Source organism: Bos javanicus, chromosome 11 (assembly GCF_032452875.1).
Source record: "Bos javanicus breed banteng chromosome 11, ARS-OSU_banteng_1.0, whole genome shotgun sequence".
Lineage (NCBI taxonomy): Eukaryota > Metazoa > Chordata > Mammalia > Artiodactyla > Bovidae > Bos > Bos javanicus.
Genome location: NC_083878.1, coordinates 23,140,643 through 23,204,619, shown reverse-complemented (window position 1 = coordinate 23,204,619; position 63,977 = coordinate 23,140,643). Strand labels below are relative to the sequence as shown.

The following is a 63,977-nucleotide window of genomic DNA, read 5'->3' as shown; positions in this document are numbered from 1 at the left end:
GAAATGGCAACCCACTCCAGTGTTCTTGCCTGGAGAATCCCAGGGACGGGGGAGCCTGGTGGGCTGCCGTCTATGGGGTCGCACAGAGTCGGACACAACTGAAGCAAGCAGCAGCAGCAGCAGGATATGCAGATAACACCACCCTTATGGCAGAAAGCTAAGAGAAACTAAAGAGCCTCTTAATGATGGTGAAAGAGGAGAGTGAAAAAGCTGACTTAAAACTCAACATTCATAAAAATAAGATCGTGGCATCCGGTCCCACCACTTCATGGCATATAGATGGGGAAACAATGGAAACTGAAATGCTTTACTTCCTTGTGCTCCAAAATCACTGCAGTCAGTAACTGCAGCCATGAAATTAAAAGACTCTTGCTCCTTGGAAGAAAAGCTATGACAAACATGGACAACGTATTAAAAAACAGAGACATCACTCTGCCGACAAAGGTCCATATAGTCAAAGCTATGGTTTTGCCAGTGGTCATGTATGGGTGTGAGAGTTGGACCATAAAAAGGGGTGAACACCAAAGAATTGATGCGTTTGAACTGTGGGGCTGGAGAAGACTCTTAAAAGTCCCTTGGACAGCAAGGGGATCAAACCAGTCAATCCTAAAGGAAATCAGTCCTGAATATTCATTGGAAGGACTGATGCTGAAGCTGAAGATCCAATACTTTGGCCACCTGATGTGAAGAACTGATTCACTGGAAAAGACCCTGATGCTGGGAAAGATTGAAGGTGGGAGAAGTGGACAACAGAGGATGAGATGGTTGGATGGCATCATTGACTCGATGGATATGAGTTTGAGCAAGCCCCGGGAGTTGGTGATGGACAGGGTACCCTGGGCGTGTGCAGTACATGGGGTTGCAAAGAGTTGGACCCAAATGAGTGACTGAACTGGAAATCAGGAATTATATATCAAGAAAACAAAAATGACAACCAAAAAGCATCATAAAGGCCAAAGACAAAATTAGAACCTGAGGAACACCGTGTTCCCTGGAAGTATGATAAAACCTGAAACATGAACTAAAAACAAAATCCATAAATACTAAAGTGAGGAATCCTCCAAATTGCAATTGCACCTATTTTGTCAACTTGATTAATATTAACAACATAGCTTGACTATGAATAAAATTCCCAATGTGAGGACACACACACACACACACACACGCATGCACACACACAGATGAAAATCAGTCATTCTTGTCCAAATCCCCACTTAGCTTGTTGTTTGCAAACTTTATAAGGCATTCACAGGCCAGAGATTCACCCTCAATAAATAGAGATGTCTATTGCACAGCTGTCTTTTGGCCATAAAGTAAGAGCTTCTATAGAACAAAACACTTAAAAACTGCATGGTAGAATGTTGTCCCCATCTATTTTCAAGGAACAATGTAAGAGAATTAAGATAACATATTTCAAAGGTTTGCTTGCTAGATTTATCCTATGCTATGCAATGCTAAGTAACTTCAGTTGTGTCCGATTCTGTGTGACCCCATAGACAGCAGCCACCGGCTCGCCTGTCCCTGGGATTCTCCAGGCAAGAACACTGGAGTGGGTTGCCATTTCCTTCTCCAATGCATGAAAGTGAAAAGTGAAAGCGAAGTCACTCAGTCGTGTCCGACTCTTAGCGACCCCATAGACTGCAGCCCACCAGGCTCCTCCATCCATGGGATTTTCCAGGCCAAAGTACTGGAGTGGGGTGCCATTGCCTTCTCTGAGATTTATTCTAACCATAATCAATCATCTGTGGAAAATCATCTCCAGATCAGATCAGATCAGATCAGTCGCTCAGTCGTGTCCGACTCTTTGCGAACCCATGAATCGCAGCACACCAGGCCTCCCTGTCCATCACCAACTCCCAGAGTTCACTCAGACTCACGTCCATCAAGTCAGTGGTGCCATCCAGCCATCTCATCCTCTGTCGTCCCCTTCTCCTCTTGCCCCCCAATCCCTCCCAGCATCAGAGTCTTTTCCAATGAGTCAACTCTTCACATGAGGTGGCCACAGTACTGGAGTTTCAGCTTTAGCATCATTTCTTCCAAAGAAATCCCATGGCTGATCTCCTTCAGAATGGACTGGTTGGATCTCCTTGCAGTGCAAGGGACTCTCAAGAGTCTTCTCCAACACCACAGTTCAAAAGCATCAATTCTTCGGCGCTCAGCCTTCTTCACAGTCCAACTCTCACATCCATACATGACCACAGGAAAAACCATAGCCTTGACCAGATGGACCTCTGTTGGCAAAGTAATGTCTCTGCTTTTGAATATGCAATTCTCATTAAATCACCCGATAACAAAGTATTCTGTATGCCCATCCTAGTATATATCAAAGTTCAACTTTATTTTACTAAACTTAAGGAAACAATGTATCTTATGTGACCTCTCCTAGAAACTTCAGTATTTGTGTCTTTAAACACATTTCATAGGAGAATAAAGGGGTTTTGTAAGTAATTGCTTTAATTCTGGAGGGCCTAGATTGCAACATAACATGGTATTGTTGCCAGCTTCTTCTCAGCTCAAGAGGTCACAATACAGAAAACACTTAAATGTTCCTCTAATCCCACCAAAGAAGAGACCAAAAGAGAACATTTTTGTTTGTGATCCATGACCATGAGATAGAGCTTCTAGCCACACAGTCCACTGTAATTATATTGGAAGTGCTTTTGAATAAATTATCTCCATCTCATCGTGAGAGTCCTGTTTCCACTTTCTTTGTTTTCCTCTATTTATTCCACCTCTGCCAACACCTTCAAGTCACCTTGCTTGCCCTTAAGTTCCTTTTAATGGGATATTTGAATTTTTCATAGGAATCACAGGAGAAAATAGAACTATATATTATCATTCTTGTATCCAGTTGTATGTTAAAACATGACTTAAAATGAACCAGACATGCTAGATTACATTCTACTTTGGTGATAACATTTAAATATGAAGTTTATTGTGAGGGAGTAAGTTATCCCTACCCATTCAATCAATGTGATAAAAAAAATATTCAAATTTTGCTTTCTTATTTTGTTTTAACATATTCTCATTATAAATACATTTTCAGTTAATTTATAGGAACCTTAGTTCTAACTATGGTCATTATGGATATATAATATTTTGTAGAAGCAAAATGATACTGATTGAAAGATTTTATGTCCATATTTTCATATGTAAGGTATATGTTTAAAATATAAAGGCCTTACAAATTTTTAATTAATACACTGATAATTTGTCTTCTAAGAAATAAAGACTTTGTAGAAAGAGTGATCCAAGATGGTGGTGAAGGAAGACCTTGAGCTCACCTTCTCCCCTGGACACACTGAAACTACACCTACAAATACAGCCGTTCTTCCTGAAGAAGACCTGAGGGCTGACTGAACAGCTGCTGAACAGCTGCTGCTGCTGCTGCTAAGTCGCTTCAGTCATGTCCGACTCTGTGCGACCCCATAGACAGCAGCCCACCAGGCTCCTCTGTCCCTGGGATTCACCAGGAAAGAACACTGGAGTGGGTTGCCATTTCCTTCTCCAATGCATGAAAGTGAAAAGTGAAAGGGAAGTCACACAGAGAAAGGCCAAATAAAAACAGGAAAGACAGAGAAAGGGTATACATGTATCCAGGATGCAGCAACCTGCAGTATAGCACGGATTCACCCACGTTGGGATACAGTGAGAAAACAGCAGTTTAAAAAAGACTCTTCACTATATTGTAAGGAAATTTATCTACTAACCTTAGAGCTTCTGAGCACCATCAGGAAACTGCTGGAACTCTCCCGGGTTGCATGTAGCAGTAAACTGCATTGAATCTCCCAATTCCAGCGGCCCCATCAAAGTGGTTTCCAGTGCAGCACCTCCCCAGAAATTGCTTCCAGTTCACAGACGCTCCCAGAGAAGGCAATAGCACCCCACTTCAGTACTCCTGCCTGGAAAATCCCATGGACGGAGGAGCCTGGTGGGCTGCAGTCCCTGGGGTCACTAAGAGTCGGATATGACTGGGCGACTTCACTTTCACTTTTCATTTTCATGCATTGGAGAAGGAAATGGCAACCCACTCCAGTGTTCTTGCCTGGAGAATCCCAGGGATGGGGGAGCCTGGTGGGCTTCCGTCTACGGGGTTGCACAGAGTCGGACATGAATGAAGCGACACAGCAGCAGCAGCACAGACGCTCCAGCTCCAGCCAGCCTGCCGATTGTGCAGGTGGAAGCAATCTTCACAAGGTCCAGTCTTCAAGATCAAAAAAGGTAGTGGTTTCACCTGCTTAACAGAAACAGAAACCAAAAGTCAAAGAAAATAAGGACATAGGAATATGTTCCAAATGAAAGAACAAAATAAAACCCAGAAAAAATTTCCAGTTAAACAGAGATGAAATATGTACCTAATTAAAAGTTCAAAGAAGTGGCTATAAGGATGATCACTGATCTCTGGAGAAGGAAGGAACTCAGTGAGAACTTCAACAAAGACTTGGAAAATATAAGTAGGAACCAATCTGAGCTTAAGAATACAATGACTAAAAAAAATTTTTTAATGTCTAATAGAGGGAATCAACAGCAGGTTAGATGATAACAGAAGAATGGATAACAAATTTGGAAGATAGAATAGTAGAAATCACCCAATCAGAAAACCAAAAAGAAGAAAAAGTTGCTTTTATTTTTTTTTCTTTTTTTTAAATTTTATTTTATTTTTAAACTTTACATAATTTTTTGCCAAATATCAAAATGAATCCGCCACAGGTATACATTAAATGAGAAAAATCAAGGGATCTCCAGGGAAACATCAAGCATACCAATATTCTCATTATAAGGGATCAGGAGAGAGGAGACATAAAAGGACAGAAAACTTATTTAAAGAAAACTTCTGTAACCTGGGGAAACTCATCCAGGCACAGAAAGCAAAGAGAGTTTCAAATAAGATCAACAAAGAGAAGCACACCAAGACATAATCAAAAGGTAAAAAAATTAAAGACAGAATCTTAAAGGCAGCAAGAAAAAAAAATCATATACAAAGGGAACCCCACAGGACTATTATTAGATTTTGCAACACAAATTATATAGGCCAGAACAGAGTGACAGGGTATTTTAAAGTGCTGAAAAGAAAAAAAAAAAAAAAAAAAACTACAACCTAGAATGCTCTTTACAGCAAGATTGCCATTCAGAAAAGTTAGGAGAGAGAGTTTCCCAAACAAGCAAAGCTACAAGAGTTCATCACCACTAAATCAGCCATAAAAGAAAAGTTAAAAGGTCTTCTCTAAGTGGGAAAGAGGGCTTCCCTGGTGGCCCAGTGATAAACTGGCCTGCCAATGCAGGTGACATGGGTTGTTGGATCGTTGGGTCAGAAAGATCCCCTGGAGAAGGAAATGGCAACTCACTCTGGTATTCTTGCCTGGGAAATCTCATGGACAGAGAAGCCTAGTGGGCTACAGTCCGTGGGGCTGCAAAACAGTCAGATATGACTTAGCAACTAAAGAACAGCAGCTACAAACTGCAAAAGAACAGGCCGTGGTTAGAAATAAGAAAATACTGTTGTCTGATTGATTTCATTTAGCGTAATACCCTCCAGGTCTATCTACGCTGCTACAAATGGCAAGTTTCTCATTCTTTTCTTCTATGGCTGAGAAGGAAAATGGCAACCCACTCCAATATTCTTGCCTGGAGAATCCTGTGGACAGTGGAGCCTGGAGGGCTGCTGTCCATAGGGTCGCACAGAGTCAGACACGACTGAAGCGACTTAGCATGCAGTGCTGCTTTAGTGTGTATATATACCACATCTTCGGTACCCATTCTTCTATTGACAGGCACTTAGCTTGCTTCCATACCTCAGCTACTGTAAATAGTGCTGTTATGAAAGTAAGCATACATGTATGTTTTCATTTAGCATTTTCAGTTCCTTTGGATAAATAGCCCAGAAGTGAAACTCCTGGATCATATGGAAATTTTAGTTTTAGATTTTTAGGGAAACTCTATAATGGATTCCATAGCGGCTGCAGCAATTTACATTCCTTACCAACAGTGAGCAAGGTTTCTCCGAGAAACAAAAACATTGTATGATTTAATTTATACGCTGAAACCACAAACCACAACTAGCAACAAAAACCATAAACCAAAACATAGATACAGAGAACAAACTGGTGGCTGCCGGAAAGGAAGAGGGTGAGAAGATGGACAAAACAGCTTTAAGAGTATTAAGAGGTACAAATTTCCAGTTATAAAATAAGTAACGGGAATGTATTGTACACACAGGGAATATAGTCAGTAATATTGAAACAATATTACATGGTAACAGATGGTGCAGATGCCACCACCCTTATGGCAGAAAGTGAAGAGGAACTCAAAAGCCTCTTGATGAAAGTGAAAGTGGAGAGTGAAAAAGTTGGCTTAAAGCTCAACATTCAGAAAACGAAGATCATGGCATCTGGTCCCATCACTTCATGGGAAATAGATGGGGAAACATGGAAACAGTGTCAGACTTTATTTTTGGGGCTCCAAAATCACTGCAGATGGTGACTGCAGCCATGAAATTAAAAGACGCTTACTCCTTGGAAGGAAGGTTATGACCAACCTAGATAGCATATTCAAAAGCAGAGACATTACTTTACTGACAAAGGTCCATCTAGTCAAAGCTATGGTTTTTCCTGTGGTCATGTATGGATGTGAGAGTTGGATGGTGAAGAAGGCTGAGCGCCGAAGAATTGATGCTTTTGAACTGTGGTGTTGGAGAAGACTCTTGAGAGTCCCTTGCACTGCAAGGAGATCCAACCAGTCCATTCTGAAGGAGATCAGCCCTGGGATTTCTTTGGAAGGAATGATGCTAAAGCTGAAACTCCAGTACTTTGGCCACCTCATGCGAAGAGTTGACTCATTGGAAAAGACTCTGATGCTGGGAGGGATTGGGGGCAGGAGGAGAAGGGGATGACAGAGGATGAGATGGCTGGACGGCATCACTGACTCGATGGACGTGAGTCTGAGTGAACTCTGGGAGTTGGTGTTGGACAGGGAGGCCTGGCGTGCTGCGATTCATGGGTTCGCAAAGAGTCGGACACGACTGAGCGACTGAACTGAACTGAACAGATGGTAACTAGATTTATTGTGGTGATCATCTCATAATAAATAAAAATATAAAATCACTGTTGTACACCTGAAACTACATAATACTATATGTTAATTATCACAATAAAATGAAATTTTAAAATGCATAAATAATAAGTGAAAATAAATTATTAAGATTTTAAAATCTTCAATAAATCTGGCTTACTCCAGAGTAACCTATTTATAAAAACAAAAATAATATTAATAATACTTTTTTAAATCTTGAATTTGTTTTTATAATTCTATGTGTAGTAAAGAACCACAGACTTGGCATAAACCATGTTTATTAATTTCAAAAATGTTCTCATAACTGATTTCTTCACCAATATACTTCCTTTAAATTAAAAGCAGAAAAGTTTTAGGAAAATTATTTAAGAAAATTGAAACATGTAAAATATCATATAAGAAACAAGTCGCCAGTCCAGGTTCGATGCACGATACTGGATGCTTCATGCCAGTGAAATGGGATGACCCAAAGGAATAATATGGAGAGGGTGTGGAGAAAAGGGTTACACTGTTGGGGAATGCAAACTGAATACCTATGGAGAATTCAGTGTGGAGATTTTAAAAAACTGGAAATAGAATTATGTAAAGTTTAAAAATAAAATTTTAAAAATTTTAAAAAAAGAGAAAATTGTGTATTTTATTTTTTAAACCATCTTCTGTATTTAAAAAAAATGAAGGAAAGAATTAATAGACCACAGATTTTTCTCACATGGGAAATAATGTACACAGTTAATGAAAAATAGAGTGAAATACATGACAAACTTAATGATGCAGGCACATAAAAATCACACAAACAAGCTCTTGTCATAACTGTCGTACATCAATCATTTAGGTTGAAAATGCTCACATTTATGTAAAAGCTTTCCTGAATAACTTCACTGTATAATACCATAACTCTAATACTTAATATAATATGTGATTATTTAATACAAGTCAAAATCAACCTCTTTTACTTTTAAATCAGATACATTTTCACCTTAATAACTTTAATTAATATCTTATTTTCAGATAATCTTACATTTTAAATATCTTTTACCAGCTTGCCTGGTGGCTTAGATAGTAAAGAACCTACCTGCAATGCAGAAGACCCACAATCAATGCCTGGGTCAGGAAGATGCCCTCAAGAAGCGAATGGCAACCCATTCCAGTATTCCTGCCTGGAAAATTCCAGGGGCAGAGGAGCCTGGTGGGTTAATAGTCCATGGTGTCGTAAAGAGTGGGACATGACTGAGTGACTTTCACTCACTTAAATGGTTATTTGCTTGTAAAAATTTCAAAACTGTTGATTTTTTTCAATGCACTGAAATGACTTACAAGTCCAAAAAAAATGATTTTTGACTCAAAGATACCTATACAGTAGATGAATTATTTCAGTATAATATTTTAAGAATCAATCTGACAAGTTCACAAATTATCTTTCTTAATAAATTTCAATTTTCTTATCTTTGGGTAGTCTTTACTTGCAAAGAAGTTTTCTAAAAGGAATAACAATAATGTCTTTGTGAACTTGAACCTAATTTCAAATAATCAACAATTTTAACAAGGCAGTAACTCAATGGTATGAGGCAAGGGTTACATCAATGCCTCTTTCCTTGAGCAATATGTTGCTCTAGAAACATTCAAGAAATTCCTTGGCTCAAACCACATACTAAATGAGACAAGAGTGTTCTCCTTGGCACTCCTCAACTTTTATAATGAATTAATAGCAATCTAAATGTGGTGATTTTATTGCCACATAAAAGAATAGGCAGATTGCATCAATATAAGCTTAACGGCAAAAAACAGCAAGGCTGGGATTTCTAAGATGTTGATGTGAGAAAACAAATTAAAACTGGAAATTCATAATGGAAATAATGGTGGGGGAAGCACATTCTGAGGGTTGTGAGATGGAGCTCACATCATGCTTCTTAGACGATGGATTTGGGAGTGGTTCAGCAAGCCACTTTTTTCTTTATAAAAGAAAGTTCTTTGAGTGATTTCCAACCATGTGACTTTATGTTTTTTTTTAATTTATTCTATTGAAATATAGTTGATTTACAAAAGGTGAGAGCTCTGCCCTCCAAAATTTCTCAGCCTAGTATTTAGAGCCTATACTCCCCCAACTATGTATTCATATCATTCCAATAATGAGAAAACTGCAGCCCACTGGGAATAACAGGCATCAGTTGAAGACAGAGTAACATAACAACTTGTTCCTTACTAGCATATCCATATGACAGACAATTAGAGACAGTCTATTCTCAACACTTTGCAATAAAACACTCATTAGATCAGAGTGGGAGGGAGAAGAGGGCTCACCAGTTGCTGCCTGAGTAGGGAAGAAGAGATTGTGCTTTGTAAGGGCACAGACATTGTGGAATATGGAGGGAAATGGAAGGCACTTTTTCCACTACATACCACTATACAGCATTTTATAGGGCCAGTCAAAACCTGTGCCCTGAAAGATTCATCTGCATTCTCTAAGGCTAGTCACCCAGTAACTTGCACTATCTTAGAGGGAACTGCAAAAAAGACTGTAACTTCTTCTGGTATGTATCACTGGGAAGAGTGAGACAGTGTGTGAAGAGATCTAATTTATAAGCGATGAGACTCTATTATGGAATGCATCCTTTCACTTACATTTTCTCCTTTAATCTTCATTATAACTGTACATAGTTATAGAGTCAGCAAAAACAAGACCTGGAGCTGACTGTGGTTCAGATAATTAGCTCCTTAATGCAAAATTCAGATGTAAATTGAAGAAACTAGGGAAAACCACTATACCATCCAAGCAGAACCAAAATGAAATTTCTTATGATTATACAGTGGAGGTGACAAATAGATTTAAGGGATTAGATTTGGTAGATTGCCTGAAGAATTATGGACTGAGGTTTGTAACATGGTATAGGTGGTGATGACCAAAATGATCCCCCCAAAAAACAAATGCAAGAAGGCAAAGTGGTTGTCTGAGGAGGCCTTACAAATAGCTGAGAAAAGAAGAGAAGTAAAAGGCAATGGAGAAAGGGAAAGAAGAAAAGAAAGTGAAGTCTCTCAGTCACGTCTGACTTTTTGCGACCTCATGACTGTGGCCCACCAGGCCCTTCTGTCCATGGAATTTTTCAGGCAAGAATACTGGAGTGGGTTGCTATTTCCTTCTCCAGGTGATCTTAACCCAGGGTTCGAACTTGGGTCTCCCGCATTGCGAGCAGATGCTTTACCATCTGAGCCACCACGGAAACCCCAACTAAAGATATACCCCACAGAAAGATATACCCAACTAAATGCAGAGTTCCAGAGTATAACGAGGAGAGATAAGAAAGCTTTCTACAGTGAACAGTACAAAGAAATAGAGGAAAACAATAGAGTGGGAAAGGCTAGAGATCTCTTCAAGAAAATTCAAGATATCAAGGGAATATTTCATGCAAAGATGGGCACAATAAAGGACAGAGATGACAAGGACCTAACAGAAGCAGAAAAGATTAAGAAGTGTCAAGAATATACAGAAGAACTATATAAAAAAGGTCTTAATGACCTGGATAATCATGATGGTGTGGTCATTCACCTAGAGCCAGACATCCTGGAGTGCAAAGTCAAGCAGGCCTTAGAAAGCATTACTATGAATAAGACTAGTGGAGGTGATGTAATTCCAGCTGAGCTATTTCAAATCCTAAAAGATGATGCTGTTAAATTGCTGCACTCAATATGTCAGCAAATTTGGAAAATTCAGCAGTGGTCACAGAACTGGAAAAGGTCAGTTTTCATTCTAATACCAAAGAAGAGCAATGCCAAAGAATTCAAACTACTGCACAATTGCACTCATTTCATATGCTAGCAAGATAATGGCTCAAAATCCTTTAAGATAGGCTTCAACAGTACATTAAACGAGTACAAGCTGGATTTAGAAAAGACAAAGGAATCAGAGGTCAAACTGCCAGCATCCATTGGATCACAGAAAAAGCAAGGGAATTCCAGAAAAACATCTACTTCTTCATTGACTACACAAAAGCCTTTGACTTTGTGGATCACAACAAACTGGAAAATTCTTAAAGAGGCAGGAATAACAGACCACCTTGCTGCTGCTGCTGCTAAGTTGCTTCAGTCATGTCTGACTCTGTGAGACCCCATAGACGGCAGCCCACCAGGCTCCCCCATCCCTGGGATTCTCCAGGCAAGAACACTGGAGTGGGTTGCCATTTCCTTCTCCAATGCACAAAAGTGAAAAGTGAAAGTGAAGTCGCTCAGTCATGTCTGAGTCTTCGAGACCCCATGGACTGCAGCCTACCAGGCTCCTCTGTCCATGGGATTTTCCAGGCAACAGTACTGGAGTGGGTTGCCATTGCCTTCTCCAACAGACCACCTTACCTGTGTCCTAAGAAACGTCTATGCAGGTCGAGAAGCAACAGTTAGAACCAGACATAATGGACCGGTTCCCAATTGGGTTCCAAAGGAGTACATCAAGGCTGTATTGTCTGCCCTGCTCATTTAATTTACATGCAGAACACATCATGCAAAATGCCAGACTGGATGAATAACAACCTGGAATCAACACTGTTGGGAGAAATACTAACAGCCTCAGATATGCAGATGATACCACTCGAAGGGCAGAAAGCAAAGAGGAACTAAAGAGCCTCTTGATGAGGGTGAAAGAGGAAAATGAAAACACTGGCTTAAAACAATATTCAAAAAACTAAGATCATGAAATCGGGTCCCATCTAACAGGAAAAAGTGGCAAATAGATCAGGAAAAAGTGAAAATAGTGACAGATTTTATTTTCTTTGACTCAAAAATCACTGTGGATGGAGACTGCAGCCATAAAATTAGAAGATGCTTGCACTTTGGAAGGAAAGTTATGACAAACCTAGACAGCATAGTAAAAAGCAGAGATATCACTTTGCTGACAAAGGTCCATATAGTCAAAGCTGTGTTTTTTCCAGTAGTCATATATGGATATGAGAATTGGACCATAAAGAAGGCTGAGCACAGAAGAATTGATGCTTTTGCAATGTGGTGCCAGAGAAGACTCTTGAGAGTCCCTCAGACAGCACAGTGATCAAGCCAGTCAATCCTAAAGGAAATCAATGTTGAATATTCATTGGAAGGACTGATGCTGAAGCTCCAATACTTTGACCATCTGATGTGAACAGCTGACTCACTAGAAAAGACCATGATGCTGGGAAAGACAGAGGGCAGGTCAAGAAGGAGGCGACACAGGATGAGATGGTTGGATGGCCTCACCATCTCAATGGACATGAGTTTGAACAAACTCCAGGAGATAGTGAATGACAGGGGAAGCTTGACATGCTGTAGTCTATGGGATCTCAGAGTCAGACACGACTTAGCAACAAAACAACAATGACATAACTACATAGGTTGCAGATATGTATCCTCATTTCATGGATGACCAAAATTAGGCTGAGGAATTAACAAAGTTGTCCAATATAATAAAGAATAAAAATTTAAACCTTGCTGTATCTTATTCTCTAGCACCCAAGAAATAAAATGTCTTCATTAGGCACTTGCAAACTACCTATAGGCTAATTGGTAATAAGTACATATTTCTTTCTATAATAAAGCAGATCTTGTACATATTTCTAGTCAGTAGATTTTAGACTTATGTTGTAATTGATCAAATTATTACCAAAAGCTAATTGCAAAAATGTATTCCCTCAATTTTTGTGCTACATATTTGCTTCTACATCTAGATTTATATAAGATGAAAAGGAAGTTAAGCTAAAAATTTGCAAAGCAGAAAACACCACTGATAAATGTTGTTTTCATTAATCCAGTTATGGGGCATGATTCAATAAATCACAAATAATAAAAGTACCTTAGATGCATCAGGAGACAAAGCATTTTAACCTAAATTAACATATTTTAAAATTACTTACTTATATGCCTGAAGAATATTCTAATAGGAATTAACCAAAGTAATTCACATTTTTCTACCAACTCTGGTTTATTAAAAATAAATATACAACCAAGAAAAGAAAACAACAGGAGTTTCTAATAACCTCTTGCTAAAAAGATTCTTTCTACAATAAAAGGTTCAATAAATGTCCTTACAGGACTTAAAATATCTTTAAAAGTTTATTTTTGTCCTAACATATATTAAAACTGTAACAATCAAAACTTTATGGCACAGATGTAATAAACAGGTGAATCATTGAGATAGAATATAAAATCCCCAATATTTTCAAGAATGAATATAGATTTAGAATTTAAATTATTTCACATAAAAGGCAAAAGAATCAATTTTAGATAAACTACATTAGATGATTGTCTATTCATTAAAGAAAACAGGTTATTTATACTATACACCAAAATTGGAGTCCCTGAGATGTTAAAATATGTAAAAACTAAAAAATAAAACTATGAAAGTTTCAGAGATAACATTAGTGATTATTTATATAATCTGCAGGTGTAACTTGGAGAAGGAAATGGCAACCCACTCCAGTATTCTTTCCTGGAGAATCCCAGGGACAGAGGAGCCTCCTGGGCTGCCATCTGTGGGGTCACACAGAGTCGGACATGACTGAAGCGACTTAGCAGCAGCAGCAGCAGCAGGTATAACTTTTGAGAGTATTTTGAAAAACATCTTTTCTTTTTCAGAAAAGATGAACTTGGGGAGACCTTAGGGGCTGGTCTGGATTCAGTTCAAGGAAAGAGTGTATGGATACAGCCCTAGCATCTTTGCTCTTGATTCCTCATGGAGATGTGTCTGCAGTGCAGTGGGCCATTCTTCTGACCCTGAATGTGAAATCCACCAGGTCAGAAGGACAGAATTCCCCCTCATGACCTATGATGTGAATGATTAGGAACAAGAGCATAGCAGAACTCAGGGTTCACCATATTACCTATTGCCTTGAGCCACAGATTCACACACCCACATTTATTTATTACTGTCTCATGGCCTCCCACAAAGAATATATTGATATATGGAAATATTGAAATATACAGAAAAATTTTAATGTCCACTTACCAAAAAGTTCATAATGATAAAATTTGGAAGTATTTTAAAAGTCTCTATGTGTAGTATGTTTTGGGGATACAGTCTTTCTAATCAATAGATCATGCAATTTAAAAGTTCAAAATCGAAGTGAATTTTACTGTTGTACTCCTTCAAACAAACATGAGTGTTTGTTTCATAGATCTTCCTTTTAAAAAATATTCAATATAATGCTCTAAATATTTTCTTGTTGAGTTCAGTTGGTTGCTCGGTTGTGTCCAACTCTTTACGACCCCATGGACTGCAGCATACCAGACTTTCCTGTCCATCACCAACTCCTAGAGCCTACTCAAACTCATGTCCGTTGTGTCACTGATGCCATCCAACCATCTCATCCTCTGTCATCCCCTTCTCCTCCCACCTTCATTCTTTCCCAACATCAGGGTCTTTTCTAATGACTCGGTTCTTCACATCAGGTGGCCAAAGTATTGGAGTTTCAGCATCAGTTCTTCCAATGAATACTCAGGGCTGATTTCCTTTAGGATGGACAGGTTGGACCTCCTTGCAGTCCAAGGGACTCTCAAGAGTCTTCAACACCACAGTTCACAAGCATCAATTCTGCAGCATTCAGTCTTCTTTATAGTCCAACTCTCACATCCATACATGACTATTGGAAAAATTATAGCTTTAACTAGATGGACCTTTGTTTGTAAAGTAATGTCTCTGGTTTTTAATATGCTGTCTAGGTTGGTCATAGCTTTTCTTCCAAGGAGCAAGCATCTTTTAATTTCATGGCTGCAGTCACCATCTGCAGTGATTTAAATGCTGCCAATTTTGCTTGTTTTTAAACGTTTAACCCTCTTGCAAAGACACCTTATCAGCATTCCTTTCAAAGACTCTGAAATTAGTTAATGTGTTAGTTCCACTTTTCCCATCTATGCTGAGCATCATCAGGATATCACATCTTTCCTGCATGTTCTCAAGAGGCTTCTCTTCCCCCAAAATCAAAAGGCAGGTCTTGGAACAAATCAGTTTTAAGAGAAAGGTGGTAATTTGGGTGAGCTAAGAACTAGGAAATTAAAAGACGCTTACTTCTTGGAAGAAAAGTTATGACCAACCTAGACAGCATATTGAAAAGCAGAGACATTACTTTACTGACAAAGGTCCGTCTAGTCAAGGCTATGGTTTTTCCAGTGGTCATGTATGGATGTGAGAGTTGGACTGTGAAGAAAGCTGAGCACCGAAGAATTGATGCTTTTGAACTGTGGTGTTGGAGAAGATTCTTGAGAGTCCCTTGCACTGCAAGGAGATCCAACCAGTCCATTCTGAAAGAGATCAGCCCTGGGATTTCCTTGGAAGGAATGATGCTAAAGCTGAAACTCCAGTACTTTGGCCACCTCATGCGAAGAGTTGACTCATTGGAAAAGACTCTGATGCTGGGAGGGATTGGGGGCAGGAGGAGAAGGGGACGACAGAGGATGAGATGGCTGGATGGCATCACTGACTCGACTGAAGTGAGTCTGAGTGAACTCTGGGAGTTGGTGATGGACAGGGAGGCCTGGCGTGCTGCGATTCATGGGGTTGCAAAGAGTCGGACACGACTGAGTGACTGACCTGAACTGAAGAACTAGGATGCAGTGGTTCCCAACCACCAGCTAGTGTACCTTCTACTGTCCTGTGATGCTGTTCTTGTAAATGACAGAACCTGATTTAAAATTCAAAGTGTTTTTTTCTTTGTTATTTGTTATTCATAATCACACCTCTCCTTGAATCTCTACAAGTTTTTAAAATATATTACTATTCACTCATGTCTCATGAATCCCCAGTCTTGGAGCCATTCTCAGTTCAACCTTCCTCTCCTCTCACCTTCCACTGTAATATTTCAGCAGATCGTTTCAACTCTTCTTTTGAAGTATAACTAGAAGTATAAAAGTAAACTTGTTTTGAAGTATAACTAGTATACTTTCAAGGTATACTTTTCATCACCTCCACCAGTAGTATAAGTTGCCATATTCTTTTGTCTGGACTAAAATAGCTTCTTGACTGGTCTTCCAGCTTATATAGCTCCACTGCTGACCATTCTGTACATAAAATGCAGAGTACTCTTTTTAACATGCTTTTCTCTTCTCAGAAATCTTCAGAGGTTTCCCCCAAAAATCTAACATGCTCATTCTTTTTTTTTTAACATGCTCATTCTTACATTGTTTACAAAGTACCTACAATAAACTCAGTAATCTGGCTCATCACCAAGTTCAGATCACTCTCATTTCTTTGTTATACTTTGCTATTTCTCAAAACACAAAATATTCTCCTTGCAGGTCACTCCCCCTGCAAAGGTCACTTCTCAGGATGGAGGTTCTCACAGTGTAGGTTCTAACACAAACACTGTGCTTTTGAACTGTGGTGCTTGAGATGACTCTTGAGAGCCCCTTGGACAGCAAGGAGATCAAACCAGTTGATTCTAAAGGAAATCAACCCTGAATATTCATTGGAAGAACTGATGTTGAAGCTCCAGTTCTTTGGCCACCTGAGGCAAAGAGCCAACTCAATGGAAAAGACCCTGATGCTAGGAAAAATTGAGGACAAGAGGAAAAGGAGGTGACAGAGGATGAGATGGTTGGATGGCATCATTGACTCAATGGACATGAGTTTGAGCAAACTCCAGGAGATAGTGATGGAAAGGGAAGCCTGGGATGCTGCAGTCCATGAGGTAGCAAAGAGTTGGACATGATTTAGCAACTGAACAATAACACAAACATAGATTTATAAGATTGATAAAGAAAACTTCAAGTCTTAGGTTCCAATAGACCTTCGTTTGAATCTCTGTTACTAGTCTTAGCTCCATTAAGAGCTTGTCTTTGAGACACAGTTCTCTTACTCATAAAATAGGAAAAATAAAAATAACTACTTGAGTAATTATGATGAATTCAAATTATACATTCTAAAAGTTCTTAGCACAACAATTAGGATATTAGCATTCAAATAAGTATAATTTTCATATCCTAATTTTGAATGTCATATTCCAGGAAGAAAGCATATCAGCTTTCCACTATAAAAAAATATATAACATCAGATTATGAATGTTGCCTTTAAGAATGGAAGTAAACCTTTTCTAAAAATTTTTTGCCTTGATCTTACTATTGTCACACTCCTTAAAAAAACCAAAGATAAGACTTCTTATTCTTGTGGTACATTTCTTTTTCTTTGAACATTCATAAAATAGTTACCTAAATCATAAGATAATGACTTCTGTGAAAAAATAATTATGGTTAGATAATAGTATGCTATGGAGAAGGCAATGGCACCCCACTCCAGTACTCTTGCCTGGAAAATCCCATGGATGGAGGAGCCTGGTAGGCTGTAGTCCATGGGGTCGCTAAGAGTCGGACATGACTGAGCGACTTCCCTTTCACTTTTCATTTTCCTGCATTAGAGAAGGAAATGGCAACCCACTCCAGTGTTCTTGCTGGGAGAATCCCAGGGATGGGGGAGCCTGGTGGGCTGCCGTCTATGGGGTCTCACAGAGTCGGACACGACTGAAGCGACTTAGCAGCAGCAGCAGCAGCAGCAGTAGTAAGCTAATATAAATGATTCTTGCTGAGCTTTTCTTAAAGGCACATTTTTAAAAATTATAAAAATATTTATTTTGACTATTAAGAAAGCCTTACCATTTTTCTCATCCTACCGCCAAAAAATCTGTAGGTAGACAAGGTGATATAAACTTTAAAAGGTGAATTCTGAGCTTTTTTTTTAACTTAAACATTCTCAGTGCTCTTGTTTAGTAAAACATTAATTGTGCAGTTGAAATCTCTGGATGGTGTTATTATACTTATTGGCATGTCCAAAAGAGAGTTTTGTTTCATCACCAGACTCCTATTTGCAAAAAAATAAAACCATCATTCAGAGTTCCTGCAGCCAAAGATATAGTAGTCAAATTTGATCTCTATGTTTCATTTCTATATTTAGTCACCAGTGAATTAAATACTTATTAAACACCTACTCTGTGTGTCAAGTACTACTTTATATTATTAGGATACATCAGTGAAAAAAATCTTGCCCTCAAGGAGCTGACATTCTATAATACTAGATGGAGACGGACAATAAACAATCCACATAATGAAGTATATAGTACTTTGGAATTTTTAAAGTGCAATGAAAATTAAAGTGAAGAGGATCAAAGTTGTGCAATAATGGAGGGAGGAATATGTGTGTGTGTGTGTGTGTGTATGTATACCAACAAAGGTCCGTCTAGTCAAAGCTATGGTTTTTCCAGTAGTCATGTATGGATGTGAGAGTTGGACTATGAAGAAAGTTGAGCACTGAAGAATTGATGTTTTTGAACTGTGGTGTTGGAGAAGACTCTTGAGAGTCCCTTGGACTGCAAGGAGATCCAACCAATCCATCCTAAAGAAAATCAGTCCTGGGTGTTCATTAAAGGACTGATGCTGAAGCTGAAACTCCAGTACTTTGGCCACCTACTGCAAAGAACTGACTTATTGGAAAAGACCCTGATGCTGGGAAAGACTGAAGGTGGGAGGAGAAGGGGACGACAGAGGATGAGATGGTTGGATGGCATCAACAACTCGATGGACATGGGTTTGAGTAAGCTACGGGAGTTGGTGATGGACAGGGAAGCCTGGTATGCTGCAGTCCATGGAGTCACAAAGAGTCGGACATGACTGAGCGACTGAACTGAACTGATATATGTATATATACCTTTTACATATATACATATATACTTATATGTGTGTGTGTGTGTGTGTATCTTTCATCAGTATATTTTTCACCAGAAAACAATTATTCCTTAAAAATCACCAGTATAGGTAGCACTTGCTTTCCCTTAAATATCTTTGCCTACTTCTTTGTTGAAGGGGACAGGCTGTCTCCGTGTCTTAGCTATTGTGAATAATGCTACAATAAAGATGAGAATGCATAACCTGTCTTCAATAACCTATTTTCATTTTCTTTGAGTATACACCCAAAAGTGGGATTGCTGGATTGCATGGTGGTTCTATTTTTAATGTTTTGAAGAAATTTCTGTACTGTCTTTCCTAATGACTGAGCCAGTTTACAATCCTTGGTACACAACAGTGTACCAAGATTCCCTTTTCTACAAATTCTTGTCAACATTTGTTCTCTCTTATCTTCTTGATGATAGCCATTTCTACAGGTTTGAAGTATTATCTCATTGGGGTTTTCATCTGCAATCCTGTGGTGATTAATGTGGGTGAGCATTTTTCTCATGCAACTGTTGGCCATGTGGATGTCTTCTTTGGAAAATTTCTATTCATTTACTCTACCTATTTTTCAATCAGGTTTTTAGTTGTGATGGTGGTTGCTACAGGTTGCATGAGTTCTTTAAAAATTTTGAATATCGATCCCTTATTTGATACACTGTTTACAAATATTTTCTCCCACTCCATAGGCTGCTTTTTTTGTCAATTTGTTGATCTCTCCCTGTTATTTCCTCAACCCACATCTAATTTATTAGCAAATCCTATGAACCCTACTTCAAAGATATATTTTAAGTCAGTTCACTTTTTCTTTTCATTATGCTTCCAGGTCACTATCACCTATGGTTGGGCTATTGTAACTTTTTCTGAACTGATCTGTCTGCTCTACTCTTTTTCCCATATAATTCATTCTCAACAAGGCAGCTGCTGCTGCTGCTAAGTCACTTTAGTCGTGTCAGACTCTATGCAACCCCATAGACGGCAGCCCACCAGTCACCCCCATCCCTGGGATTCTCCAGGCAAGAATACTGGAGTGGGTTAACAAGGCAGAATGATATATTAAAATTTAGATTATATTCAGTTCAGTTCAGTTCAGTCACTCAGTCATGTCCTACTCTTTGTGACCCCATGAATCGCAGCACGCCAGGCCTCCCTGTCCATCACCAACTCCGGGAGTTCACTCAGACTCATGTCCATCGAGTCAGTGATGCCATCCAGCCATCTCATCCTCTGTTGTCCCCTTCTCCTCCTGCCCCCAATCCCTCCCAGCATCAGAGTCTTTTCCAATGAGTCAACTCTTCGCATGAGGTGGCCTAAGTACTGGAGTTTCAGCTTTAGCATCATTCCTTCCAAAGAACACCCAGGACTGATCTCCTTTAGAATGGACTGGTTGGATCTCCTTGCAGTCCAAGGGACTCTCAAGAGTCTTCTCCAACACCACAGTTTATATTAGGATGTTAATATTAAATTGTTGTTGACAACTCAATATGTGAGAACACTGGAGTAAGTATTTTGCTTTTTCCCTCAAAACATCATCATTAGATCCCATTTTAATTTTACATATGCAGAAACTAAACTATGTAAAGGTCAAATAGTGGTACAAAGTAAACTATCAGGTTTCAAACCTAGAGTCTAATTCTATGGCTTATACAATTAGCACTATATATTGTATTCTTCTCCTTAAAATTCTCCTATAGTTTCCATTTCACTTTAACAAAGTCCAGTCCTACAAGGATATAATAAAGTGAGTATATCTTGCACAGTGTCAGGCATACAAGTATTTAATAAATGTAATTGTGCTTTCGCAACTTAAGAATTGCTGTTATTCTTAGGGATTAGTGGAACAGATTTTCATTAAATGTTTTGTGAACTGGAATCTGAGCAAGTCATTCATTGAGCACACACAAATAAAGGTTGTGTGTAAAAGAGAATGGCATCTATATGTTTCAAGTTTCCTATGTTTTCTGGCTACATATCTATATCAATCAATCAATCTATCTTCAATGGCATATATCATAAATGTATAAACATATAAACGTCTGTAATGGAAAGGGAGACATTAAGAATTATTTCTGGTGCCAAGTGGAAATACATTTTTCAAAAGGTGGCATAGAGCTTTCTCTAATAAAAATTCTGTGCTTTTTGAGAACTAAAGAGGAAAGAGGTGACAGTCAAGGTAGGAGTAGAAAAAGAAGGACTTTAAAACACATACAAGTGTCTCATAATACAAAACTTTTCCCAGAGTTCAAAAAGAATTTAAATTATCTCCTCTGACCTCAAAAAAAGAGAAATATTCAAAAATTTCTAGGAAGCAAGGAGCAAAATGAATTTTATATTACTTTTATTTTTAATCTCTAGATACAAGTTGCTATTTAGTATGTTATTTGCTGTTTTATTATTCTACCTAATAAAAACTTTATACATACACACACAGTCTTAAGGTTTTAAATAAATTTACTTGATTTTGACTGCCTCCCCCTACCTCCCTAAACTGACAGGTACTTAAACTCTTTAAAAATGAGTGATTTCTGGAGAAACCCATAAATATTAAGATTCCTAGATTTGTTACCTGTTTCAATAGTCCAGTAATACCAATAATGGTTGGAATATCTTTAAACCTATTGAGTCTAACTCCATAAGGGTGAAATCAACCTAACTGCAGCCTGGAGCAAATGAACTGCACCATAGAGCTCTCCAAGGTCCTGCCGGTGATGCATCTCTCAGACACCCACTAATCCCAGACAATGAAAACTGACATTCATCTGGCTGCTTGAAGACATATTGAATCCTACTACTGGATATAACAGTTACAACTACCTCACCCAATGGCTTTGAATTCATTCATCTGGTTCATAATATCTCTTCAATAATCTTATCAGTTTACTTCTTAATTTTATCTAACCTATCATATAAACCATTTGTGAAAGATTACTAATTGTTATGAGAGTCTATGAATAAGACTAGATATCTATACTGATTAAGTGTTTACTACAGTATATATAATAAGATATCCATTCAGATAATTGCATTTTAATGAAGATGACACAAAGTAAAAAGGTATAATAGAGCAATATGCAAAATACATGGAGACACAAGCATCTATACATTTCTGGAAGATTCACATAAGAATGTTAACATGGTGAAAAGTTGTGTGTTAAGGTACAGAGAATTACTATTCAACATTAGCATATTTGTACGTTTATATTTTTAACATTTTCTGATGAAATCATCTTTAAAAACACGAATCATGCAAATGTGTGAAATCTACATTAAATCAAATACAGCAAAAGGCAAAGAGATACCTTGATAAATACGTACTTCATTGTCACTTTCTACCCACATGTCTTTCTTGATCATAGTTTTCTTATTGTCAAATTGTGGAGGTTAGACTAGATGATGCATCAGTTGTGTTTTGATTTAGATGATTTAAAATATGATCTATAAATACGTCTCTTAGTAATATTGCTAATCATACAATCTGCCACTTGACAGATTATAAAGACAGATGGAGTTCTTAAAGTTCTAGTATATTTCAAAATTTAACTTCTAAAACACACACCAAAATAATGTATGTAGTGAAATGTTTAAATGGATATAATGTAAGAATTTCACAAGAAATTTTATATGCAACACAAAAAAGTTTAGAAAACTTCTTTGATGGCTAATGATGTTGAGCCTATTTTTATTTACCAATTGGTCATCTGTATTTCTTTCCTGGAAAAATATCTATTCAAGTATTCTAAACATTTTTTAACTAAGTTATTTTTTATATTACATTTTTATATTAAGCTGTTTATATAATTTAGATATTAACCCCTTATCAATCATTGGCTTATAAATATTTTCTCCCATTCAGTAAATTATCTTTTCATTTTGTGGATGGTTTCCTTTGCTGTGAAAAACCTTTCAGGTTATTTAGGTCTCATTTGTTTATTTTTACTTTTGCCTCTAGAGACAGATCTAAAAAAATGTTTCTACAATTTATTTCTAAGTATGTTCTACCCATGTTCTCTTCAAGGAGTTCTATGGTTTCAAGTCTTACATTTAGGTCTTTAATCCATTTTTAGTTCATTTTTCTATATGGTGTGAAGAAATGTTCTAATTTCATTCTTTTACATATATCTGTCCAGTTTTCACATCACCACTTATTGAAGATATTTTTTTCCATTGTATATTTTTGCCTGCTTGGTCTTAGATTAATTAACCATAAGTCCTTGCGTTAATTCCTGGGCTATCTATTCTGTTCCATTAGCCTATACATCTGCTTTTGTGTCAATAAAATGTTGTTCTGGTTACTGTAGTTCTGTAGTATAGCTTGAGGTTAAGGACCATGATATCTCCAGTTTTGTTACTTTTTCCTAGGATTGCTTTGGCAATTCAGGGTCTTTTGTGGTTCTATATAAATTTTAGGATTATCTGTTATAGTTCTGTGGAAAATGTCTGTGGAAAATCAGTATTTTGATAAGGGATTGCATTAAATAGGTAGACTGTTTTATGTAGTATGGACATTTACTATTTTTTCCAATCCACAAACATGGGATATCTTTCAATTTCTTTGTATCATCTTAATTTTCTTATCAATGTTTTATAGTTTTTAGATTACAGATCTTTCACCTCATTCATTAAGTTTATTACTAGGTGTTTCATTTCATTTGATGTTATTTTAAGTGAGACTGTTTACTTTCTCTAATAGTCCATTATTAGTGTATAGAAAAGCAATATATTTTTGTATATCTTATATTCTGAAAGTATCAACATATTTTGTATAATCTAGCATCCTGCAAGTTAACTGAATTCACTTATTAATTCTAATAGTTTTTTTGGTGAAGACTAGGATTTTCTATATATAGTACCATGCCATCTGAAAATAGTGACAGCACCATGATGAAAAAAACGACAATGAGCTATCACCTTACACCTATCAGAATGGCTATCATCAAAAAGACCACACATAACAAATGTTAGAAAGGATGTGGAGAAAAGGGAAACCTCTGTACACTGTTGGTGGGGATGTAAATTTGGATAACCAAACACATGGAAAATAGTATGGAGGTTCCTCAAAAACTAAAATTAGAACTACCATATGATACAGCAATTCCACTCTAGGGAAAACATCCTTTAAATTTTTAAATGCTAATTTGAAAAGATACACATGCCCAACGTTCATAGAGCATTATTTACAATAGCCGAGAAATGGAAACAACCTAAATGTCGGCCAACAGATGAATGGATAAAAAAGATGTGGTATATATATATAATAGAATATTACTTAGCCATGAAAAAGAATTAACGTCTACAATTTGTGACAATGTGAATAGACCTTGAGGGTATCATGCATAGTGAAAAAGTAAGACAGAGAAAGATAAATACTCTATGTTATCATTTATATGTGGAATCTTAAAAAATGAATATAACAACAAATAGATTCACATATACAAGAACAAACTAGTGGTTACCAGTGGGGAAGGAAGGCAGGGAGAGTCCTATAAACATAGGTATTTAAGAAATATAACCTATTATGTATAAAATAAATAAGCAACAAGGATATATAACAGAGGGAATATAGCCAGTATTATATAATAACTTTAAATAGAGTATAATTATATAGGAAATTTTAAATCACTATATTGCACACCTGAAACTACTACAATGTTGTAAATCAACTATACTTCAATAAAAAGAGTTTAGAAAACAATGAATCAGTGATTTAGTGATCAGCAATTTGATTAAAATTGCAATTTTCTAATTCTATTGAGTCAAATATGTTTATTATTTACCTTTTTGAAAATACTGAAGCATATCATCCAAGTTTTGACAGATATATCACTTCTCTGACTTTTTAAATTGTAACTAAGAGGTTATAGCAATCAACACTGTCTCCATGAGAGGTTCTTTAAATTTTTTGCCCAAAATTTGCCAGTATTCTTGAAGGTAGCGGGTATGTTAGTTTAGTAGAGTTGCTGGGTGGCTGAAGCAACAGGAATGTATTTCTCACCGTTCCAGGGGCTAGAAGTCCAAGATCAAAGTGTCAGTAAATTTACTTTCCCCTGAGGCCTCAACAGGATGGGAAAGACTAGAGATCTCTTCAAGAAAATTAGAGATACCAAGGGGACATTTCATGCAAAGATGGGCTCGATAAAGGACAGAAATGGTATGGACCTAACAGAAGCAGAAGATATTAAGAAGAGGTGGCAAGAATACACAGAAGAACTGTACAAAAATATCTTCACGACCCAGATAACCACGATGGTGTGATCACTGACCTAGGGCCAGACATCCTGGAATGTGAAGTCAAGTGGGCCTTAGAAAGCATCACTACAAACAAAGCTAGTGGAGGTGATGGAATTCCAGTTGAACTATTTCAAATCCTGAAAGTTAATGCTGTGAAAGTGCTTCACTCGATATGCCAGCAAATTTGGAAAACTCAGCAGTGGCCACAGGACTGGAAAAGGTCAGTTTTCATTCCAATCCCAAAGAAAGGCTATGCCAAAGAATGCTCATATTACTGCACAATTGCACTCATCTTACATGCTAGTAAAGTAATGCTCAAAATTCTCCAAGCCAGGCTTCAGCAATACATGAACCATGAACTTCCCGATGTTCAAGCTGGTTTTAGAAAAGGCAGAAGAACCAGAGACCAAATTGCCAACATCCGCTGGATCATGGAAAAAGCAAGCGAGTTCCAGAAAAACATCTACTTCTGCTTTATTGACTATGTCAAAGCCTTTGACTGTGTGGATCACAATAAACTGTGGAAAATTCTGAAAGAGATGGGAATACCAGACCACCTGGCCTGCCTCTTAAGAAATCTGTATGCAGGTCAGGAAGCAACAGTTAGAACTGGACATGGAACAACAGACTGATTCCAAATAGGAAAAGGAGTACGTCAAGGCTGTATATTGTCACCCTGCTTATTTAACTTCTATGCAGAGTACATCATGAGAAACGCTGGGCTGGAAGAAACACAAGCTGGAATCAAGATTGCTGGGAGAAATATCAATAAGCTCAGATATGCAGATGACACCACCCTTATGGCAGAAAGTGAAGAGGAACTCAAAAGCCTCTTGATGAAAGTGAAAGAGGAGGGTGAAAAAGTTGGCTTAAAGCTCAACATTCAGAAAACGAAGATCATGGCATCTGGTCCCATCACTTCATGGCAAATAGATGGGGAAACAGTGGAAACAGTGTCAGACTTTATTTTGGGGGCTCCAAAATCACTGTAGATGGTGACTGCAGCTATGAAATTGAAAGACGCTTACTCCTTGGAAGGAAAGTTATGACCAACCTAGATAGCATATTCAAAAGCAGAGACATTACTTTGCCAACAAAGGTCCGTCTAGTCAAGGCTATGGTTTTTCCTGTGGTCATGTATGGATGTGAGAGTTGGACTGTGAAGAAAGCTGAGCGCTGAAGAATTGATGCTTTTGAACTGTGGTGTTGAAGAAGACTCTTGAGAGTCCCATGGACTGCAAGGAGATCCAACCAGGCCATCCTAAAGGAGATCAGTCCTGGGATTTCTTTGGAAGGAATGATGCTAAAGCTGAAACTCAAGTACTTTGGCCACCTCATGCAAAGAGTTGACTCATTGGAAAAGACTCTGATGCTGGGAGGGATTGGGGGCAGGAGCAGAAGGGGACGACAGAGGATGAGATGGCTGGATGGCATCACTGACTCGATGGACGTGAGTCTGAGTGAACTCTGGGAGTTGGTGATGGACAGGGAGGCCTGGCATGCTGCGATTCATGGGGTTGCGAAGAGTCGGACATGACTGAGCAACTGAAGTGAACTAACTGAGGCCTCTCTCTTACCTCATTGAAGTGTGCTCTTCCCCCCTGCACGTGGTCTTCCCCTTGTGTGTGTGTATCTCTGGTCCCTAGCTATACACCCAAGTTCCTCTTCTTATAAGGCCACCAGTCAGGTTGGATTAGGCCCTACTGCAAACGCTCCATTTTGGCTTCACCAGCTCTTTTAAGGTCCTGTATCAAATACAGTCATATTCTGAGATACTGGAGGTTAGGATTTCAGCCCTTAATAACTAGAGAAAAAAGCAGGGAATCTCAGCATTCAGTTGATCCCTGAGTTTTCAGAATGTCTCTATTCTCAGCTCCATTTACTATTCTCAAGAGCAGATGTTCTCTTCACAATTTCCCGAAACTAAATCTTCAGTTTTCTGCGGGTGTGGATTCACTGCTCAGGAGGAAGAGGATCTAGATATTTCTTCTTAATTTCATCTTAGGCCATCTTTTGTTCAATACTTCTCTTTTTAGTCCTAGTTTTATTGCCATTTCCAAAGCTACAAGTGCTATCAACATTTGTGTGTTTGGGTTGTTAGCTAGTATTTAACTGATTGCTTCTTGGCTTTTGTCCCTGGCTTAGAGATCAAGTTTCAGTTAAGACCTGTTTGTATACCTGCTTATTAGCTTGTGAAATTTGTGACTCTAATAACTCCTCTCATTTAGTCTTAGAATATTTGCTCACTTTGTAAAAAATTCTTCCCCTGTCTGACATTTGAGTGTGATCTAAAAGGAATAAATGTTTGTGTTCTATCATCTTAAGTCTGAAATTCTAAAATATGTGAGAATATTCAAAAATAGATATTTCTCACAAAATTCAGATTTATGATAAAATATATGTTTTTACTATTACAGTTGCATTTGCTTCAATGCAGATTGTAATGTTTGCCTCACAGTTAAGTCAGGTTAGCTCTTCTACTCTTTGGTGTAGTTATTTTTCTTGCTTAATTTTTGCAGTTATTAAAATTCAGTCTTAAATGGGGAAGTCAGAAAGAGGGCATGCGTATTCAACTGTCAAGGATTAGTTGCTATATAGTACCACTTTATTTTATATTATACCTTTCCCTCAATATCACAAATAAAGTTGACACTACAAAAGAATTGCTGTAAGAAGTAAGATTAAACCATCCTAAATAGTATTCAGTAAATGTTCATGTGGGTATTAATGAATGGGATAACAACTTCTTAACCTTTAAAATATTTCTTTGTGATAGAAGAGTCAAAATTTTTTTCAAAAAAAAAGTAGCGAACTGAAGGAACAATCAGTATATATTGTCCACAGTTTTATTATTCGGTCCAGTCTGGGGGTGTATATGTGTGACTGGTGATCTAACTCTATGGTTTTCTTGGATTTCTCCTAAAGTGTTTCCTAAGATCATTTTCCTATATAAATATTTGAAAGTGATTCTAGCCCAGAAATAACACACAGCTTAAAAATACATATTTAGGAAGAGAACAAGATGGCAGAGGAGTAAGTGGACATGGAGTATGTCTCTCCATGGATACATCAGGAATACTCCTTCAGACACAGAAGTGCATGCAGAACACCAGCTGAGTGGACAGGAGTACCTGACCAGCAGAAAAGAATATACAGACCCACGCAAAACTCAAGATCAAGCCCTGAGCCTTTGGACCGGGAGCACTGACTCCAAGACCCTAGACTATCAGAGAACTAACCTTAGGGGGTACCAAATAGTGAGAATTCACACAAAGGAAACCACTGGAATACAAGAGCCAGCATCACCCAACCACCAATAGCACCCTGTGCAGGACACCTCATCTAAACAGCAAACAAACAAAAAATACAAACCCAATCATCAGCAGATAAGATTACCACCTCACCTCAGCCTTGCCCATCAGAGGCGAAACAAACAAACAAAGAAAAACTCAGCACAGATTTCACCCTATAAGAAGCTTATACAAGTCACTGGACCAATCTTAGAGAGCAGAAACCAAAAGGAAGAAAGAATTCAACCTTGAAGCCTGGGAAAAGCAGACCTCAAATACGATGTTAAAAAAAATAATAATGAAAAGACAGAGAACTACTACACAAATGAAGGAACAAACTAGAAACACAGAAGTCCAAATGAATGAAGAGGAAATAGGCAAACTATTTGAAAAAGAATTCATAATTATGATAGTAAAGATGATCAAAAACCTTGAAAGCAAAACGGAGAAACTGCAAGAATCAATTAACAAAGACCTCGAAGAATTAAAGAATAAACATGCAGAGACAAACAACACAATTACTGAAATTAAAATACTCTAGAAGGAATCAATAGCAGACTATCTGAAGCAGAACGAATCAGTGAGCTGGAAGATAAAATGGTGGAAATAACTTCTGAAGAGCAGAATAAAGTGAAAACAATGAAAAGAACTGAGGGTAGTCTCAGAGACCTTTGGGACAATATAAAACTCACCAACATTCTAATTATAGGGGTCCCAGAATAAAAGAAAAAGAAAGCATATGAGAAAATTTTTGAAGAGATTACAGCTGAAAATTTCCCCAACATGGAAAAGGAAATAGTCAATCAAGTCCAAGCGGCACAAAGAGTCCCATACAGGATAAACCCCAGGAAAAACATGCCAAGACAAATACTAATCAAACTAACAAAGACTAGACACAAATAAAGAATATTAAAAGCAGCAAGGGAGAAGCAACTAAACATAAAAGGGAAACCCCATACATTTGACAGCTAATCTTTCAGCAGAAACTCTGCAGGCCAGAAGGGAATGGCAGGATATATTTAAAGTACTGAAAGGGAAAAATCTATACCCAAGATTACTGTACCCAGCAAGAAATTACTGGCAATTTCTTCAAAATTGATGGAGAAATAAAAAGCTTTTCAGACAAGCAAAAGTTAGGAGAATTCAGTACAACCAAACCAGTGTTACAACCAACGTTAAAGAAACTTATACAGTCAAGAAATACGAGAAGAAAAAAAAATTTACAAAATCAACCCCAAACAATTAAGAAAATGGCAATAGGAACACATATCAATAATTACTTTAATTGTAAATGGATTAAATGCCCCAACCAAAAGACACAGACTGGCTGAATAGATACAAAAGCAAGACCTATATATATGCTGTCTGCCAGAAACCCACTTCAGACCTCAAGACACATATAGACTGACAGTGTGAGGATGCAAAAATATATTCCATGCAAATGAGAAGCAAAAGAAAGCTGGAGTAGCAATCCTCATATCAGAAAAAATAGACCTTAAAATAAAGAAGATTACAAGAGATAAAAAAGACCACTACATAGTCAATAAAAGAGGAAGATATGACAATTGTAAATATTCACCCAACATAGGAGCACCTCAACACATAAGACAACACTAACAAACAGAAAAGGAGAAATTGACAGTAACACAATAATAGTAGAAGACTATTACTTGGTGTGATTTATGGGGTCGCAAAGAGTCAGACACGACTGAGCGACTGAACTGAACTGAACTGAAACAAGTGGGACCTGACTAAATTTAAGTTTTTGCACAGACAAGGAAACTATAAGCAAGGTGAGAAGACAACACTCAGAATGGGAGAAAATAATAGCAAATGAAACAACTGACAAAGGATTGATTTTCAAAATATACAAGCAGCTCATACAACTCAATGTCAGAAAAACATACAACCCAACCAAAAAGTGGGGAAAAGTGAGTGAGTCTGAAGTGAGTCAGAAAGAAAACATACAGATGGCTAACAAACACAGGAAAAGATGCTCAACATTGCTCATCTTTAGAGAAAAGCAAATCAAACCCACAATGAGATATCACCTCACACCAGTCAGAATGGCCATCATCAAAAAGTCTACAAGCAATAAATGCTGGAGAGGGTGTGGAGAAAAGGGAACGTCCTTGCACTGTTGGTGGAAATGTAAATTGATACAGCCACTATGTAAGACGGTATGGAGATTCCTTAAAAAACTAGGAATAAAACCACCATATGACCCATCAATCCCACTTCAGGCATATACCCTTAGGAAACCAGGGTTGAAAAAGACACATGTCTCCCATTGTTCATTGAAGCACTATTTACAACAGCTAGAACATGGAAGCAACCTAGATGTCCATTGACAGATGAATGGATAAAGAAGTTGTGGTACATATACACAATGGAATATTACTCAGCCATAGAAAGGAACACATTTGAGTCAGTTCTGATGAGGTGGATGAACCTAGAACCTATTATACAGGGTGAAGTGAGTCAGAAAGAGAAAGATAAATATCATATTCTAACGCACATATACAGAATCTAGAAAAATGGTATTGAAGAATTTATTTACGGGGCAGCAATGGAGAAACAGACATAGAGAATAGACTTATGGACATGGGGAGAGGGAAGGAGAGGGTGAGATGTATGGAAACAGTAAAATTGACATACATAGAATACATAGAATAATATGTAAAATAGACAGCCAACGGGAATTTGCTGTATTGGCTCAGGAAAAACAAACTGGGATTCTGTATCAACCTAGAGGGATGGGATGGGGAGGAAGATGGGAGGGAGGTTCAAAAGGGAGGGGATATATGTATACCTATGGTTGATTCATGTTGAGGTTTGACAGAAAAACAACAAAATTCTGTAAAGCAATTATCCTTCAATAAAAAAAATTTAATACATATTTAAATCAATGAACTGTATAGGTTGTGCTATTGAGTTTCAGGGCACAGCTTAGTCTTAGCTAAAAGCTGTCTTCGATGTAAGATGCATAATTCAATTTTGAAATTTTACCTGCTTTGTCTGAAAATCAACAACATTGAAAGCATGAGAGTTATGTGTTTCAATAGAATAAATCAAACTCTTTCAAAATTGCCATGGCAACTTACTTCTAAAAAAATGATTCATCTTGGACAAGAAAATTAAAATAATCTTAACATTGTTCAATAATTAATATAACATGCTGCATGGTAATATATGTAAATTATAATTTAAACAATTATAGATCTATTTGCATATAGCCCACATAATATATATACACAGGAGATACTGATTCTATCCCTGGTTTGGGAAGATCCCTTGGAGAAGGAAATGGCAACCCACTCCAGTATTCTTGCCTGGGAAATCCCATGGACAGAGGAGCCCAACAGTAATATATTTTATATATATATATATATATATATCTGGGGGGCAAACACAAAGACAGAAAGAGAAAGAACAAAACAGAAAGATTAAAGATATTAGTAAAAAGTCTTTCTTGCTATGTGTCAGGAGCCAGGAAAATGGGGTGGGAGAGAAGAAGAGGTAAGACAGGTACTCTTTTAACTTACTAGCACAGCAAGTATTTTGGAAAAGCCCTTCTGTAAAATGTGCTTGGAAACATGCTGCTGTTATTGACACAGAGGGATTAATGTGATGAAAGCCAAGAAATTATTGTGATCTTGTCTGGAAAATTATATTGACTACTGCACATTATTTTCAGGAGAAAAACAATCATGTTTTTTATATGAACTCTGAAAATACATTTTGTTGATTCTAATTAAAGAATCATGATGTGAAGCTCTGACAAAAAAATAAGCTACTTATATTTTCTAATATCATAATCAAGATGAGAGAATTTTGCTACATCTTCTCTCTCTCTCTTTTTATTTTTTTTGCCGAAACTATGGCTCCAGGGTTTTTAAATAAGAATCTCCACAAGAAGATGAGTGTGTTTATAACATATTGGAACAATTTTGTTCACTTTCCTTTTTCATCCAAATTAATTCAAGGAAATGGATATCAGAATAAAAACTCATGCTCACATTCTGAGGATTATTTACTGAACACCAGGAAAACTCTAAAGACAAGGGCAACTTTGGCTCCAGCGGTGACTTCTGAAAAGCATCCCAGAAAATGTTTAGACATAAATAAATGTTGTTTTATTAAAGTTTCCCAAGATGGCTCAGTACAACATATATTATACAACTATATATTTGCACACCAACATTCCTGTGGCTACATGAACCACAGAACATTGTGGGGGTAGAGAATCTTGGCATGTGGTGAGACAGACATTTCTATCAGAAGAGTAATTTTCTGTGCAAGATATCTAAATTTCCATAAAATTAAGGCTTTTGACGAGCTCTTCAAAACCTCTTCTAGTTCCAAAATAATATGCCCTTGTTTCTTTTATTTAGCTCAATATTAAAAAAATCACATTTACAGTCAGTATACATAATTTGAAAATAGGTAACAGGCATGAGCCATTTGTGAGTGGGAAAATCTTCAAATGTTATTTATTTCATGTGTTCTCTAATATTTTACCTCCAAGCTTGGAACAAAAGACACCATCAGGATATGTCCCATCAGTTCAGTTCAGTTCAGTCACTCAGTTGTGTCCAACTCTTTGTGACCCCATGGACTACAGCACACCAGGCCTCCCTGTCCATCACCAATTCCTGGAGTTTACTCAAACTCATGTCCATTGAGTTGGTGATGCCAACAAACCATCTCATCCTCTGCTGTCCCCTTCTCCTCCTGCCTTCAATCTTTCCCAGCATCAGCATCTTTTCAAATGAGTCAGCTCTTCATATCAGGTGGCCAAAGTATTGGAGTTTCAGCTTCAGCGTCAGTCCTTCCAATGAACATTCAGGACTGATTTCCCTTAGGATGAACTGGTTGGATCTCCTTGCAGTCCAAGGGACTCTCAAAAGTCTTCTCCAACACCAGAATTCAAAAGCATCAATTCTTCAGTATGTCCCACAGTTGTCATTATTTATTTTCCAAACTACCCATTGAGAGTATCCCCCATGAAAGATGTATACACACTAAATTTTAAAAAGAAGGTAATCAAGTTATGACAAACATAGACAGTATATTAAAAAGCAGAGACATTACTTTGTCAACAAAGGTCCTTATAGTCAAAGGTATAGTTTCTCTAGTAGTCATGTATGGATGTGAGAGTCGGACCATAAAGAAGGCTAAGCACTGAGGCATTGATGCTTTCTAACTGTGTTGTTGGAGAAGATTCTTGAGAGTCCCTTGGACTGAAGGAGATCAATCCTAAAGGATATCAGTCCTGAATATTCATTGGAAGGACTGATGCTGAGACTGAAGTTCCAATACTTTGCCACCTGATGAGAAGAGATGACTCATTGGAAAAGACCCTGATGCTGGGAAAGACTGAAGGCAGAAGAAGGAGACAGAGGATAAGATGGTTGGATGGCATCACTGACTCAATGGACATGAATTTGAGCAAGATCCGGAAGATGGTGAAGGACAGGGAAGACTGGCACGCTGCAGTCCATGGGGTCAGAAAGAGCTGGACACAACAGAGCAACTGAATAACAACAGCAATCACCTTACGCTCATTATCTGTTAGCCAACATTCTTTATTGAATGTACTCATACCTTGCTGTGTATTTAGAAAATTTGGAAAATGAGCCACTAAATTCATATCACATCTTTGGTAGTCTTGAATTTTATACTGTCGAGGTGGACAGATGGGAAAGAAAAGAATACTTCAGTAGGAGAAATTAAGCAGTTAGTTGACTATTTCACAGTTGCATACTTTGAAGAAATATAACAACATATAAATGACTATCAGATAGTGAATATTAAACAATTACTTCATTTTTAAAGATGATGTGAATATTGAAATATTCAGAAGTCATGCATGCTTGCTAAGTTACTTTTGTCTTGTCTGACTGTTTGTGACCCTATGGACTATAACCTGCCAGGCTCTTCTGTCCACAGGATTCTTTAGGAAAGAATACTGGAGTGGGATGCCATGCCCTCCTCCAGGGGATGTTTCCAACCCAGGGGTCAAACCTCTGGTCTCTTATATCTCTTGCATTGGCAGGCAGGCTGTTTACCGCTAGCGCCACCTGGAAAACCCCATATTAGTGGTACTGCTTATGATTATCATAAACTTTTTTAAGACTGATTTTTTCCTTTGGTTCTATCATGCTTAAAAAATGGTCAATATGGTATACAGTATATGAAAATCGAGAAATTTAGCTTAAAAATCCAAATGATTTTTTAATAATGAGCCTTGTGTATGTGAGGCCATTAAAAAGGCAATGATGGCTAATTATACCCAGGAAAAGAGAAGTTACTTTAAGAAGCGAAACAGGCTAAGAAATGACAAAATTATTTCTGCAAAGTTGCAAAATGAGTGCAAAATTTTAGCAAAAGCATGTGATTTTTTTTGTTTGTTTCTGTTCCTGAGGGGTACAATAAACAAAAATAATAATAATCATGAAGAGAAAGGTATTGATGCTTCCATAGTTCCTGCTTTCCTGGGCTCTAGATGCTACAGGAAAGAACAATGGTCCTCAAAAGCTACTAGATTCTCTTCGTTACACTCCCCGACTAACTGGGGTAGAGTAACTGGGCCTCCCCAGCCACAATAAGATTGGGAGTGGGAAGTGCTTTGAGTTCTTTAGAGAAATATGTTTTATAAATACTACTACTATTAAAGCGAAATGCGAACTCAGTTGTGTCCGATTCTTTGCAACCCCATGGGGTGTAGCCCACCAGGCTTCCTCGATCCACGGAATTTTCTAGGCAAGAATATTGGTGTGGGTTGCCATTTCCTTCTCTAGGGATCTTCCAGACCCAGGGATCAAACCCAGGTCTCCTGCATTTCAGGCAGATGCTTTACCGCCTGAGCCACCTCAGCCCTGTTTTAAGCTGCTGCCTTTCTGGAGGCAGCGGGTGGGCTGCTATGCACTGTCCGCCTCCCTGCCTTCCCCCACCCAGAGGCGCTTAGCCTCCACCTTCCTTTCCACCCTGTGCTGTGTCCCTGTCCCATTGTTGCCAGTTTCCTTGCTTTCTCAAGGATTTTACCCTCCTTGCTTTTCGCAGAAGGTCAATCCCCAGAGAGGGAGGCAATCAGGCAGGAAATCTCCCAAGAACAAATCAAGGTAGCAATTCTAGTAAAAATAGCTGGATTTAGCCCATGATAAAACTTTTTTTTTTTTTTTTTTTTTAAACAGAGTTCGCCTGGCACACACATTCATTACCATACGTCTCTCCCACGCATTGCAGGAGCCCCAAGGTGTCAGCTGGCAGGAGTTTAAATTTTCCACAGGCATTCTTACAATTCCTTTAACTGCTTCTTAACCACCTGCCCAGGGCTATGAGATGAGCGTTTATCAATGGCATCCTGTCTTAATATATTCATGCACAATTTGGCACATATGTAACTTCTACATATTCAAGGAAGCCCATTTTATAGAAACGTTTTCAGATTCTTTTTTTCCTGTTTTTTAAAGGAAGTGTTTGAAATTACACTTATGATGTCCAAAATGAATGTTCTCTCACATTTCAGAAGTGTAGCTTGCACCTAGGAAGGTTCAGAATCATAATGGAACCATATATGGTTATTAAAAAAATAATGTGCTGGTAAGGGTTGGTTCCCACAAGAAACTGAAATGAGAAATTCCCAACTGAAGATTCAAGATTGATGTTGAACTCTGCCATATTTATCACACTGTGGTTTGCAGAACTGGATATTTTCTAAATTTCAGACACTTTGAAATCATTTCAAATAGCACCCAGAAATACACGAAATTAGTCTCTCATGTAAATTAAGCAACATGGTACAAAATAGTTCTTCAGTTCAGTTCAGTCGCTCACTCGTGTCTGACTCTTTGTGACCCCATGAATCGCAGCACGCCAGGCCTCCCTGTCCATCACCAACTCCCGGAGTTCACTCAGACTCATGTCCATAGAGTCGGTGATGCCATCCAGCCATCTCATCCTCTGGCGTCCCCTTCTCCTCCTGCCCCCAATCCCTCCCAGCATCAGAGTCTTCTCCAATGAGTCCTTAGAAGAGTATTTTCATAACGAACACATGAGTGCAGAGGAGTTTTAAAGGTACCCTGCCCCAGCTCTGTAGGTTCAGAGATGGTGGTACTTATAGTCAGAAAAGTGATGTCTCTTCTAAATGTCACGTAATTTATGAAAAAGTGAGAACCAAGATCAGGGTTTTCTGAGTCAATGAATTTTCTGGTTACCACGCCATCCACTGCTATATTCTACTAGTTTTATCACTTTTGAGACACAAGAGAAAAATTCCTAAAAAAAAAAATGAAAATTTTTATATTACATTAAAAACTAATTTTATTACTTGATTAAAAGATTTGAGAACTCTGTAGGTCTCCTTTTGTTTTAGACTAGTATATTTTTGAGACAAAATATATAAGATGATTGGACTAATTTTGAAAATACAAAAAAGAAAAATACAGAAAAAATATAAATAAAAATCATCTCGCAGAGAGAACTATAATTTTGAGGTAATTTTTTCTAATATGAACTCTCACTCTCCATCACAGGTGTTTGTGGATATATTTATACATCCATACGTGTACAGATATGTAAATAACATTGAGTTGATGATGGAAAATAATAAACAACACATAAAAAGAAATTAATTTGTATTTATAAAGAAGTCCCAAACTTCCAAACTCACATCCACATTGTATTTCGATTGCTGCAGTTCAGTTCAGTGCAGTTGTCACTCAGTCGTGTCCGACTCTTTGTGGCCCCATGGTCTGCAGCACACTAGGCTTCCCTGTCCATCACCAACTCCCAGAGTTTACTCAAACTCATGTCCATTGAGTCAGTGATGCCATCCAGCCATCTCATCCTCTGTCATCCCCTTCTCCTCCCACCTTTAATCTTTCCCAGCATCAGGGTCTTTTCAAATGAGTCAGTTCTTCAGATTCAACTTCACCATCACTTCTTCCAGTGAATATTCAGGACTGATTTCCTTTAGGATGGACTGATTCCTGTGGTTATTTCTGCCTTAAAAAGCTTTTAAATCAGGATTGAATCCAACACAGAATGATTATTTTTTCCTTATTTAGTTCAGTTCAGTTCAGTTCAGTCGCTCAGTCGTGTCCGACTCTTTGCGACCACATGAATCGCAGCACCCCAGGCCTCCCTGTCCATCACCACTCCCAGAGTTCACTCAGACTCATGTACATCGAGTCAGTGATGCCATCCAGCCATCTCATCCTCTGTCATCCCCTTCTCCTCCTGCTCCCAATCCCTCCCAGCATCAGAGTCTTTTCCAATGAGTCAATTCTTTGCATGAGGTGGCCAAAGTTCTGGAGTTTCAGCTTTAGCATCATTCCCTCCAAAGAAATCCCAGGGCTGACCTCCTTCAGAATGGACTGGTTGGATCTCCTTGCAGTCCAAGGGACTCTCAAGAGTCTTCTCCAACACCACAGTTCAAAAGCATCAATTCTTCGGTGCTCAGCCTTCTTCACAGTCCAACTCTCACGTCCATACATGACTACTGGAAAAACTATAGCCTTGACTAGATGGACCTTTGTTGGCAAAGTAATGTCTCTGCTTTTCAATATGCTGTCTAGGTTGGTCATAACTTTCCTTCCAAGGAGTAAGCGTCTTTTAATTTCATGGCTGCAGTCACCATCTGCAGTGATTTGGGAGCCCAAAAAACAAAGTCTGACACTGTTTCCCCATCTATTTCCCATGAAGTGATGGGACCGGATGCCATGATCTTCATTTTCTGAATGTTGAGCTTTAAGCCAACTTTTTCACCCTCCTCTTTCACCTTCATCAAGAGGCTTTTTAGTTCCTCTTCACTTTCTGCCATAAGGGTGATGTCATCTGCATATCTGAGGTTATTGATATTTCTCCCGGCAATCTTGATTCCAGCTTGTGCTTCTTCCAGCCCAGCATTTCTCATAATGTACTCTGCATAGAAGTTAAATAAGCAGGGTGACAATATACAGCCTTGACGTACTCCTTTTCCTATTTGGAATCAGTCTGTTGTTCCATGTCCAGTTCTAACTGTTGCTTCCTGACCTGCATACAGATTTCTCAAGAGGCAGGTCAGGTGGTCTGGTATTCACATCTCTTTCAGAATTTTCCACAGTTTATTGTGATCCACACAGTCAAAGGCTTTGGCATAGTCAATAAAGCAGAAATAGATGTTTTTCTGGAACTCTCTTGCTTTTTCGATGATCCAGGGGATGTTGGCAATTTGGTCTCTGTTTCCTCTGCCTTTTCTAAAACCAGCTTGAACAACTGGAAGTTCACGGTTCATGTATTATGTAAATAACTATAATGGAACACCTTTGGCCAATAGGATAATGGAATGAGCATCTTTGTTATAAACAAAAGAATTGGTCATGGAATCTACAGAAATAGGCAGATAACTGCATGGATAAGTCAGGAAAAAAGAGAACTTCAGGAAGTTTTAAAACAGATTTAACTTCTGATTATGCAAACTGAAGAAAATAGTTTCACATTTGCAACAAAAATATCATTGTATCCATAAAATGCCAAGCACGGTGTTAGATGTTGGGGACAAAAGGGTGTATAAAACATGATTCCAGTGTTCAATTTACATCCTAATAGGATGTACCAGAGAAGGCAATGGCAAGCCACTACAGTACTCTTGCCTGGAAAATCCCATGGACAGAGGAGCCTGGTAGGCTGCAGTCCAAGGAGTTGCTAAGAGTCAGACACGACTGAGTGACTTCACTTTCACTTTTCACTTTCATTCATTGGAGAAGGAAATGGCAACCCACTCCGGTGTTCCTGCTTGGAGAATCCCAGGGACAGGGGAACCTGGTGGGCTGCCGTCTCTGGGGTCACACAGAGTCGGACACGACTGAAGTGACTTAGCAGCAGCAGGATGTACCAGTACATATACCAGTGACTACTATAAAGTTCTCCAATCTAATAATGGTATTGTGGATATGTGCAAAATGGTACAGAATGACAAAGGCATGATCAATTAACAACTGACTCATGCTTGGGAAAGATCTAGAAGATCTCTCAAAAAGAAGTAGTTAAAATTAGCATTCCAGGATTAAGAGGATGCTCCACAATGAAACTGTTATGAATAGATAATAGGCTGTGTGGCTCAGACAGTAAATAATCTGCCTGCAATGCGGGTGACCTGGGTTCAATCCCTGGGTTAGGAAGATCCCCTGGAGGAGTATTCTTGCCTGGAGAACCCATGGACAGAGGAGCCTGATGGACTACAGTCCAGGGGGTCACAAAGAGTCTGACATGACTGAGCAACTAAGCACATCACAGCTATAAGAATAACAGAGAATTTATTCATTCATTGATTCAACAAAAATGTATAGAATATACTTTTGATGTATGAAATGTATAAACCATATGTCAGGGACTATTTCAGACATTAGTAACAGAGCTGGGTGAACCAGACAATTGAAACCCTTATCTTCTAAAGTGAAAGAGACTGGATTTCAAGGTAAATTGTGGGTCTAGAGATACAACTTTGACGGTGAAACATCAGCATATAGATTTTCATTTGAAAACCAGCAGTGCCAAATAAGATCATCTAGGAAACAAGAGAATGCAAACAGGAAACAGAAAGTGTGAGCCTTGATATTGCGTAACATACAAAGTCTAGAGGAAAAGGCAGAGCTACTGAAAAGAGACTGAGAAGAAATGGACAGTTAGTTCAGAAAATCTCCAGGAAAAACATGACAGGGAGGAATCCCACAAGGCAGGTGAAGACAGATGACTGGATCAAATATATCAAGTGAGATAAAGACTCAATCACTGGATTGAGGAGTGATGAGTTCTTTGGTGACCTAAAGATTTATTTGGGTGGCTTGTATATATGATTTGAACTAAGATTATCTTCCAGGGGGATGTTAACCAATTAACAAGGCAGAAATTGCACAACATCAAATGATGTTGAAATTTTGAGTAAGACGAGAACTTGGTGTTTAATATTGGATTTGACTTTTTAAATGGCAATCATTGAAAACATTTGACAAGAGGGTTTTCACTGGAGTATTGGGAAGAAAGCTTGATTAGTTGGCGGAGATAGCTTGATTAGAGAGAATGGGAGGTGAGCATTTCATAAGGGGTATGGAAAAGAATTTCATGGAATTTTCCTATAAAAGGAAAGCAGAATATAAAGGACTAAAACAGATGTGATACAGTGCCTCCAGTTACCTCTGCTTCAACCACTGCTTCTGTTCCCTTTTTCCCCCTTTTCCTCCTGTTTTGCTAAATTTCCCACCCTTGAACCTTGTCTAACTGTAAAACCACAGGCTTACCAAGCAGCTATTGATAAAAATGGTTCTGACAGTTACTGGGATGTCATTGTGCCAAGAATACCAAGCAGAAGGAATGGAAAAGTGGAACAATTTTCAACCAAACCAACAGCAAATTTCACAAGAGTAAGAGGTGAAAACTGCTATGTGAGTGAAACCACAAGTCTCCGTTTCTGCTCCTCCCCCTATAAAATCCTGCTTTGACTCAACAAGTTACCTAGTCTTCAGATAGTCCTTGATATGAATCAGGTGAATAAAACCTTTAACTGATACTTGAGTTACCTAAACTATTTTTTTTTCCCTTGACAAGAGCAATGGGGCAGTAACTAGAGAGGGATTTGCCCTCCAGAGAGGCATATAAAGATGAAAGACATTTTTATTTGTTTCCAATGAAAACAATTCTATAAAGAAAGAAAGATCCCTGATGTATATGTAAAGGGAGTGGATGGTTGCAGGAGAAATGTTTCTATATCCAGAAACAGATGAGATCCAATAAAAAAGTGAAAAGCAGAAAGGGGTAAGGAGAGCTTACCCTTTACTTGAGGAGAAATATGGAGGGTAACAATGCAGATCCTAAGAGGATTTGGTAATGGAAAGATTGAAAAATTCTCTTCTGATGGTTTCTATTTGCACAAAGAAATCATTTGCTCAGAGAAGTCATCCTATAAGAATGAGGAAAGAGGAGGAAGTGTTGGCATTTTAAGGAGAGATGAGAAGGTCAGAAATGGTATATTCTGTATTCAGTTCAGTTTAGTTCAGTCACTCAGTCGTGTCCAACTCTTTGCGACCTCATGAATCGCAGCACGCCAGGCCTTCCTGTCCATCACCATCTCCCAGAGTTCACTCAGACTCACGTCCATCGAGTCAGTGATGCCATCCAGCCATCTCATCCTCTGTCGTCCCCTTCCCCTCCTGCCCCCAATCCCTTCCAGCATACGAGTCTTTTCCAATGAGTCAACTCCTCACATGAGGTGGCCAAAGTTCTGGAGTTTCAGCTTTAGCATCATTCCCTCCAAAGAAATCCCAGGGCTGATCTCCTTCAGAATGGACTGGTTGGATCTCCTTGCAGTCCAAGGAACTCTCAAGAGTCTTCTCCAACACCACAGTTCAAAAGCATCAGTTCTTCTGCACTCAGCCTTCTTCACAGTACAACTCACATCTATACATGACCACAGGAAAAACCATAGCCTTGACTAGACGAACCTTTGTTGGCGAAGTAAAGTCTCTGCTTTTGAATATGCTATCTAGGTTGGTCATAACTTTCCTTCCAAGGAGTAAGCGTGTTTTAATTTCATGGCTGCAGTCACCATCTGCAGTGATTTGAGAGCCCAAAAAAAACAAAGTCTGACACTGTTTCCACTGTTTCCCCATCTATTTCCCATGAAGTGATGGGACCGGATGCCATGATCTTCGTTTTCTGAATGTTGAGCTTTAAGCCAACTTTTTCACTCTCCACTTTCACCTTCGTCAAGAGGCTTTTTAGTTCCTCTTCACTTTCTGCCATAAGGGTGGTGTCATCTGCATATCTGAGGTTATTGATATTTCTCCCGGCAATCTTGATTCCAGCTTGTGCTTCTTCCAGCCCAGCATTTCTCATGATGTACTCTGCATAGAAGTTAAATAAGCAGGGTGACAATATACAGCCTTGACGAACTCCTTTTCCTATTTGGAACCAGTCTGTTGTTCCATGTCCAGTTCTAACTGTTGCTTCCTGACCTGCATACAGATTTCTCAAGAGGCAGGTCAGGTGGTCTGGTATTCCCATCTCTTTCAGAATTTTCCACAGTTTATTGTGATCCATACAGTCAAAGGCTTTGGCATAGTCAATAAAGCAGAAATAGATGTTTTTCTGGAACTCGATTGCTTTTCCATGATCCAGCAGATGTTGGCAATTTGATCTCTGGTTCCTCCGCCTTTTCTAAAACCAGCTTGAACATCAGGAAGTTCATGGTTCATGTATTGCTGAAGCCTGGCTTGGAGAATTTTGAGCATTACTTTACTAGCGTGTGAGATGAGTGCAATTGTGCGGTAGTTTGAGCATTCTTTGGCATTGCCTTTCTTTGGGATTGGAATGAAAACTGACCTTTTCCAGTCCTGTGGCCACTGCTGAGTTTTCCAAATTTGCTGCCAGATTGAGTGCAGCACTTTCACAGCATCATCTTTCAGGATTTGAAATAGCTCAACTGAAATTCCATCACCTCCACCAGCTTTGTTCATAGTGATGCTTTCTAAGGCCCACTTGACTTCACATTCCAGGATGTCTGGCTCTAGGTCAGTGATCACACCATCGTGATTATCTGGGTCGTGAAGCTCTTTTTTGTACAGTTCTTCTGTGTATTCTTGCCACCTCTTCTTAATATCTTCTGCTTCTGTTAGGTCCATACCATTTCTGTCCTTTATCGAGCCCATCTTTGCATGAAATGTCCCCTTGGTATCTCTAATTTTCTTGAAGAGATCTCTAGTCTTTCCCATTCTATTGTTTCCCTCTATTTCTTTGCATTAAGTGCTGAGGAAGGCATTCTTATCTCTTCTTGCTATTCTTTGGAACTCTGCATTCAGATGCTTATATCTTTCCTTTTCTCCTTTGCTTTTTGCTTCTCTTCTTTTCACAGCTATTTGTAAGGCCTCCCCAGACAGCCATTTTAGTTTTTTGCATTTCTTTTCCATGGGGATAGTCTTGATCCCTGTCTCCTGTACAATGTCACGAACCTCAGTCCATAGTTCATCAGGCACTCTATCTATCAGATCTAGTCCCTTAAATCTATTTCTCACTTCCACTGTATAGTCATAAAGGATTTGATTTAGGTCATACCTGAATGGTCTAATGGTTTTCCCTACTTTCTTCAATTTAAGTCTGAATTTGGCAATAAGGAGTTCATGATCTGAGCCACAGTCAGCTCCTGGTCTTGTTTTTGTTGACTGTATAGAGCTTCTTCATCTTTGGCTGCAAAGAATATAATCAATCTGATTTCAGTGTTGACCATCTGGTGATGTCCATGTGTAGAGTCTTCTCGTATGTTGTTGGAAGAGGGTGTTTGTTGTGACCAGTGCATTTTCTTGGCAAAACTCTATATTACAGATATTTAATATACTAGTTTATAATTCTGTAGTTTGGGCTTATAAATTGCTGGGAAATGTGATGGGACTGAAGGCCAGTGCGAAGAGACCATTTGGGATGACGTACTGGGGAAACATTTTAGATTCAGACAGCAAATGGCATTAAAAAAGGTCTGAATGTTATTTTCTAACCAGTGAAGATGCAGGATTTTCAAACAAGTGATGACAAGATTGATTCTGTTGTGAATGTGCTGCTGGCTTTATGATAATTTTTGACAATAATTTCTTCTTGAAATATATTTATTCAATTTTCTATGTAATTTTCTATGTAAAATTTTCTATGTAAAATATTGGTGATTATCACTATAAGAGTAAGAAAGAAAGAAATCATATAAATGTACACCTAAGAACAGCTTTCTAGAATTTGGCTCCATAATAATATATGAGTTAAATAAACTACTTTTAACTTATTAATTGCATATTATTTTCTCATATAGTCCTTGAATACTATTTGACAATATGAATATTTAGAAACATACTAAGTCCCATATTTAGAATGAAGTGTGTTTCAAAACATCATTTCTTTCTGATCACAAAAATAATACATGCTAATTGTTGATAATTTGGAAACTATAAAGATTTACAATGAAGAGATAAAAATTATCTATAACCCTAATCCACACATATGGTTTATTTAATAATTATTGTATATTTCATTATACACAATTATATTTATTTAATTGGTTATCTAGGTAATTTACAGATGAAATTGTATTTTTAAAGGAATTCACTAATGACCACTGGAAGAGTGGGAATAGGGGCTGTACAACAGCTACTCAAGAGCATATACTTTTGAAAACTATAGCAAATAAAAAAATGTAAAATTATGACACCAGCATCCAAAGCTTTAAAAGATTTTATAATTATCTTGAATGAAGCTCATCTGTCTTTCCCTTCTTAAAGTCTCTTGCATGACCTGGACCCAAATCAGGAATAAACCTTGATTCTTTTTTGAATCATAGAAAACATGTATTGTATTACTTTGGGAAACCTCACATCAAATAAAACCAGGTCAGGTTAACCATATGGCAGTGTTTCTTAAGTTTTCTGCAAGTCCTTTTATTAGTGCAGGTTATTACTGTCACAGGGCAAGGCTTACTAAGTCAGAAAATGTGCATGAACCAGGCCAGTGTTTTGATATTTTGAAGAATTTTTAAAATTAAATTAATTAAAGCATTATATACAAACTAGAACAGTGTTAGTTAGTTGCTCAGTCATGTCCAACTCTTTGCAACTCTATGGACTGTAGCCTACCAGACTCCTCTGTCCATGGAGTTCTCCAGGCAAGAATACTGGAGTGGGTTGCCATTTCCTCCTCCAGGGGATCTTCCCAACCCAGAACTCAAACTCAGGTCTCCTGCATTACAGGCAGATTCTTTACCATTTGAGTCACCAGAAAAGCCAAAATAGAGCAAAAGCATCTTAAAATAATATCTGAAACTACCTCCTCTCTTCAAAAAGTAATTACTGAATCCACGGGATTTGGGCGGGGGCGGGGGGGGAAATAGAGGTAGGAAAAAGTAGATTCCCATCAAAATCATTTACCCTTAAGGTAACCATGTTTTGTTGTTGTTTATTCACTAAGTCATGGCCAACTCTTTTGCGACCTCATGGACTGTAGCTCACCAGGCTTCTCTGTCCATGGGATTTTCCAGGCAAGAACAAATTTAAAATCCTAAGCCAAAAAAAAAAAAAAGAGAGAGAGAGACTCTAAAACTTTGTGTATTTTTTTTTTTTTTTTTTTGCACTTTGTGAAATGTGGTATTACAGCAATTTATTTTGTTTGTGGGGTTTTTGTCCCTCACTTGTCAAAATCACAGACTCATAAAATATAGTAAGATAAACATTTGTTTGAAAAAAAATAAGTTCAGAAGAGAACCATATAAAGCCAAAATAAAGATCTCAAGTTAATTTTACTTGTTGGATGGCATCATCGACTCAATGGACATGAGTCTGAGTAAACTCCAGGAGTTGGTGATGGACAGGGAAGCCTGGCGTGCTGCAGTCCATGGGGTTGCAAAGAGTCGGACATGACTAAGCAACTGAACTGAACTGAACAATATCACCTCACTGAGGAGATTAGCAGCTGAAATGAAGAAAATAACCAACAATAGAAAATTTGTGAAAAGAAATGTTCCCTTTCTTTTCTAGATAACATCCTCCTAGTAACAGATGCTGGGTATGTGCTTTGGGTCTTGCCACAAGGATGGCCTAATTAGGATAAAGTAGGTCTAGTGAAGATATTAAAAACACAGTGATCTGTCAGCCACAGAACAAAAATGTGACTTGTCAAAAGATGTGGGGATGTACAAAAATCAAACTACTGGGAGAATTTTTACTTTAGTAAACTCTGAAAGAATACTGGAATTTTGAACTGAATTTTAGCAGGAAACCAGCAGAGTGATTTTCAGAAGCAGGAACCAGTCACTGGCAACAGGATAAGATTTCCTTCATTAAACACACCAAAGAAATAAGCTCAACTTACACTTCTGAAGTGGTTTGCATGATGTGCTAGGCTCTTGCAAGCAAGAAATGCTTGCTCTATACACTTTGTTGAGAGTTTTTTGGTTTTTTTTGTTGTTGTTGTTTTAAATCATGATGGATGTTAAATTCTGTCAAATAGCTTTCCTCCATCTATTGAGATGATCATATGATCTTTATCTTTTATTTTGTTAATGTTATATATCATTTATATTGATCTGTACATGATGAACCATCCTTGAATCTCTAGAGTAAATTGTGGTGTATGATTCTTTTCATGTATTACTAAATTCAAACTCTGTTTGCTAATATTTTGTTGAGGACTTTTGAATCTATATTTATCAGGAATATTGACCTGTAATTTTCTATTCTTACAGTGTCTCTGCCTAACTTAGGTATCAGGGTAATGATGAGCTTCTAAAATGAACTATGAAGTGTCTCCACATCTTTTTAAGAGTTTGAGAAGAACTGGTATTAGTTCTTAAAAGTTCAATAGAATTGACCAGTGAAGTCATCTGTTCCTAATATTTTCTTTGTTCCAAGCTTTTGATTACTGATTCAGTCTCTTCTCTTTATTAGAATTGATCTGTTCAGATTGTCTATTTATTTATGATTCAGTCTTGATATGGTTGTATATTTCTAGAGATTTATCCATTTCTTCTATATTTTGCAATTTGTTGCCATATAGTCTCTTATGATTTTGTATTTCTGTGGTATGAATTGTAATATATTTTCTTTCATTTATACATTTGAGTCTTTTTTTTCTCTTGGTAAGTCTAGCTAATTGTCTATTTTGTTAATTTTTTAAAAAATCAACTCAGTTTCATTCCTTTTATATTGTCATTTTAATATCTATTTCATTTATTTCCATTTTGATCTTTATTCTTTCTTTTACTAACTTTGGGCTTAGTTTGTTCTTTTTCTAGTTCCTTAAGCTGTAAAGTTACGCAGTTGTTGTTGTTTTTTTTTCTTTTTTTAAAGCACTTGTTGAATTCTATTAAAGATATTATTCATTAATGTCTATGTCAATAGCATATTTTATGTTGTCCATACAAAAATATGAAGCTTTCAATATTAAAATATGGATGACCATACAAGGTTAATAAAAATATAGTCACTGAATGCTTTTCAATGGATTTTTCACAGAACTATTTGTGTTTCATATATATTCTATCACTTGAATACCCTGTGCCTTGACTCTAAATATTTGGCCATCTAGCATGCTTTTTTAATTGATTTTAATTTTTAGAGTAGTTTTAGGTTCACAGGACAATTAAGTGGAAGGTACAAAGATAGCCATTAGCCTCCTATCCTCACATACACATATCCTTCCCCATTATGAATATTTCCCACTGGAATGGCACATTGTTACAATTTAGGAACCTACATTGACAAACCATGATTACCCACAGGCCATAGTTTGCAATACATTTCACTCTTAGTATTGTACATTATATGAATTTGGTCAAATGTATAATAACACGAATCCACCATTTTACTATCATACACAGTAGTCTCACTGCCCTAAAAATCCTCTGTGCTTTGTGCATTTATGCCTCCTTCTCCCCTTCCCCATGGCAACCACTGATATTTTCACTATTTCCATAGTTTTGCCTTTTCCAGAATGCCAATAGTTAGGACCATACAGTATTTAGCCTTTTCAGATTGATTGCTTTTATTTACTAATATTCATTTATGATTTCTCCATGTCTTTTAATGGCTTGATAGCTCATCTCTTTTCAGGTTTGACCAATATTCCATTATCTGCAGGTACTACCATTTACTTATCCATTCAGCTACTGTCAAACAACTTGGCTGACTAGTTTTGACAATTATGAATAAAGCTTCTATGAATATCTGCGCATAGTTGTTTGTGTAGAACTAAGTTTTCAGTGAATTCGCTCTTTTGGGTAAATACCAAGGAGTGCAGTTGTTAGATGGCTTGGTATTTTAGTTTTGTAGGAAATGGCCAAACTGTCTCCTAATTTGATGTTCAGTCACTCAGTCATGTCCAGCTCTTTGAAACCCCATGCTCTGCAGCATGCCAGGCTTCTCTATCCTTCGCCATCTCCCAGAGCTTGCTCAAACTCATGTCCATTGAGTCAGTGACACCTTCCAACCATCTTGCCCTCTGTTGTCCCCTTATCCTCCTGCCTTCAATCTTTCCCAGCACCAGGGGCTTTTGCTAATACCACTATATCATTCTGTGTTCCCACAACAGTAAATGAGGGTTGCTGTTGCTTCACATCCTTGTCAGCATTTGCTGTTGTTCTTAATTATGTCCAGTTGAATGGATATGTAGCAGTGCCTCATTACTTTAATTTGCATTTCCCTGATGACATATGATGGGGAACATGTTTTCACATGCTTATTTGCCATCTATATATCTTTTCTGGTGAATGTTCATTCAGATTTTTAACCTATTTTTAAATTGAGTTATTTGTTTACATATGGTTACATGTTAAGTGTTTTGAGCATTTGAATAAAAGTTATCTATCAGATGTGTCTTTTCTGAAGATTTCCTGAATATCTTCTTATCCTCTTAACAGTGTCTTTTGCCGAGCATAAAATTTTTAATTTTAATGAAGTCCAGATTATGGATCAGGCTTTTTGTGTTGAATCTTAGTCATCACCATATCCAAAATCATCTAACTTTTCTTTTATATTATCCTCAAGAAGTTTTGTTTTCTTTTATATTATCCTCAAGAAGTTTTGAGTTTTACACTTCGATCTACATTTCATTTCGATTAACTTTTGTTAAGGATGTAAGGTACGTGTCTGGTTCTCTGTATGTGTGCATGTATTCATGTATGTTCATGTGTGTGTAGATATTCAATTGGTCCAGCACCATTTCTTGCAAAGACTGGTTTTTCTGCCTGCTAAATTGATCTGTCCATTTGTGAGAGAGGGGTAGTGATTATCCAACTTAAAATTCTGTCCATTTTGGCTTTATACAGTTTGGTTCTCTATTGTTCTCTATTTTGTTAGATAAATACATGTTAACAATTACATCTTCTTGACGAATTGGCACTTTTATTATTACATTGCGTGCCTCTTTAACCCTGACAACTTTCCTTTCCTTGAAATTAATAAAGCAATTTCTGCTTTCTATTCATCAATGTTAGCACCGTACAGTTTTCTCCATTCTTTAACTTTTAATCTACGTTGCTTTACATTTAAAGTGGGTTTCTTGGTCTTTAATTTTTAATGGGGTATGACTGATTTACAATGTTGTGTTAGTTTCAGGTATACAGCAAAGTGTATCAGTTTTACAAATACATATACCACTGTTTTTATATAATTTTCCCACACAGGCCTTTAGAGAGTATTGAGCAGAGTTCCCTGTGCTATACAGTTGGTCCTTGTTAGGTATCTATTTTATATAGAGTAGTGTGTATGTATCAATCCCAATCTTCCAATTTATCACTTCCTCCCCCATGCCCCCTTGTAACAGTAAGCTTATTTTCTACATATGTAACTCTATTTTGGTTTGGTAGATTTATAGCCTTTTTTCAGATTCTACATATAAGCAATATCATATATTTGTCTTTGTATGACTTACTTTATTCAGTATGAGAATCTCTAGGTCCATCCGTGTCGCTGCAAATGGCATTATTTTCTTCTTTTTACAGCTGAGTAATATTCCTTTGTATATATGTACCACATCTTCTTTATCCATTTCACACTGGTAATGGCCATCAACAAAAGTCTATAAGCAGTAAATGCAAGAGAGGGTATGGAAAAAGGAAACCCATCTACATTATTGGTGGGAAGGTACATTGATACAGCCACTAGGAGAGTAGTATAGAGATTCCTTTCAAAACTGAAAATAGAGCTACCATAAATCCCACAATCCCTTAATATCTACCATATTTGTTATTATTATTTGTTGACATTGTTCCTTTCTCCCAGTTTGTCCTCCACTTTTTCTTCCTTTTGTGTTTTTAATTGAACATTTTATATAATTCCATTTCTCTCTTTTCTTTGCATACTAATTACACTTAAAATTTTTTTTTTGTAATTGCCCTGGAGTTTGCTAATATACATTCATAAGTAATTCAAATCAACTTTCACATAACACTATCCTACTCACAGTTTGCATGAGTATTTTACAATAACAAAATAATCCTATTTTCTGTCTCTTGTACTATTTTTTGTCATTTATTTCTTATATTTAAGCACATATATATAATATACATATGAATAATCAAAAGCATTGTGACTATTATTATTTTAAACAAATAGTCTATTAAGTCAATTAAGAATAAGAAAAATAAACTATTTTATCTTTTCTTATTCCTTCTTTGATGCTCTTTTTTAACTTCATTGCCCCCCTATATAATCATATCTAGTTTCATAGCTTTGAGTACTAGTTATATGTCAATAACTATTACATTTATATATCCAGCCAGGACTGTTCCCCAGTTCTCCATATTGAGATAACTTAGTAGCTTATACAATATCTTTGCACAGATGTCTAACAGGTATTTCAAGCTTAACCAAATTCTTGCTTTTTCACCCCACATCATGTACTTTTTGAAACTGCCCATTCCTTAGTCAAATGGAACTCTGTTTTTATCTTCAGAGGTATCTGCCCAAAAGTTAGAGTGATTTTCCCAACACTAGATTCAGAAATTTATAGCCCTCAGCTCCAGGTACTTCTTCCTCTCCTCCCCTGAATTTGCACCACTTATTACACTAGTTGCATAATTCATAATTTATTTTTGCTTATTATATGCCTTTCCCAGGTAGATTATAAATTTTCATTTTTTTGCTCTATTCCTAGGGCCTAGAGGATTCACTGGAACACAGTTTGTTGAGTGAATGATTGATAACCAGAGTAGCTTCCAAGAGGAAGCCTAAATTACAGGCTTCAGTACATCTCCTTTACTAAGCCGGGCAACCTAACAACTGGGGAGCAGAGCTGTACCTATTAACCAGTCCTCCCCATGATAGAAGTCTGTCCTTTCTGCATCTTAGCTCTCAGACAAATGAGCTGGAGACGCAGCAACACTGGATGAATTCAGCTTGGAGAACAATAAGAACTTAGCCCAGCAACCTCATCTTAACTCTAAACACAGTTTACTCTATTGGTAACACTACTAAAATATCGGTAACCTACAGTCTATACTACCTTTATACCTTCAGTTTGGCTTTACCTGCAATAAAAATTTATTGAATTGTTGACTTCCAATGTAGAGAACAATATCTGCCATTGTTGAGATATAAAAATTCAATGACTTACCAAATAATAATAGCCTAATTATACTAGCAAAGATAGGGTTTTTTACTTTATACTAGATATTATTCTAAGCATTTTTTTTATATTTTTATTTAATCCTCATAAAAACTCTAACTGGTATGAACTCTAATTATTTTACTCATGGAGCAACTGAGAAACACAGAGGTAATATTTGCTCAAGATCAGTTAGTTAGTGAGATTACATAACTGGAATTAAAATCCAAGCAGTCTGACTAGAAAGTCCAGACTCAAACAGATTCACTATTCCATAGAAGAAAAGAGTGACCAAGTTGTGATTTAAATCCAGTTCTTTCAACCAAGTTTTACTTCCTTCTCATCTCAGGTGCTTGAAATCTCTCTTATAGTAGAGAAAGATAAAGTTGTCTAATTTATATAATTAGGTTAAAAGAAAAATAGGGATGCCTGAGATATATGAAGGAGTCAGGAAAAGCTAAAAGGTTTAAAGAGAGAAACCTGGTCATAAAAAGAGAAAGAGAAATAAGGGAAGAAAATGAAAGAGAAAATAAGCATTTGATTTATTTCTTTGACCTCAACCTCATCACCAAAAATTGCATCACAGTTTTCCAAGAAGTTTGCTTCTTGGAGAAAGTATCAAAGTAATATGATGAATGATAAAACACCATCCAAATGAGATCTATTATTTTATATGAATAAATAAAATGTTTATTTGTTCTGCTATAATATTTTGACTTAATTCTTTAATTTGAAGAATGCCTCCAAAGTTAAAATAAATGAGGATATTTTCAGAATGTATCATTAGGTGCTTTGATTTTTCTGAGAAATAGAATATTTTCAACAAAAACTTTGACACGCATTAAAAGTTAATGCCAATTCTAAACGGAATAAAGATAAATCATCTCAATTTAATCAAGGAAAGGGACATTGGTGAAAGAGTAACAATATGGAATTTTTAAATAAGTGAAATAATACATAAATGTGGAAAATTAACTTTCTTCTCCAACAGCCATGTGGCTTATATTTTAGTCACAGTGCATTAAGATTAAAGGCCCCCATGATTAGTGTTCATTTTGCTCATGTGTGTTATTTGCTCAGGCATGCCCGACTTTTTGTGACCCGTGGACTGTAGCCTGCCGGGCTCCTCTGTCCATGGAATTCTCCAGGCAAGAATACTGGAGTGGGTTGCATTCCCTTCCCCCAATAGTTCAGTTGCTAAAAAAATCTGCCTGCAATGCAGGAGACCCCGATTCGATTCCTGGGTCAGGAAGATCCTCTGGAGAAGGCATAGACTACCCGCTCCAGTATTCTTAGCCTTTCCTTGTGGATCAGCTGGTAAAGAATCTGCCTGCAATGCAGGAGATCTGGGTTCAATCCTTGGAAGATCCCCTGGAGAAGGGAAAGGCTGCCCATTCCAGTATTCTGGCCTGGAGAATTCCATGGACTGTATAGTCCATGGGGTCACAAAGAGTCAGACATGACTGAGCAAGTCTCACTTTTCAGGGGATATTTCCAACCCATGGATCAAAACTGGGTCTCCTATATTGCCTGCAGATTCTTTACCATCTGAACTACCAGAGAAGCCCATTAAATTAACTTGTCTTCCGTCACTGGTCTATGCAATTTTCAAGAACAGCAAGCATACTCTATTCACCTTTATGCACTTTTAGTTAAAAGAGAAATACATTAGGAGAGATAAATCAGACCTCAGAAAAGAAAACTATTGTTATGTCTATAGCCATCAGAGGTAACCAGAGAAGAGATGCAAAATGCCAGAAATACGACTACACATTTGTTCTGGAAAGATCTTCAGTGAATTTAATTAGATAGACTACCATTTATGTAAAAGCTTGACTGTTACCTAAAGACAACAGTATCAAAACTTCATTAGTTGATAATTTTTCTGCTTCTAAAATGCCCAAAGCTACTAAAAATAATAAAATAAATAAAAACAAGAAAATCACGTAATGGGTTTTCATTCCATCATGACGCCTTTCTGCCCTTTAGAAAATTAAAGTTGATGGTGAATAACAATGTATAAACAAAAAATTTAAAATGTAACACAGAATCACACACACACATATGCACCCAACACTCCCGCTGAGCTTTGTATCTGGACAAACCTGAATCAACTGATCTTTGTACTCATGAGATTATAGTATAAGACGAAAATAAAACACACTTTTCAGCTATATTCATGAATTCCTGATGACAGAACTACCCATGTAATCAAGATGCCTGATGGAGTGCTAAATAAATGAAGGCATTAATTAATACGTGACTTATTTCTTGTAGATTCTTAAGTGCTTTTGCTCTATTTTGATTCAGGTGTAACCACACTGAATCTTCCTCTTCGGTGTACCCTAGCTAAGGAAAGAGTGCCTACACTTGAAAATTTTGAAAAAGACTTTCAAGGTTACTAGGAGCATGGCACCCCACTCTAGTACTCATGCCTGGAAAATCCCATGGACGGAGGAGCCTGGTAGGCTGCATGGGTCACTAAGGGTCGGACACGACTGAGCGATTTCACTTTCACTTTTCACTTCCCTGCTTTGGAGAAGGAAATGGCAACCCACTCCAGTGTTCTTGCCTGGAGAATCTCAGGGACAGGGGAGCCTGGTGGGCTGCCATCTATGGGGTCGCACAGAGTCAGACACGACTGAAGCGACTTAGCAGCAGTAGCAGTAGCAGCAGTGTGTGATAGGTCACAGTTCTTTGGGTTTGTAGGAGGTCTCAGTTCAGTTCAGTTCAGTTTAGTCACTCAGTCGTGTCTGACTCTTTGTGACCCCAGGGACTGCAGCACCCCAGGCCTCCCTGTCCATCACCAACTCCCAGAGTTGACCCAAACTCATTTCCATTGAGTCGGTGATGCCATCCAACCATTTCATCCTCTGTCAACCTCTTCTCCGCCTGCCCTCAATCTTTCCCAGCATCAGGGTTTTTTTCAAATGAGCTCTTCGTATCAGGTGGCCAAAGTATTGGAGTTTCAGCTTCAACATCAGTCTTTCGACTGAACACCCAGGACTGATCTCCTTTAGGATGGACTGGTTGGATCTCCTTGCAGTCCAAGGGACTCTCAAGAGTCTTCTCCAACACCACAGTTCAAAGCATCAACTCTTCAGTGCTCAGCTTTCTTCACAGTCCAACTCTCACATCCATAACATGACTACTGGAAAAACCATAGCCTTGACTAAATGGACCTTTGTTGGCAAAGTAATGTCTCTGCTTTTTAATAGGCTGTCTAGGTTGGTCATAACTTTTCCAAGGAGTAAGCATGTTTTAATTTCATGGCTACAGTGATTTTAGAGCCCCCCAAAATAAAGTCAGGCACTATTTCCACTGTTTCCCCATCTATTTGCCATGAAGTGATGGGACTGGATGCCATGATCTTAGTTTTCTGAATGTTGAGCTTTAAGCCAACTTTTTCACTCTCTTCTTTCACTTTCATCAAGAGGCTCTTTAGTTCTTCTTCACTTTCTGCCGTAAGGGTGGTGTCAACTGCATATCTGAGGTTATTGGTATTTCTCCCAGCAATCTTGCTTCCAGCTTGTGCTTCATCCAGCCCAGCATTTCTCATGATGTACTCTGCATATAAGTTAAATAAGCAGGGGGACAATATACAGCCTTGATGTACTCCTTTCCTATTTGGAACCAGTCTGTTGTTCCATGTCCAGTTCTAACTGTTGCTTCCTGACCTGCATACAGATTTCTCAAGAGGCAGGTCAGGTGGTCTTCATCTCTTGAAGAATTTTCCATAGTCAAAGGCTTTGTGATCCACATAGTCAAAGGCTTTGGCATAGTCAATAGCTGTTTTTCTGGAACTCTCTTGCTTTTTTGATGATCCAGCGGATTTTGGCAATTTGATCTCTGGTTCCTCTGCCTTTTCTAAAACCAGCTTGAACATCTGCAAGCTCATGGTTCACAGATTGCTGAAGCCTGGCTTGGAGAATTTGAGCATTCGTTTGCTAGCATGTGAGATGAGTGCAACTGTGCACCTGGAGGTCTGCTGCAGGTAATGTAGACTGCACTGCATATACGAGGCACCATCTTAGTGATTTTTAAGTTGCTCATCCTCCATAGTCAATGGTTATAAGACATAAGTCTTTAGAGAAGTTTGCCAATTTCTCTCATTTTTTGTACCAACTAAAATTACTTTGCAAAATGTCTTTGTTCCACACAAATTGTACTTCATATGTCTAAATTTCCTTCCTAAGTACTATTCTGTCAACACAGTCTGTCTTTCTAAATTTTTATCACAGATTGGTATTGGGCTAGTACAGGACATACTGGGGATAAACCAGAATGTCAGCATGCATCCCTATAAAATGTTTCCCATAGAGCCTCACATAATCCTGTGACTCTAACAGTATCTTAACCATGGAAAACAAAGAATAAATGAATGCTATTTTTGTAACATATACATGAAATAACCTTGTTTACACAAATTGAGTTCAAAAATTAGTTGACTAACAGAAGCCTCACTTTATCTCATATGCCTGATTATTTATTAGATATCTTAATTTTTCTTTAAGGATACATTCTCTAAACTAGGTAGGACAAATTTTTGGTACTAAATAAAAATATTTTCTCCTTTTAACTTCTTTCTTCTTTCCCCATATATCTGTCTGTGATCTTTAGCCTTCACACATCCTATTTAAAAAGTTTTGGGTTATACTGGAGGAAAGAGAAAGAAAAATATCAGGTATGTGGTAAATTAGTGTTTACTTTGCTTTATTTTAATTATAATTTCTATGAAACTCAGAAACACTCTCTCAGAGTATGATACCTGCATCAAAGAAAAAAGGTTAATAAATAGCACAGACACGAAGAATGATAAGGATATGTGGAACACATCCTAAACATGTTAGGAACATGCTGCTAAGTCGCTTCAGTCGTGTCCGACTCTGTGCAACCCCATAGATGGCAGCCCACCAGGCTCCGCCGTCCCTGGGATTCTCCAGGCAAGAACACTGGAGTGGGTTGCCATTTCCTTCTCCAACGCATGAAAGTGAAAAGTGAAAGTGAAGTCTCTCAGTCGTGTCCAACCCTCAGCGACCCCATGGACTGCAGCCTTCCAGGCTCCTCCGTCCATGGGATTTTCCAGGCAAGAGCACTGGAGTGGGGTGCCATTGCCTTCTCCTGTTAGGAACATGGAACATCCTAAATACCTATTGAAAACGTTGAAGTACTTTCTTATTGAATAAAATTCACTGTACATAGATCTGTCACAGAGACATTTATTTTAAGCTAAAAAGTTCTTTGTTTGTAAAAGTAGTACATGCTGGGCTCAATTGCAATTTTCTTTAAATATCTGCAGTTGTTTTGTATATACTGTCAGAATACAAGATTAATTATTTCTAAAAGGAATGAAACTTATGGAAAAGGAATGAAATTAACTTAGCACTCCCTTTTATTTAACAGAGCCATGGCACAGAAAAAAAGAATAAGCAAGACAGATGGATGGCCAGGGCCAAAAATGGGAGGAGAAAAGATGGGACCAGATCCTAGTGAGGTACAAATCTGTTCAGAGGGTTGATGGAAATAGAGACTGGTGGAGAGCTAAGTGGCAGAGGAGTTCTTAACAGATTCAGAAAGAGAGTTGGAAGTTGGAAAAGAGTAGAAGCAAATGTGATCACATGGAAAAATGAACAGGTTCTTAAATCTGGTAAATGGAATCATCTTTTGGACATTAAACTATTCCTATAAGGATAGGTGTGTGCCTTGCACATTTCCCTGCAGGCTATTTTGAATGTGCCTTGAATTCATATTTCACAGTTGCAGAACAGATTGCCACAAACTTAGAGGCAGAAAACAAAACCCATTTATTCACTCACAAATCTGTGGGACAGAAGTCTGGGTGGGCTCAATGGGTTGCATGCTTAGAGCCTCACAATGCTGAAATCAAAGTTTTGGCCAAACTGGGCTCTTTTGTGGAAGCTGTGGGGAAGCATCCACTTCCAGGCTCATTTAGATTCTTGGAAAAATCCAGCTCCTGTGGGTGTAGATCTGAAGTTCCTTTATCCTTGCTGGCTGTCAGCTAGGGGCCATTCTTGATTTCTGGATACTACCTGCATTCCTTCTCACTTGGACTCCTCTAGCTGTCAATCAGCAATGGCCCATGAAGTCCTTTTCAAGCCTGAAATCTCTCTGACTTCTTCTGTCGCCAGCCACAGAAAAAAAAATTTTTTTAAAGAGGCTCACCTTATTAGGCCTGGCCTCCCTAGATTACCTCCTTGTCTTAATAAAATAAGATCAGCTGATTAGTAACTTTAATTACATCTGTAAATCTCTTTTGCCGTGTCCCATCATATCACAGTGGAGAAGGCAATGGCACCCCACTCCAATACTCTTGCCTGGGAAATCCCATGGATGGAGGAGCCTGGTAGGCTGCAGTCCATGGGGTTGCTAAGAGTCAGACACAACTGAGCGACTTCACTTTCACTTTTCACTTTCATTCACTGGAGAAGGAAATGGCAACCCACTCCAGTGTTCTTGCCTGGAGAATCCCAGGGATGGGGGAGCCTGGTGGGCTGCCATCTATGGGATCGCACAGGGTCGGACACAACTGATGTGACTTAGCAGCTTAGCAGCAGCAGCATCATATCACAGATGAGGGAATTATATGATGGCAAGTGCTATCAAGGTCATTCTCAGATATCTGATTGTCACATTTCTGGAATTTGGATGACTGGGTACTGTCAGACATTTATGCTTAATGCCACAAAAGCACACGTTTTAAAAGTCCACTCAAAACTGATAATTCACATCATCAAGTAAAGCTAAATCAAAGACTCTTCCTCAAAAGTTTTTAAATGTAAAGTTATAGTTACTATGAACTAGAAGTTAACAAAAATAAATAAATTTCCATACTATAATCTTTGGAAAATGGTCATTAGGGGGAAATAAGGGCAGAAGATTCCAGAGTTTGCTACTCTTTCCCCATATCTGTTCTCAAAAAGAATACATAGAGGAGGTGAGGATAAGTGCACATATATTTAAAAACGTCATTAATAATTCTCCAGTTTGTTAATGGAAGGGTAAGTAGAAAGCTAGGAGAAACTATGCAGACAATTCCTTTATTGAAGAAGCAGTCTTGGATCAACTTAGTAACTTAGAGTAAAAAAACTGCCATGGCTTACCACTGGCTTTTTCCAGAGTGAGAAGCAAAGTAGAGGGAGGAAAACTATTAATCTTAATTGCCTAGAAATAATAATCCCCAATGATTTTTTTTAAAAGATTTAGCAAAAAGAAAGGAGGGGAGTATCTGATGAATAGATCACATCCTCTGAAGTGAGTAGAGAACTACGAGCATAGCCACACCAAGGGAAATCCTCCACTACAGAAGAACACTGTCACGGCCAAAGCCATGAGCTTACCTATCATTTCACTCACCTAACTCAGAAGAGCTGCTGGGTTGGGGCAGGTAGAACAGGGACATTCAACATCTGAAGCTGATTATCTGTCTGGAGAAAGTTCCAAGCATTCCACACTGAATTGGAAAGAACTACAGAGGTCTTGGGGATACCCATACAAACACAACAAATAGGTCTACTGAAACGAGCACAAGGTTTTAAAAGAATTTCAGAAGGAAAAGCAAAGACCAAGCTCACTAACCAAAACTGCTCAGCACCCTAGCCAAGGTATCCAATTTCTCTTTGTACCCTCAGCAATGGAATTGCATGCAGACCACAGTCCAAACTGAAGCTCCAAAAAAAAAAAAAAAATTCTAAAATAATGAGAAGGGAGCCAAGCAAGGAGAGGAGAGTTAATTTTTTTAGAAAGAAATCCAAGGTCTTGGAGCAGTTTTCATGTTAATCACCAGTAAGATAACGGGTACAACAGTGCAAGTATGCAAAATAAGGTTTTCTAAATACAGCATACCTGCCCTGCTCCCAACTCAGGTCTGAATATATTTATATACAGAGTTGGCATCCCCCCACCATACCCCCTTGCTTGTCATGCGATTCTGGGACATGAGCAAATGCAACTGATTGCAGTCTTGAAGCTACTGTCAGAGGCAAGGAACAGAGATCATTCCATATGATTTCCTTGTATTATCTGTGCAGAATGTCCAGCAAGTACTTTATCTTATATCCTTCTTACTACATGCTTGTTTTCCAACTGTTACCTAAAGGCAAGTTCATGTGCATGACACATAGTGAGATCAAACAGTATCAAAATATCGGAATTTGGAACAAAGAAAGGTTTATTAAGGGCCATGCAAGGAGATGGGTGGCTCATGCCTAAAAAAACTCCAAACTCCCTGAAAGCTTTCAGCAAAGCCCTTTTATAGAAAAGGTAACAGAGGGGCATGGTTAGTTGTTGCAAACTTCTTGGTGTCAGATCCTTTATTCTTGAGGTCAGATCATGGTCAGATCACCATCTTCCTGTAAATCTCTATCAAATGAATGTTATTCTCTATCCTGATAAGAAAGGGCCAGGTCCCAAAGCACAACTAATACCCTCTGAGGTCCATATCCTGGCTGAGATGAGGCAGATCACAGCTGGTGGTGCCCTCAGGGCTAGGATTCCAGATCCTGTCCAGGTGTCATCACTGAGGGAGCAAGGTGCCCAACCTAATTGGCCCTTAGGCTCCTCAGGCCACCCATATGGAAGAGGGCAGTTCCCGCAGACTGTGACCCAGACAGACTGCCACTGCTATTAGGCTGCAGAGACTGAGATGGGGAGAGGTTCACCAGGGCCTCAAGGTCTGGGCCAAGCCAGTGGTAGCCTTGATAAGGGCTCTGGAGCCCTGCAGGACGCAGCACCCAGCCTATTACCTAGGCCCCCCAGTTCACCTGGCCTCAGACCAGCAAGTGAGTTTGGGGGCCCCAGAGAGAAGGCCCGGTTCCATCCACCTCTTACCTCTCTGTCTGCCTGATGACCACCCACTACCACTCCACTGACCATTGACTGAATGGCCCCCCTAAGGATCACTCACTGACAGTTGGTCCCTTGGTGGAGGGGCCCACTGCTGTGCTGAGTTGGACCACTAATAATAGTCTTGTGTAACTGCTACCTGGTGATGAGGTGAGGGATAATGGCATACAGCAATGGCCACATGCTAAGGCCTGCTTAGGGTCACACTCTATTACAAAATTATGATTACAATCTGTTGAATTAATAATTTTGTCTAAACCTTTAAGTCTACAAATATTCATTCTAAAGCACCCACCATTAACTTAGATTAAAATCAGCAGGAGGGAAAGATAATGAGAGAGAACAGAGATGGGGACACAAGAGTTTTAAGATTTTAGTTTAAAACAATATATAGAACTCTATAACATGTTTTTCTGAATGGCACATGAAATACTTTCAAATGTTTATTCTATATCAGGCTTTCAAGAAAATCCCAAACTCATAGAAGAGTATTTCTTTAGTTACACACACTTTGAAGAAATTTCTTTTCCTCTCTGACTTAATAGAAGAGAGACTCAAGTTATATTTCCATTTATTGATTGTTTTCATGGGCATTTACTTTAAAAATGTTCTTTAAACTGCACATTGGACTGTAATACAATCAATTGTCTGTATGAGCTACTTTGCACAATTCACAAATTCAAAGGAATATAAAAAAAAAATAAACACAAAAATGTCACATTTAGTCACTCCAGATTAAAAGCACATTTATGGAACAACCTGGGGAGAAGAAAGACTTTTAAATCAGTCTCTTTCAGACACTATAAGAAATAAATGAAGGAGTGACATTCACCCTAAAGCCAAAGAAGTTATGGTACAAATGCAAGAAAAGGTGAATAGGACCAGTCAGCAATGTATAAGATCCAATTAGAAACTGTGTATATAAAATATAAAAATTGAAATAAAACACTTCTAAATTCAATAATAGACCGAGCTCAACTGAAGAGAGAATTAGGAGGAAGTTCTGAGGAAGTCACTTAGAATCTTACACAAAAAGACAGAAAGAACTTGAAACAGTATGTAAGAAACTGGAAAAGAATTGGGATACAATATTGGGGCTTTTGGAAAAGCAGAAAAGTGGGCATATGTTGAATAAGTCTTTAAAGACAAAATGGTATAGTCTAAAGTTTAGTTAGGACATAAAATAACAAACAGTCTTTAGATTTTAATAATGGACTAAAAATAATATGAAATTCAGAAAACTCTAATGTCAAAAAAAATGTTTTACTTCTGGTAATGATTTTAAACATGTTATATATAATTCTAAGGTAGCAGAAAGAGCCAATATAGTAAAACAAAATAAATTTGATGACCTGATGTGAATCTAAAGTACTGAAATGTAGTCTGTACATGGCTGTCTATGATTAGCTTCCAGGTCTAAACATGGTTTTAAAGAAAAATTATGCTTCCAAGTTTATCTCTGTGACTTCGTACCTACCAAAAAATTACCAAGGATGACTCACAGCTGTATTGAATAAATGGATTCAAGATGAAAATACACTCATTTCAATGAAAATGATGATGATAGATGACTTGCTTTCTTCCCAGTTCCTAGGGAATGATTGACTTTGTCAACAAAAATTAAATATAATAAATAAATCACTGTAAAATCTAAAAGATCATGCTATTTATTCCCTACATGGGTAAACAATGCAAACTATAAACATGACACAGTTAACATTAAGATATTAACATCAGTAGGTTTCCCTGATACAAAAACATACAAGTCATCAGAAAAAAAAAAGATTACGACACTTACCACTGTACAGGAAAACATATTGGACATAAGGTGCCAAAAAATTGCCATCGTTTTTTGTATTTACATAGATCTGAATATTCTGGTGACTTTGCAATTTTTGTTTGCAAAAGAAACTATTACGAATGATGCTAAGAGAAAATTAACATCTCAGAAGTAACCAAACTGGTAATCATCTTAAACCATTTTCCTTCTAATTTTCCTAGCTTCCATTACTGGAAATTTTTTAAAGAAAACTCAACAAACATCTCACATTTGGAAATACATTTTATATTTTAAAAAGGGAATACTTTGGCAAGCTAGATAATCTTGAAGCAAACACCAGTATTTTAAAATGTGTTCTCAGGAAACCTAAAAGGTTTATTTTTGGCAAAACGAGTCAACATGCTGTCAGTCATCTCCTCCAAGATGCAATTACAGTCAGAACTAAATAATTTTGAGCTTCCGGCAACAAATATATTCAAAAAGGTTTCCATAGACCTACAAGAAAATTCACCTCATCTAAAAGAACCAGAAAAAAAACTTACTTAAGCTATTTTTCTAGCAGCTAGATCATGATGGAAAAACTTATCAGCTGGTTTTTATTATTGAAAATTACCTTCAAGAAGCAAATCATTACAATTAGTCTCCCTTATATAAATTGCCAAGAAATTCTTTGTCACCAATTTAAAATTTTCTAAGAAGTGGGAGCAAATTGAAAAGCCACTTGCAATTTGGTGCAGCTTTTACTGTGACTATTTTACTCTTGCCCTGTGAACTGAATTGCACATCATCTACCTTACTTCCAGATGTTTTAAAAAGGTGTCTATCTGCTGAATATCTCACGAAAGAAGTTATGAGATGAGTAATATTATTTCCATACTGCATTTGTGGAAACTAAAACAAGAATATAAAAATTGATTCATCAAATGCAAGTCAAAACTACAATGAGATATCACCTCACACTGGTCAGAATGGCCATCATCAAAAAGCCTACAAACAATAAATGCTGGAGAGGGTGTAGAGAAAAGGGAATCCTCTTGCACTGTTGGTGGGAATGTAAATGGATAGAGCCACTACGGAAGATGGTATGGATATTCCTTAGAAACCTAAGGGAAAAAATCACCATAGGACCCAGCAATCCCACTCCAGGCATTTACCCAGAAGAAACCAAAACTGAAAAAGACACACGTACCCCAGTGTTCAATGCAGCAGTATTTACAATAGCTAGAACATGGAAGCAACCTAGATGTCCATTGACAGATAAATGGATAAAGAAGTGCAGTACATATACACAATGGAATATTACTCAGCCAAAAAAAGAAACACATTTGAGTCAGTTCTAATGAGATGGATGAACCTAGAGCCTATTATACAGAGTGAAGTAAGTCAGAAAGAGAAAGATAAATATCATATACTAATGTGTATATCATGAGAAACGCTGGACTGGAAGAAACACAAGCTGGAATCAAGATTGCTGGGAGAAATATCAATAACCTCAGATATGCAGATGACACCACCCTTACGGCAGAAAGTGAAGAGGAACTCAAAAGCCTCTTGATGAAAGTGAAAGTGGAGAGTGAAAAACTTGGCTTAAAGCTCAACATTCAGAAAACGAAGATCATGGCATCCGGTCCCATCACTTCATGGGAAATAGATGGGGAAACAGTGGAAACAGTGTCAGACTTTATTTTGGGGGGCTCCAAAATCACTGCAGATTGTGACTGCAGCCATGAAATTAAAAAACGCTTACTCCTTGGAAGGGAAGTTATGACCAACCTAGATAGCATATTCAAAAGCAGAGACATTACTTTGCCAACAAAGGTTCGTCTAGTCAAGGCTATGGTTTTTCCTGTAGTCATGTATGGATGTGAGAGTTGGACTGTGAAGAAGGGTGAGCACCGAAGAATTGATGCTTTTGAACTGTGGTGTTGGAGAAGACTCTTGAGAGTCCCTTGGACTGCAAGGAGATCCAATCAGTC

General features: G+C 37.9%; 1 long non-coding RNA gene across 1 annotated transcript; it reads right to left on the bottom strand.

Moving 5' to 3' along the window:
- Positions 1-3,367: 3,367 nt before the first annotated feature.
- Positions 3,368-50,137, bottom strand: LOC133256516 (uncharacterized). Its single transcript, XR_009739235.1, has 2 exons — positions 49,686-50,137; positions 3,368-4,234 (listed from the first exon to the last, which is right to left on the bottom strand). It is a non-coding gene; the product is annotated as an uncharacterized LOC133256516 (long non-coding RNA).
- Positions 50,138-63,977: the final 13,840 nt, after the last annotated feature.